A 72,089-nucleotide genomic window follows, 5' to 3' on the forward strand; every position below is an offset into this window, starting at 1 on the left:
GCTGCTTCAGGCTTGCTGGTGGGTGGGGCAAACCTCCGATGCTAGAGGGAGGATTACAAAATGGTACTTCTCAGGTGACAGTATTGTTGAGGTATTGAGCTTCCCAAACTGCGGCCAGCATCTCCATATCGAGGGGGAGTCCCAAATGCCTTCTTCTTTCCAAGATCATGAAGCGGGTCTGACCCAGTTTTCTGTCAAACTACTGCCTCTGTGCTGGGACTTGGAACATGTGAGATTTTGTGCATGCCTTTTAAAAATGGAGTCTGTTTCTTATTGCCCTTCAGCTCTCCCAAACATAAGGCCTTGCTCATTTTCAAAGCCAGATATACTGGGACTCATCTTCCTGGTGTAGAACTCTAAGGCTGGGGAGCCTGATGTGGGGCTCAGACCCCTTGCTCCTTGGGGAGGACATCTACAGTTGTGATATTCCTCCTGTTTGTTGATTGCTGACCCAGAGGTATGGGTCCTGACCATACCATGTCTCTATCCTTCCTACCCATTTTGTTGTGGCTTCTTCTTTATATCTTTACCTGTGGAAAATCTTTTCTGCTAGTCTTTAGGTTGTTCTCAAAGATAGTTGCTCTGTAAATAGTGGCAATTTTGGTGTGCTTGTAGGAGGAGGTGAGCTCAGGGTCTTCCTACTCTGCCATCTTGGCCACACCCTTCAGAGGCACCTTACTATACTGTGTTTTCTTTGGGAATGTATTATTTTAACTTGAGGAAACATTAATCATATATCAAGCAAAATAACTAACTTTAACCTGAAAATTATGAGAACAGGGCCACCTATACACACACACACACACACACACACACACACACACACACACACAGATACAGAATTTAAATGAAGCTGGACAGTAGAAAGAAAATTATTACAGGGTTTGCCTGCTCCTTTACCATCTTGTTGGTTTCTCTAAAATTTGCCTTTTTAGATGAAATCTGAAGGTGTATTTGTTGACGAGATATCCATTTTTCATGGAAAAAGTGTTTGTATAATTAATCTAAGAAATTTTATATTTACTACTTAAATATTTATTGAGCTTCCTTCTTGTAATTTAAGGATATTTAAGTTATAAAACTAGAGTCTATATTCAAACATATCATTATGTGAAAAAAACTGGGAATTTTAGTCTTAGCTGTAATTCAAACAAGTTGTGATTTCTTTGGACAAGGCTATAATTCCATCTGGCATAATGTCTAAGAGGAAATGGAAACTGTGTATTTTCTAAGCAGTCCCTTAGTTTATGATTCATCCATATCTATGAGTCCCACTGATGACTTCTTAAGCTTTATCTCCAGCTCCTACCCCAGCCCTAACTTTTGAGAAATAAGTATACCTTCATAGCAATAATCTTATAAAATATGTGCAAAGCTATGATTCTCATGTAACTGAAAATATAATTAAAGTACCATCATAATATAAATATACCTTCATCACACAAAGTACAAAATTATGTATAAATCTATAGTTTTTATATAACTGAAATTAGCAACATATTAAAGATGACCTAGCTAAAGCAATCTTGAGAAAGAAAAACGGAGCTGGAGGAAATCTGGCTCCCTGATTTCAGACTATACTACAAAGCTATAGTAATCAAAACAGTATGGTACTGGCACAAAAACAGACATATAGATCAATGGAACAGGATAGAAAGCCCAGAACTAATCCCCCACACCTATGGCCAATTAATCTATTACAAAGCAGGCCAGAATATACAATGGAGAAAAGAGAGTTTCTTCAATAAGTGGTGCTAGGAAAACTGGACAGCTACATGTAAAATAATGAAATTAGAACATTCTCTAACACCATACACAAAAATAAACTCAAAATGGATTACCCACCTAAATGTAAGAGCAGATACTATAAACCTCTTAGAGAAAAACATAGGCAGAACATTCTGACATAAATTGCAGCAGTATATTGTTGGATCAATCTCCTAGAGTCATGGAAATAAAAATAAAAATAAATAAACGGGACCTAATTAAACTTAAAAGCTTTTGCACAGCAAAGGAAACCATGAACAAAATGAAAAGAAAACCTACAGAATGGGAGAAAATATTTGCAAATGATACAACTGACAAGGGATTAATCTCCAAAGTATATTGTATAAACAGCTCATGCAGCTCAATATCAAAAAAAGAACCCAATTAAAAAATGAGCAGAGGACTTCTCTGGCCCCCTTTCTCTCGGACCAGTGAACCTCGCCCGGGAGCGCTCCCTGATAAAGCTCACTTGAAGCTTTCCTCTGTTTCGCCGTGCCGTTTGTTAAGATCCTACCTTGCATTTGGTGCCGAAACCCGGGAGGGGTACCAAGCCCCGTGGGTTACCGCGCGGGCCGCTCCTCCCCTCCCGCAGGAGACAACCAGGGAACCTCTATTCATCCACCCGATCCAGCAGAAAACGGGGTAAGTCCCCCTCCCTTGTTCCCTCTGACCCTCAGAGTCCCTGCCTACCGGACTCCCTGTCCTTAATCGCGGCCGCGTCAGGGATTCCTCCATCCTCTCTCCGGGCCTCGGGCAACTCTGGAGACGTCCCAATTGCCTGACCGCTCTCCGACCTGCCGTGAATTGGAGACTGAGACCAGGGACGCCTCTCTCCCTCTCCATTCACTCAGGGACAGACTGTGGGTCATGGGAACCTCACAATCGAAACCAGATCCGAAGACGCCCCTGGGGTGTCTCCTAGCCAATTTTACAGCCCTCCGTTTCTCCCAGGATCTCCGTCGCCGACGGTTTATTTTCTATTCCACTGTGGCCTGGCCACAATATCCTCTAGACAATCAATCCTGAAGGGACTTTCGATTTTAACATCCTCCGTGATCTAGATAATTACCGCCGCAGGACGGGCAAATGGTCCGAGGTCCCCAATGTTCAGGCCTTCTGGTATTTGCGCTCCCGCCCCTCCCTTTGCGTCAATTGTTCTACCTCTCAAATCCTCCATCCAAAACCTCAATCCTCTTGGATTCCTCCCCACTAACCGACCCTCCCGAATCTCTCGCCTCTCCCCCCTCCAGAGCTCCTCTCCAACCTCCACCCTACCCTGAGGCGGTCCCTCCTCCTCCCGAGCCCACTCCGTCCCCTCCAACCGTTCCCCGCCTCCCTCGATGGTTTCTCCTCCCACGCCCCTTGCTTCGCCAATTACTGCACATACACGCTCTCACGACTCCCAAGATTCAAATCTCCTCTGCCCTCTGAGGGAGGTAGCAGGAGTGGAAGGATTAGTTAGAGTTCATGTTCCTTTTTCTCTCCAAGATCTCTCTCAAATAGAAAAGCGATTAGGCTCCTTTTCTGCCGACTCTTCCTGCTACATCAAAGAATTTCGCGCTCTCTCTCACGCTTACGATCTAACCTGGCACGATATCTGTGGTTCTGTCCTCTACCTTAACCCCTGACGAAAGGGAAAGAATTCAAACTGCTGCCCGAAACCATGCAGATCAGGTTCACCTTACCGACAACTCCATGCCTGTCGGAGCCACTGCCGTACCTGGCACCGATCCAGGCTGGACTTATCAGGATGGCCAAGATGGCCATCGTAAACGTGACCTCATGATCCAATGCCTCCTGGCTGGCACGCAGGCCGCCGCTCATAAGGTAGTCAATTTTGAAAAATTAAGAGATAACCCAAGAACCTAACGAAAATCCAGCTATCTTTCTCAATCACCTTACAGAGGCCTTAACTCTCTACACCCGGCTGGACCCCGACACCCTGGCAGGGGCAGCGGTCCTAGCCACCCATTTTATCACCCAATCAGCCCCGGACATCCGAAAGAAATTAAAATGGGCAGAAGACGGCCCTCAAACCCCTATTCGAGATCTGGTAAAAATGGCCTTTAAAGTCTATAATGGCCGTGAGGATTTGGCAGAATCCAGCCGACAGGCTCGGATGCACCAGAAGGTGGCCCTCCAAACCCAAGCTCTTGTAGCCGCCCTAAGGCCGGCCATCTCCCATGGATCACAGCATCCACGGGGTCCGCAAAAGGCAACCCCGCCGGGGGCCTGCTTCAAATGCGGAAAAGAAGGCCACTGGGCTCGCCAATGTCCCAATCCCCAACCTCCTTCTAAGCCCTGTCCCAGCTGTGGGCTAGAAAAAAAAAAAAAAATGAGTAGAAGATCTAAATAGATGTTTCTGCAAAGAAGACATACAGATGGCCAAAATGCACATGAAAAGATGCTCAACATCTCTAATTATTAGAGAAATGCAAATCAAAACTACAATGAGGTCTCACCTCACACTGGTCAGAATGGCCATTATCATAAAGTCTACAAATAATAAATGCTGGAGAGGGTGTGGAGAAAAAGGAACTCTGCTACACTGTTGGTGGGAATGTAAATTGGTACAGTCTCTATGGAGAACACTACAGTGATTCCTTAAGAAACTAAAAATAGAGATACCATCTGATCCTGTAATCCCACTCCTGGGCATATATCTGGTAAAACTATAATTCGAAAAGATACATGCACCCCAATGTTCATTGCAGCACTATTTACATTAGGCAAAACATGGAAGCAACTAAAATGTTCATCAACTGATACATGGATAAAGAAGATGTGGTATACTTATACCATGGAATATTACTCAGCCATCAAAAGGAATGAAATAATGCCATTTGCAGCAACAAGGATGGACCTAGAGATTATCATACAGAGTGAAGTAAGCCAGACAGAGAAAAACAAACATTATATGACATCACTTATATGTGGAATCTAAAAAAAAAGAAAAATGATGCAGATGAACTTGTATACAGAACAGAGATAGACCCACAGACATAGAGGACAAACTTATGGTTACCAGAAGGGAGAGGGAGGGTAGATTAGGAGTTTGGGATTGACATACCTACTGTATAGCACAGGGAACTATATTAAATGTTTTGTAATAGGCTATAAGGGAAAAGAATCTGAAAAAAATGTATATATATAAAATATATGACTGAATTACTTTGCTGTACACCTGAAACTAACTCAACATTATAAATCAACTATAGTTCAATTTAAAAAAACAAACAATTAAATTAAAAAAAGATGACCATAACTGTTATGGTTACATGTCTGAGTGTTCTCTTGAAGATTCAGAAATTTTACTAATGATAAAATAAAGACAAATATAAAAATTAAGTGCTATTTATTCCATGAAATTTTCTTGTCTTTATTTCAGCAAGTTCACTGAATGTTTTTATAATCAAAACTCATATAATTTAAATTCTAACAAAATTAATGCTAAAGAAGACAACCTTTCTTGAGTTTTTATTATAAAACTGTTATTAATTTTAAATTAGGTAAACCTTATGCTGCTGAGGCAGTAGCTGTTAAAATTGTCAAAAAATTCTTAAAGCATTACTTAAATTAAAAACTGGGGCTTCCCTGGTGGTGCAGTGGTTGAGAGTCTGCCTGCCGATGCAGGGGACATGGGTTCGTGCCCCGGTCCGGGAGGATCCCACATGCCGCTGAGCGGCTGGGCCCGTGAGCCATGGCCGCTGAGCCTGCGCGTCCAGAACCCGTGCTCCGCAACGGGAGAGGACACAACAGTGAGAGGCCCGCGTACCGCAAAAAAAAAAAAAAAAAACTGAACTGAGGCAGTGCCCAGTCCTGTATATAAGAAGCTTGGAAGTTGCCACTCCATTCTAATGACAAGTTAAAAGCTAAGCAACCTGAAAAATCAACAACTCTTAGATATGAGAAAGAAGTGAGGTCATAGGGCAAACCACTGCCTCCCAAATTGGAGGGACTGACAGGAAAATATAGAGAATTACAATTTCCTGGAACAGAAACTCATGAGCTGAAATGTCTTTGGAAATGGTGTTGGAGTAAAAAAAAAAAAAACAAAAAAAACCTGAACTGTAATTCTGTAATTGACAAATTGTTTGAGGCTCATTGTGGAAAAAACTGAGAGAGAGAAATTCCAAGGGAACTCAGTCATCAGGAGCCACTCACACTTTTGTGAGTTTTCCTCCATGAGCTCAAGCAGGTTCTCATAATAAATAACTGGAAAAAAAATCCCCCTTTGCTTCTGACAGGGGGAGGGAAAAAGAAACCATTTTAAAATACACTGGAGAATTCTGTGTTTCTTAACAAGGTCTGTCCCCAAGAGAAACTAATTAACCAGAGCCTAATCTGCTGGGGTTTTATCAGAGCCTAATTGACCTAGGGGAAGGGAAATATGCAACTCCAGCTGGCTCTAGCCTTCCATGCACAGGAAAGGAAATACTAAACTCTAGCCTACTATAGCCATCCTGTCCCACCTAAAAGCTCAGGAGAAACTGAAACAAATGTGAAGTTCACAGTCCAGAGGTACAGGTTCCTTAAAAGACTGAGACATAATTATAGGTCTACAGAATGCTCTCGTTCACCTTATCACCACATTACTAAAGGCCTACTTACAGCAGTTTCTTTTATCCAGCACATTATGCCTAGCTACCAAGATAAAATTACAAGACATACCAAAAGGTGAAAAACACAACTTAAAGACAAAGAGTAAGCATCATAATCATAGTTAAATATAGCAGGGATGTTGGAATTATCAGACCAGAAATTTAAAACAACTATGATTACTATGCTAAGAGTTCTAATGGATAAAGTAGATAGTATTCAAGGACAGATGAGGGCAATGTAAACAAAGAGAAGAAAATTCTAAGAAAAAAACAAAGGCTAGAGATAAAAAAAAAATACTGTAACAGAAATAAAGAATTCCTTTGATGGGCTTATTAGTAGACTGGACATGGCTGAGGGAAAGAATTTCTGAGTTTGAAGATATCTCAATAGAAACCTCCAAAACTGAAAAGCAAACAGAGCAAAGATTGAAAAAAAAAGAAAAAAAAAACACCCAAACAGAATATCCAAGGCCTACAGGACAACTTCAAAAAAGTGTAACATAAGTGTAATGGGAATACTAGAAGGAGAAGAAAGAGAGAAAGGTACAGAAGAAATATTTGAAAAAATAATAGCAGAATTTCCCTAAATTAATGTCAGACACTAAACCACTGATGCAGGAAGTTCAAAGAACATCGAGCAGGATAAATTCCACAGAAAAACAACAGCTAGGTATGTAATTCTCAAAATACAAGAAATCAAATAAAGAAAAAAATCCTGAAAGAAACTAGAGGGAAAAAAACCCACCTTCTCTATAGTGGAGCAAAGGTAAGAATTACATCAGACTTCTCTTCAGAAGCCACACAAACAAGAAGAGAGTGGAATGAAATATTGAAAGTGTTGAGAAAAAAAGTACACGAACCTAGAATTCTGTCCCTTGTGAAATTATCCTTCAAAAGTGAAGGGGAAATAAAGACTTGTAAGATAAACAATAATTATGGGAACTCTTTTGGATGAAATGTTAAAGAAGTTGTTTACCGAGAAGGTAAATGGCATGGTACTTCATGACTCTGTTAGTCAGTTATTTAATATGGGCTGCTTGTACAAGAGTTACTGAGCTTGGCCATCCCATATCCAAGGGCTAGCCTCATAATGGGACTCAGCTGAGGTCTGCTGGCTGATTACACTCCTTCCTTGGGAAAGCATAGTCCATTCCTGGAGCAGGTTGGTCTCAAGGATGTAACCAAGGTTAATCATTCTCCTCCACCAACCATTCTAGATTTGCCTCAACTCTGGTGAGCACCTGGGCTGGTCCAAGTGGTTTACCTACCCCTGGGGTGTCTGAGCTCAGTCACAATGTCTTTCTCATAGCTGTGTGGTTTGATCTGTCCCCTTATTATCCAAATTAGGCAAGAGGAGGTATGCCACTAGATCTCATGGAGATCAGCCACAAAATTTCCTGTCTCTACTATGCAAAAGCATGTTTATCTCATCAGATGGAGTTGTTCCTGCCAGTTTGGTGGCTTCTCTCTTTTCTTGTTGCTCTCTTGTCATGTCAAGTGACCAAATGGAGCTGAACTTGAAGTTTATTGGGACTTTTGCTGTGTCCTCTTGTGTGCACACTCTCCTGTAGGAATCACAGGCTCCAAACCCACAAAGCCCAGCGTTGTAGGGAACAAACACACACATTATCCAAGTGGATCACTGGGTGTGATGGAAAGAGAGACACTCCTATTTGTAGCCTGTAGTACTAGAATCCATAATTTTTAAATTCATGACATAGAATCATGTACTAGTCATGCTTTAGGGTATATGTGCAGTTGCAGTATGGTTCCTCATCCCTGCATGGTATCTTGGGGCGAGTACCTCTGATGCACTTGCAGCTCACCTGAAATTTACACCCTCATGTTTATCATTGAATGTGGTCTTTTCTGGGAGAGGCTGCATTTTTTGAGGCCTCTCTCTGCAGCTGAGGCTAACCCTTAAGTTGCTGAGAGCTTGAAGCTGTCCACTAAGTCCTCCCAATAGTAGGGGTAAAAAGTGCTTCTTTGAAGGAGGATCTGGGTAACATATATCTATGTCTACCACATGGGGTGTGTGAGATGCAGTCCTTAGAATATATTACCTGAGATAGGAAATCTGTGGGTCGAACTTCTCCTTACTAAGACTTGACCAGGGCCCCTGTTTTCTTTGTTTTGCACACTGTCCCTTGGAACATAATCCTGTTCTCTCCTGGGATGCTGTAAGTGAGAACTGACTCACAACTCATGAGCATCTTCCTCTGTAGGCACAAAGATTTTAGAATTCCCACTCTGCTAAGTCAATTAGCAATAAGGGCACTGTTTATCTCTTTCAATTGTTTGGAATATTTTGATATCTCCATCCCACTATTATTCTCCTCTCCAATATTCTTTGTTATCTTGTTCCTTTACAATTCTAACATTCTCTTGGAGCTCTTTTCAAAGATTATTTTGGGGGGCGGGGAAAGGAATAATGATAAATCATGGGTGAAGTAAGTTTGATTTAGAGAGAGATGAAACTTGTTTCTATAACGCAACTTCTCTGTGGATTCTTGCCCTGTATCAATCCAACCAACTCTTTCCCCATCTCCATGTCTACACTTCACAACACTGCAGGAGGCACTGCAAGGTCATGTGGCATTTCTGTCAGAGGACACTGCACTTTGGGTCAGAGGGTCCATTGTTTTTCTGTCTTTGTGACTCTGATGCTTTCCTACAAAGGTAGGATCAGCTTTGGTAAATTGGATTAAGATGGGAGGAAGGAAGCTACATTTTCTAGTGTATAGTCTTATATTTACATAAAATTTGCATTAACTATTTTATTTTGGAAATTATCCTTGGCCATTTTACTTTATCTTATTTCAGGGTTTTCTAAAAAGTCAATGACAGAGAGATGTGATTTTTTAATTTTGTTTTCATTATGTTTCTTCTGTTTTACCTAATATATTTTGCTGCTCTGTTTATATCTCTATATAAAACCATGCCTGTATCATGTTGCATGAACTGTAAAGTTTTCTCTTGATAATTAAAAAATTGAACTAAGAATTTTCCACATCACATTAAAACACTATTATGTTGTCAATTATGACAAATCACTATCACAGGTACTTTAAAACTACAGTAGTCTCTCCTTATCCACAGGGGATATGTTCCAAGACCCCCAGTGAATGCCTGAAACTGCTGATAGTACCAAACCCTGTATATACTATGTTTTTCCTTATACATACATACATACCTGTGATAAAGTTTAATTTATAAATTAGGCACAGTAAGAGATTAACAACAATAACTAATAATAAAATAAAACAATTATGACAATATACTGTAATAAAAGTTATATGAATGTGGTCTCTCTCTGTCTCTCAAAATATCTAGCATTTTCACGGACTAGTAATGGTTTACACTTAATGCCCCAGGATCCCACATGGTTTGCCATTTGTCCTGGCTAAAATATCTCAGTTTGGACAATAAATTCTATGGTCATCTTACACACATGGCACTTGGAAATGCTTTTAGAGAGAGGGGAAGAGCAAGGATTTGGGGAGAAAACACATATTTGTTTAATGTGTAAATGAATGAGACCAATAAAATGGTGGGATGAGGGGAGAGGGAGGATGAAGAGAGGGTCTTAAGTTCTTGGGAGGGACTCAGGTTCCTTAACATGTAAGATAAAGAAGCATTAGCTAGCTGGCTTTAAGTGTTTCATTAATCTCTTTCTGGACAGACTCAGGTCTCTCTGGAAAGAATTCATCTAAAGACTAGATTTATCCTGTTTTTGAAGGAATTCTAATCCAAGAAGGTTGAATGGATTGCTTAGTTTCCCTGTGTGAAAACAGTGACACTTCCCTAGTTTGAGATCTTTACTTGCTAAAACTGATCTCTTTATTACTAAGTTTAAACATTTCCCCCGAGATTAAAATTAATTCCTCTTCAGTATATTATTTGCATTTTAGAGACCTATTTACCAGCTGGAGTATAGCTTCTTTTTCTCCACCTTTTTTCCTTCCTTCCTTCTTCCTTCCTCCCTCTCTCTCTCTCTTTCTTTCTTTTCTTTCTTCCTTCCTTCCTTCCTTCCTTAATTAGAGATTTCCATGAGCTATATTGCATGATTTCCTTTCACTAAATTTTAATAGATTAAAAGAAGGTACCAAAGACAAAGAGAGAGAGTAAGCGACAGAGAGGCGGGGAGGGCTTCAGTGATTTTATAATCTTGCTTCAGGAAGGCTTCTATAGGAATTACCCAGTCTTGACAGGAAAAAAAATAGAATGAAAGGCCACAAATGTAGGTAATGACCACTCAAGAGGCTGCCAACCACATACTCTTTCTATACTACTGGGGTTTAATAATTGCTGTCACATTACCTGGGAAATAGGCCACATGAATAAATATTTTTCCTACCACTTGATGCAAAAGATGGCCTGGGCAGGTCATGAAATCCTAGAGCTTGCCAGTGAAAATGTTTGGCCTGCTCTGGCAGAACCCAGAAGATGTGTCATCTCTCATGGACTGTCCTTCTGACCCGTGACCCATGTCATGTCATTCTTGAGACAGAATGAGTCTAATGTTAGGAGGAGTTTTGGAGGATTGCAGTGGACAGGTTCTATTTTTCATGTACAGTCTTTATATATGGTCACATGTTTCTTACCTCCTGAATTTTAGGAATGTAATGCTGAAGTCAGTGTTGGCCCAGCTTCACTTAAATGATATGAGGTAAGAGAAAGGCCTTAAGGCTTCAGTTACAGGAACCCAACCCAATGGAAAAAAATAGATTCCATTGCACTGAGGGGAATAATTCAAGTCATTTAAACAATTCAACTTCTAGGTTCTTCAGGCTAATCCCAGTCACAAGATAGAAGGAGCCTTCTAGGCAGACTAGAAGAATGATGCAAAGAAGGAAAAACAAAATAAAACTACTAATCAAAGTATCTGCCAATCTCTTTGAAACTGTAAACATGTATCTGAAGGCAGAATGTTTTTAGTCAATGATGACTGACAATCCCACATCAATGTTCCTTCAGACTGGCATCACATACACATTGAGAATCCACCAAATAAAAGATTTGAACACTGAGAGTTTAGAAGAAAAATGCTATAAGAATCTGGAGTACATGACTATTGGAAAACCATGAACAAACACTATAAATGGATTGGTGTGCCAGAAAACAACTATTGGGAGAATAATTGACATATGAATCTTTTAAAAACCTGGAGATTCTAGAAGATAATTATTTTGGTTGTATAGATAACTTCAGACATTCAGAAAAATTCCTTAATTTATTGCAGAAACACGGTAAAATGCTTTATAGGATCAAGGTAATTATAAGCGTGAAATAAAGTAATCTGATATATAAAATGATGGTTGAAAAGATTTTGAGGGGTGGGTTAGAGAAATGTGTGTGTGGTAGAGGTGGAGTGGGGGTGATCTCAGCCTATTCTAAACGAGGATTCAGACTACTTTGAATAGGTTTGATGAACTGTTGTCACCAAGAAGACATTTGGCTGGAGGAAAAGATTTCATGTGTGATTAGTAGATAGAGCAAGGTGGTGGTGGGGTGAAGACAGCTTAGTATCTGTCTGTATTGGATACCCCGGTTGGTCTTCGGGTCATCTGAGTTATGGAAAACAGAGCTCCAGGTGAAGGTTGTCAAATCAGTGTTTATGAGGAGATGGTGTGATGCTCAGATGACCAAGTCTAACCCAGAGCGGAGTAAGAGTTTTGCAGTAAATACTGTGTGAATGAGGCATGCTCAGGATATCTGAGAGCTTCTTGGATTCCTGAAGGGTCTGTTTATTTTGTGACAGTGGGACCAGTTCTTCTCAGGCAGTATAATCAATGATAACAGGCTAGAGAAGGGCACATCTGAATATATGCAAGGCATTCTCTGAGAATTCAAGGAAATCTTTCTGAGTTGGGGGCAGGTGTCTTACTGGGGGTGGACATGTTACATGAAATACATGTCTTATTCAAGAAGGGTTAGAGCCAATGAAATGTAAGTCATTATGTAAATTTGATCCCACTTATAAACACAAGCTGGTAAGATCTGGGACTAGTCAAGTTAAAGATCTATAATAAATAATGCAATGCCCCACCTTCTGTTCCCTCCCACAGTCTCCTGAGCAAAGGGAATAAGCTATGCTGTGTATTTCTTTGTATTGACACCACCTCTTGGAATTTTAGCCTCTGTGGTATGTTGTTTGTTTAAGCTACAAGATGTTATGAACAAAGTAATCAGAGAAAAAAAAGACCCACATGGGCTGTTAACCACATTGGCTTTTTGGCCCAACACACTTTAAATTTAGATAGGCTCTGAATCTTAGTTTATTTGTTGGCAAATGTTTAGAATTAACAAAACTATTTGTTGTAGTCATTCCAAGGAAGAAGATGATGAAATCCCTGTTTGCCATATAAAATGACGTCTTTCAGGCCGAGATATCCTGAGGATATACATTCTTTTATAAAGTCTGGTTAACATTTCTGGAAGAATCTGTCTGTTATTTGTTTCCTGTCAAACAAGTTAGTACAATTTTGCTGACAACAGCCCACCAGTGACAGACTGGAATCAGAACAATAAGCAGCTTCCCAAAGAGAGTTTTGGAAACATCTTATGACCCTTAAAGACTTGTGATAAATTTTATCTTACAAAAAGAAAACAAAAGATTGTTGGATTTTATTGCTAAAGTAAAGCAAGAAAGATCTAATTGTCTGAGGCACATAGATTAAATAGTTTTCTAAATGAGAACTTAGTCTATTCTCTCAGACAAAAGCATCTTCTTTTTACTTCTTTTATGAAGAGTCTAAGAATCCCTAGAAAACCAAGTATTTTGTTCCCTCCGCAAAGCTCATCAGTACAAAGCATTGATTTTAGTTACAGAAGATTACTTTTTAAATAAATACAAATATCTATTAATAGGGGAATTGTTTGTTTGCTTGTTTGTTTTTGCGTTATGCGGGCCTCTCACTGTCGTGGCCTCTCCCGTTGCGGAGCACAGGCTCAGCGGCCATGGTTCACGGGCCCAGCCGCTCCGCGGCATGCGGGATCTTCCCGGACCGGGGCACGAACCCGTGTCCCCTGCATCGACAGGCGGACTCTCAACCACTGCGCCACCACGGAAGCCCAGGGGAATAGTTTTATTACTTGTTTATATCTATGTAATGGAATACTATGTGGCCTTTAAAGAGAATGAAGAACATGCATGTGTACTGATGTGGAATTTATTCAAAGACACTCTTTGTTTAAACAAGGAACACATGAATGCCTATATCTTGCTACCATTTGCAGTTCAAAAAAGGGGAGGTGTCATAATGTGTGCATATCTCTAGTGGCCTCTGGAAAGGAATCCAGGGTATGGGGAAGGCAGAGTAGGAGGAATCATGTTTTTATTATGCCATCCATTGTACTGTTTAAATATTTAAGCACATGATGATATTTCTCATTTAAAGTAAACAAATAAATCATTGAAAATGTAACCACATGTGCAGCTTTGACCTTCCTCTGCTCCGAACACATGCCTTTCAGTCCTGTCCTGTCCTCATACTCGGACTATTCAAGGGACGTTGAGGATCATCTGGTCAAACTGCCCCGTTTCACGGCTGAGGTGCAGAACAGAGCGGAAGATACTTGCCCAGGGTTAAACTCTTTGTTAGTACCGAAGTCCAGACTAGAGCCCTAGGCTTCTTAATGCCAGGGAATTGCTCTTTCATCCTGTGTTCCTTTAGGAGGGAGAATAAACAGCTTTAGCCTTAAGGATGACCTTCCCCTCCATTCCTTCTCCCTGGTGCTTCTTGCAAAGGTTCAAGCCTCTGCCTCTTGTGTCCCAGGACACACTGCTTAGCTTTTAGGCATCAGTTAACTAGAATAACAAAACCATAAAACTCAGGCCTTCTTAATTGGAGGTCTGCCTGTATAGGTTTCAGAAAATCCTGTGTCTAAGTAAGAGCTAAGAACTCTGGGGAGAGAGCGCAGTTTTCTCTGTGAGCTTCATCGCCAAGTAAGATGAAGTACACTTTTAAACCTGAAAGAGACCTCAGCAGTCATCAAGTCGAATCCTACTCAGGTACATACATGTCCTCAGCAACAACCTGCTTTTCTGCTAGAATACATCCACGTACTGTGGAGTCATCGCCAACAGCAGTAAAATTCACTTGGGTAGTCAGCGCTATGCTAACTACCTGTGCCCCCTGCAGTGGAAGCACAGAGTCCTACCCACTGGACCCCCCAGGGAATCCCAGTTCGCTCTATTTTAAAGTGTTGGAGTGAATTTCATTCTTGCTCTTACGACAGCCCATTTCTATTATGTGTTGTCCTTTCTTCAACACCCAGACTGATAGAATAGCCACCATCAGGAACATGCTGTCATAAAAGGGACAAAAGAGAGCTCAGAGGATATCACAGCAAGAAATTAATGTTCAGCCAGAAAGTCTGTACTTTTAGGCCAGAATGGTTACATGCCCTCAGCCAACCAATGGGAGCCAGAAAGAGCTGTTATAACATGTGCCTGGAAGGCAGAATGATGGAAATATTCAATGAGCAGTAGTCATTGCTACCACCTTTCTCCCTGAATAAAGAGCCAGAAGTCCTGTCAGAGTTTTAGCAATTTCTTGCTAAAATTAACTCACTTAAAAAAAGAAATGAACGCACTTAGAAAATGGAGATGATTGAAAAACTCTCACGGCAGTAGGACATACGATTGTGGTTGGCAGTTACAGGGTGCCTATTCCCCCCTCTCCACTTCTCTGGGCACTGTGCTCCACACTCACCCCTTGCTGAAGACATGAGTCTCTCTGGTCATGTTGGTACATGTCATCACGTTTCCCCACGACAGACTGAACTAGGGATTGACACCTATCCCAGTGGATGCCAATCTGCTGGCTAGCCTGTAACCAAACATATTTTCTGAGTCACAGAGTCGATAATCAAATGGGTGTGGGGCCTATGAACTAAATGGTTCTATAGAATTGGGCCTAGGGCAGGCATTTTCAGCCATGATCATAATCCTAAATTCATCAAGCAGAGATTGGGCAGAGTAGCCAATGATAAGGGAAGATGAGTGGAATAAATGGGATACAGGATTATATGTGGTTCTGGAGAAAGAGAGAGAGAGAGAGAGGAGGAGCTAGAGTGCAAGAGAAACTTCCTGCAACTTCAGTAGTTCCTAGATCCCAGCTCCTAGTCCCATGAATAAGGTCTTATTCTGTGCCTCATTTCTGTGAGGTAGCTTTACAGCCTTTTAATAAATCCTTGTTTGAGCCATTTGACTATCTATATGAATGGAGAATCCTAGTTACTCTGTCTCTACCTAGATTGTCACCCCTGGTCTATGCCGGATCTATGTAGAAATTTTGGAACTCATGCTGGGGTGTACAGTTGGGGACTAATAGAAAAGAATCTCACTGTAAACCTTTATTAACTTAATTTTCTTATTTTCTGGATTCTTGACGCTCTGGCATCTGGGACCTCACTGACTTTGAAGAGATTACCGCTCCCAGGTCACCTAGTTCCTAGAGCTAGCAAACACCTTGCCTGGGAATACACCTTTTGTATGCAAACAACCAACCCAGAGGCCTCCCCCCACCCCACCCCAACCCAACCCCTCCTTGGTTAGACTCTTAGACTCCAGGCCAATGTTCCCCTGCCTTAATCACCCCGGGGTAAGGCACCAGACAACTTGGGACAGCCGCTATACCCCAGAGCCTGCTGAAATTATTCAAAGCAGGGCAATCTTAAACCTGTTTATCCTGGCTTCCCCCGCTTTGTCTATTCCTTCCCACAAAAACCACAACAAAGGTTCCTGCACCTGCTTTCCTCTCATGTCCTTGGATCCCAGATTGACCCTGGTGCTTCCCCATGTGGCCCCCCTGAATTGTGTGCCACATCTCCTGTTTCTAGGGATCTGTGAGTATAAAACTTCATCCTTCACAACAGTCATTTCTGTGTCTGCTTGTCTTACCATACATGATTAAAAGAAATCCCAGGTACATATTAAAACAAAACCTCTCTCTGTTTTCTTCTGGGCCTCCACCTTAGGTTACCTATTGATTAATCTGTCTGAAGAGGTAGGACCCTCTGTTCTGGTAGGCGGTCCTCTTAGATATTCAAATTGTAAGCTGTTTAGGTACACAGAAAAAATAGAGTAAAGGAAGTACTTTTCCTCCCTTAAATTTATATTATCATTACAATGAATGATAATATAATTCTCTCTAAGCATATTTTTATGTAGAAAATCAGTTCTAATTGTCACAGGCATGCTCTCTCTTGGACAGAACTTAGAAGCACATGGATACATTCTTCCTCTTTTATTCCAAACACTGTGAAAACTACCATTCTTTATTATGACAGCAAGACAATGACCTCAGTTCTGTCAGAATTAAATTACTGATACTAAAATCCTCTTGTTAGTCTGGGACACTCCTAGACAGTGTTTGGCTAGGGGACACGAAAATGCTTGAATAATGATTTTGATATATCTCTCTAGGGGAGACTCAAGGCACAATTTTCCTCTCTCTATAAACTCATAGCTTTGCTTCTGTTTGTAATAACCTGACATTCAATCACTATAGAGTTTATTGAGAATATTTACCTCCCTTTAGTCCCAGAACCTCAAGACAGGGGAGAGTTTAGGACAGCAGGATTTTATTTATCTCCCCACTTAGTGCTGGTGTAAAATAGAAAAGTGTAACCCAGCAGTCTTGGGTTCCCACACACTGAATTAGCTCTTTCTGGCTCGGGAAGAAAGGGCTATTGAAGCTTGATACGCCAGGTAAGGAAACCCCATGATTGCCCTCAGGTGTATTTGTCAGGGTTTAGTCATAAACACAAAACTACTTTAAATATTTCAAGGAGAAAAGAATTCAATAGTGGGACTTAAGAGATTACAGGGAAGTGCAGAAGTTAATACTGAAGCTACAGCCACCTCATAATCCTCACCCTGGAGGGTAAGAGACGCGTGTGCGGTCTGAGGTAGCTTCAGCAAGCCACGGCTACTAGTCTACCACAGCATTTCTGTAGCAAGAATACACCTATTGGGTGTCACCATTGCCTCTCATTTGTTAGCCGTACTAAACTCTGATGGGAAGGCACCATGCGAGATGTAGCTCCCAAGCTTCCAGCCCTGTGACACCAGAGGAGAGCATAAAAGGTGCAGAAGGGATCCTGAGTGCTAAAACAATCTGTCCCACCCTTTTATCGGGACATTATAATGCCTTATCACCCAGACACAAAAGCTGTTTCTAAAGGCCTAACAATTTCAAATGCAATCACAAGGGCCTGCCCTGTTTCAAGGGTAGGGCATATAGATTCCATCTCTGAATTTTAGGAATATGAAAGAACTCGTGAATATGCTTTCAAATGATCATGATACTATATCTATTTTTAAAACTTTAAACTAGGCTTTGTTGTAGACTTAGGTACAGGCAATTTTCACAAAAGGCTCCATGTCCATCTGAGTGAACAGCATGTTCCCTTTTACTGTGGCACAGTTTAACATGGATTTTTCTATATGTTCTGCTTTATTGTGTGATTTAGAACTGTGATAACTTTTCTCATTTTTCCCACCTTTCTCATTTTTCCCACTTGATTTTACTAGATTTAAGAGGGGTATGTTAGTTTATTTGTTTGTGCCTCCTTCTTTATTCATCTCCTCCTGTTTCTGCTCTCCGAAGTAGCTGCCGTGCTATTTTATGTAGAGATATTAATAACATTTTTCATTATGCATTTTGGTCCTTAGCATTATAAAGCATACTTTTCTTGGTCTCATTTTATATGTTGGGGGCTAAATTATGCCTTGTTTGAAATCAAGATTGGGATTCCTTTTATTTATTTATTTACATTTTTGTTTGCCATCATCTCATCTGCATCATCATGTTTCTGAATCTCCCTTTTTTGGATGTTTCCATAAACACAGATTAGTATTGCGCTTTGTTTTGGTAGACAATCTGAAGTTTTCCATAGGTGTGATATCCTATTTACATTTAATTAAACTACCAGTATCTTTGCCCCAGTTCAATCATGTTATTTTATGCTATATTTATTCTGTTCATATGTTTCTGTATATAGAAGTATACGTATGGACACACATACTTGCAGTAGGTAGAATTGTTGGGGTGGTGGGTTTTTTTGGCATTTCTTTTGGTATTTAGGAAGATTTTTAAAAGACTTTAAAAGAAATTTTTTTTACAGCAGTTGTAGGTTCATAAAAAAATTGGGAAGATAGAGATTTCTCATATACTCCTTGCTGCCATACATGCATAGACTCCCCCATTATGAACATCCCCCACCAGAATGGTACATTTGTTACTACTGATAGACCTACACTGGCACATTATTACTACCCAAAGTCCATAGATTACTTTATGGTTCACCCTTGGTGTTGTACATTCTATGGGTCTGGACAAATGTGTAACGATGTGTATCCACTATCACAGTATCATGCAGAATATTTTCACTGCTCTAAAAATCTTCTGTGCTCTACCTATTCATCATTCTCCTCCCCCCTCCTCCAACCACTGATCCTTTTACTGAATCCATAGTTCTGCCTTTTCAAGAATGTCATATAGTTGGACTCATATAGTATGTTGCTTTTCCAGATTGACTTCTTTCACTTGGTAAAAGGCATTTAAGTTTCCTCTATGTCTCTTCATGGCTTGATAGCTCTTTTTTTTTTTTTTTTTTTTTTTTTTAGTAGTCCATTGTCTGGATGTACAACAGTTTATTTATCCATGCACCTATTGAAAGATATCTTGGTTCCTTCCAAGTTTTGGCAGTTTTGAATAAAGCTGTTATAAACATCTGTGTGCAGGATTTTGTGTGGAAATACAGTAATTTTTTAACTCCTTTGGGTAAATATCATGGAGTGAGATTACTGTTTGGTATGGTAAGAATATGTTTAGTTTTGAAAGAAACCACCAAATTGTCTTTCAAAGTAGTTGTAGCATTTTATGTTCCCATCAGCAATGAAGAAGAGTTCCTGTTGCTCCACTTCCTGGCCAGCATTGGTGTTGTCCAAAGCCACTCTAATACAGAAATATAGACAAATGGAACAGGATAGAAAGCCCAGAGATAAACCCACACACCTATGGTCACCTAATCTATGACAAAGGAGGCCAGAATATACAATGGAGCAAAGATAGCTTCTTCAGTAAGTGATGCTGGGAAAACTGGACAGCTACATGGAAGAGAATGAAATTAGAACACTCCCTAACACCATACACAAAAATAAACTCATAATGGGTTAAAGACCTAAATGTAAGGCCAGACACTATAAAACTCTTAGAGAAAAACATAAGCAGAACACTCTTTGACATAAATTTCAGCAAGATCTTTTTTGACCCACCTCCTAGAGTAATGAGAATAAAAACAAAAATAAACAAATGGGACTTAATGAAACTTAGAAGCTCTTGCATAGCAAAGGGAAACACAAACAAGATGAAAAGACAACCCTCAGAATGGGAGAAAATATTTGCAAACAAAGCAATTGCAAACGATTAATCTCCAAAATATACAGACAGCTCATGCAGTCCAGTATCAAAAAAACAAAAAACCCAATCAAAGAATGGGCAGAAGATCTAAATAGACATTTCTCCAAAGAAGATATACAGATGGCCAAGAGGCACATGAAAAGCTGCTCAACATCACTAATTATTGGAGAAATGCAAATCAAAACTACAATGAGGTATCACCTCACACTGGTCAGAATGGCCATCATCAAAAAATCTACAAACAATAAATGTTGGAGAGGGTGTGGAGAAAAGGGAACCCTCTTACACCAACCCACTGTTGGTGAGAATGTAAATGGATACAGCCACTGTGGAGGACAATATGGAGATTCCTTAAAAACATAAAAATAGAACTACCATATGACCCAGCAATCCCACTACTTTCCATATACCCAGAGAAAACCATAATTCAAAAAGACACATGTAACCCACTGTTCATTGCAGCACTATTTACAATAGTCAGGACATGGAAGCAACCTAAATGTCCATCAACAGAGGAATGGATAAAGAAGATGTGGCACATATATACAGTGGAATATTACTCAGCCATAAAAAGGAATGAAATTAGGTCATTTGTAGAGACGTGGATGGACCTTGAGGCTTTCAAACAGAGTGAAGTAAGTCAGAAAGAGAAAAACAAATATTATATATTAATGTATATATGTGGAATCTGAAAAAATTGGTATAGACGATTTTATTTACAAAACAGAAATGAGAGACAGATGTATAGAACAAATATGGATACCAAGGGGGAAGGGGTGAGTGGATGAATTGGGAGACTGGGATTGACATATATATATATACTATTGATACTATGTATAAAATAGATAACTAATGAGAACTTACTGTATAGCACAGGGAACTCTACCCAGTGCTCTGTGGTGACCTAAATGAGAAGGTCATCCAAAAAAGAGGGGATATATGTATACATATAACTGATTCACTTTGCGGTACAGTATAAACTAACACAATATTGTAAAGCAACTATACTCCAATAAAAATTTTTTAAAAATTTTTAACGGGCAAAAGTAACATGTTATTAGAAATTAGGATAGTGATTACCTTTTGGTAGGAAAAAAAGGTAGTAATGGGGGAGAAGGAAGGCTTCTGGGGGTGTTGGTAGTATTTTATTTCTTGACCTGGGTGCTAGTTACATGGATATGTTCACTTTGTGATCACTCACCTAGTTATATATTTGTATTTTTCCTATATAAATATATATGTATATAAAAAGTACTGTACTTTGGTTTAAAAGTTTATTTTTAAAAAGTGAGGGAAAAAAAGAAATGCTGCACAAGAGCACAATACCTGACAATGCCAAGAAAATTTGACCTGTCAGTTACCCAGAGTATTTTCCAACAGTTACACAGAACATGTATTGCCAATTCAATGAATGCTGGTCTATGTTGTGGAAAAAAACAAACAACAAAAAAAAAGCCACTCTAATAGGTGTGTAGTGATATCTCATTGTTATTTTAATTTGCATTTCCCTTATGGTGTGGAACATCTTTTCATATGCTTATTTGTCATCTGTGTATCTCCTTTGGTGATGTGTCTCTTAAGCTCTTTGGGCCATTATTTAATCAGGTTGTTTGTTTTCTTACTGCTGAGCTTTAAGAGTTTTGTATATTTTGTATAATGGTTCTTTATCAGCTATGCCTTTTGCAACTATTTTCTCCCAATCTGTGATTGTCTTCTCATTCTCTGACATTGTCTTTAAAGAACAGAAGTTTGAAATTTTAATAAGTCCATCTTATCCATTGTTTCTTTCATAGATTGTGCTTGGTGTTATATTTAAAAAGTCAACACCAATACCCAAGGTCATCTATGTTTTCTTCTACATTATCTCCTAGGAGTTTTATAATTTTGCATTTCACATTTTGGTCTGTGATTCATTTTGAGTGAATTTTTGTGAAGGGTGTAATATCTGTGTCTAGATTCTTTTTTTTTTTTTTTGCATGTGGATGTCTAGTTGTTCAGCACCATTTGCTCCTTTATCAAAAATTAGTTGACTATATTTGTGTGGGTCTATTTCTAGGCTTATATTGATCTATTTGTCTATTCTTTCATTAATATCACACTGTTTTTTATTTTTGCAGCTTTATAGTAAGTCTTGCAGTTGGGTCATGTTAGTCCTCCAACCTTGTTCCTCTTCAATATTGTGTAGGCTATCCTGGATCTTTTGCCTCTTCTATAAACTTTAGAATCTGTTTATTGATACCTACAAACTTGCTGGGAGCTTGATTGGGATTGCATTGAATCTACAGATCAAATTGGAAGAAAAACATCTTGACAATATTGAGTCTTCCTATCCATAAACATGAAATATCTTTCCATTTATTTAGTTCTTTGATTTTGTTAATCAGTTTTGTAGTTTTCCTCATATAGATTTAGTACATATTTTGTTGGACCTATACCTAAGTATTTAATATTTTGGGTGCTAATGTAAATGATACCATACATTCAATGTTAAATTCCACTCATTCATTGCTAGTATATAGGGAAGCAATTGACTTATGTGTATTAACCTTGTATCCTGCAACCTTGCTAAAATTGCTTATTAGTTCCAAGATTTTTTTTTTTTTTTTGGTTAGTTCTTTTGGATTTTCTCCATAGACGAGCATGTCATCTGTGAACGAAGAGTTTTATTTCTTCCTTCCAAATCTGTATACGTATATTTTCCTTTTCTTATCTCATTGCTTTGGATAGAAGTTTCAGCAACATGTTGAAAAGCAGTGGTGAGAGGGCACATCCTTGTTTTGTACCTGATCTCAGTGGGAAAGCTTTCCATTTCTCACCTTTAAGTGGAATATTAGCTGTAGTTTTTTTTGTAGCCATGTTTTATCAAGTTGAGGAAATTCCTCTATATTCTAGTTTACTGAGAGTTTTTATCATGAATGGGTGCTCGATTTTGTCAGATGTTTTTCTGTATCGATATGATCATGCTATTTTTATTTTTTAGTCTGTTATTGTGATGGATTACATTATTTGATTTTTGAATGACGAACCAACTTTGCATACCTGGAATAAGTCTTACTTGATTGTGGTATATAATTTTTTTTATACTTGTTGAATTCATTTGCCTAAAATTTGTTGATGATTTTTGCAACTATGTTCATGAGAGCTATTAGTCTGTAGTTTTCTTTCCTTGTAATTTTTTGTCTGTTTTGTCATTTGGATAATGCTAGCTTGTAGCATGAGTTAGGAAGTATTCCTTATGCTTCTATCCTCTAAAAGAGATTTTAGAGAACTGTTATAATTTGTTCCTTAAATATTTGATAGAATTCACCAGTGAACCCATCTGGTACTGATGCTTTCTCTACTGGAAGATTATTAACAATACGTATTTTAATTTCTTTGAAATATATAGCCCTATTTTGATTGCTTATTTCTTTTTGTATGAGTTTTAGCAGATTAGGTCTTTCAAGGATTTGGTTTAATTCATCTAGATTATCAAATCTGTGGTCATAGAGTTGTTGGTACTATCCTTTTATTATCTTTTTAATGTTCATGGGGTCCAAAGTGATGGCCCTCTTTCATTTCTGATGCTAATAATTTGTGTTCTCTCTTTTTTCCTTAGTTAGCCTTCCTAGAGATGTATTGATGTTATTTATCTTAAAGAACCAGATTTTTGTTTTGTTGATTTTTCTACTGATTTCCTACTTCCAACTTAACTGATTTCTGCTCTAATTCTTATTACTTATTTTGTTCTGCATACTTTGGATTTAATTTACTCTTCTCTTTCTAGTTTTCTCGGGTGGAAACTTACATTATTGATTTTACATCTTTCTTCTTTTCTAATAAGGACATTCAATGCTATAAATTTCCCTGTATGTAATGATTTTGCTGCATCCCACAAATTTCATAAGTTGTGTTTTCATTTTAATTTAGTTCAAAATATTTTAAAATTTCTCTTGAGAATGGAGAAGCTATACAACAAGGTCCAGAACTAGGATTTGGAACTGTAATACACATCCTGTAGGATTTTAAGAATTCCGTGCTTTGGTTACAGTTACCATGCTTACAATGCCATACAAACCTTCTCCAGCAGCTAATCTTTTCCATTTTTACATGACTTTCAGATTGTGTCAGTTTCTAAACTTGTCCTCAAATTTTAAAGATACTCCTTAAGTCCTTTCTGTAGCATCTATACTACATATTGATTACCAACTTTCTGATGATTGGAATTAAAAACTACATATCATACTAAACTAAAAGTTCATCGAGGGGCTTCTGCTATAATATTAAAAACTGGAAAAAGCATCACTTCCAATATAACAATAAGAAAACCCCCCAAAATTCATAAAATTGCCAGCACTTTGACAAAGTTATACCTTTTCTTCAACCAACCAGAGAACTGAGTTTCATAGGGTAACCAACAACCTGAAAACTAAGAAAATATAGGTGGCTCTGTTAAAACATGGGAAAGTGAGTTTACCTGGGATAGAGCAAGGGAGGAAAATGGGACTACCAAACAAGTGGGTAAGAAGAAATTACCTAAATTTTTAATGAATTGCTAAAGGCTAACTGTGGGCTAGTGTAAGAGTATAGAACAGGGGTTGGAAACCTTATTTTAATAGGTCAAATAGTAAATATTTTAGGCTTTGTGGGCCATAGGGTAACTCTTGCAACTACTGAACTCTGTGTTTATAGTGCAAAAGCAACCATAGACATTAGGCAAATGATTGGGTGTGGCTGCATTCCATTGAAACCTTATTTAAAAAAACAGATGACTAGCCCACAAACCATAGTTTTCTGTGCCCTAATGTAGAATACCTGAAAATGACAGACACAAAGGCAGTTTGTATCCACTTCCAGACTCTTTTCCATGGACCTCTCTGGTTTCTCATGAGATAGACTGAGAGCAGGGCAGTAGACCAGAAAGAGGCCCCTGGCAATGCAGGACTGAGGTAGGGGAACAGCAGTGGGGGATCCCTGGATCCTTTTTTCTATCTTTTCTATGGTACAAAAACTTTAAGCCTCTGGGGAACTGGCAGCAAATACTGTCTTTCTCAGACATAACTGAAGACCCATTGGAAGGGAAGGGAAGGGAACAGAAAAAAAACCCTTCAACGCCTGAGGGAAGGAAAGGAATTTCCCTTGGCCCAGACCATTAGAGGTCAACTACAGCTGGCCAAGGCGCAGAATCACTGAAAAATCTCTTTCTGTGAGACACAAGAGAGAGGTCTTGCCTAAGACTGAAGATAAAGGAAGAAATAGAGAATACTCCCACCCTCCACCACCAGGCTTGCTAGCACTGAATAACAAGTAACAGCAGTCTACCACTGGGGGCAGGGCAAGAAGATAAAGAGAGACCTCCTTTGAGGTTACATTCACAGAAGAAGATTAAACTTGAGACTGAAAATGGAACATTGAAAAATATTCTTTGGAAACTCAACCCCCACCTTAAGTACAGGTAATTCTAGAGGAATCTGTAGTCAATAGTGTGCAGAAGGTAAAAACATTGAGCTAGCAAAACCCAAACCCTACTCAACTTTTGACTAGATTGACACAATTCTCCATATTAAATGTACAGTAGAAAAAGAGGCATGCCCAATCCAGGCATATATCTATATCTCTATCTATATATATATGTCTATACCTATATTTATATCTATACCTATACCTATATCCATCTCAGTCTTTACTGTCCTACATGTGATATCCAGCTTTTAACCATAAATGATGAGATTCACAAAAATTCAAGAGAAAACAACTTTCTACCAAGAGACAATGCAATCTGCAGAACCCAGATGTTGGAGCTAATAGGCATGGTATTAAAAAGATAAAACTATGAGTTATGTGTTAAAGGTTCTAGTGTAAAAGAAGAATAACATACAAGAACACATGGAAAATTTTAGCAGAGAAATGGAAACTGTAAGAAAGTATGAAATGGAAATGCCAGAAATAAAGATATAGTCATAAGATAAAGATCACTCAAAATAAATGATTCAAACGAAACACAAAGAAAGAGGGGAAAAAAGCCAATACATCCAAGAGCTGTGGGACAATGTCAAATAGTCTAATATATGAGCAATTGGAATGCCAAAATGAAAAAAGAGAATGGGGAGAAGATATATTTGAAAATATAATGGCAGAGCATTCCCCTCAAACAATGAAAGATTTTAAACCATAGATTTGGAAAGCTCATAGAAGACCCAGTAGGATAAATACTAAAAAGAAAGGAAGGAAGAAAGGAGGGAAGATGAGGGAGGGAGGGAAGTATGTAGGAGGGAGGAAGAAAACACCTAGACACATCAATACCAACGATCGAGATAAAATCTAGAAGGCAGCCCAGTGGAAAAAAAGATACATATGGAGGAACAAAGGTGAGAGTTACAACAGACTTCTTATTAGAAGCTATCTAAGTCTGAAGATGATAGAGGGGCATCTTTATAGCACTGAAAGAGAAAAAAATGGTCACCTCAGAAATCAGGGCCCAGTTAATCTATCACTGAAAAATGAAAGAGAAATAAAGAATTTATGGACAAGGAAAAAAAAGAATTCATTATCAGCAAACTTTCACTATAAGAAATGTTAAAAGAGTATTTTAGGTAGAAGGAATGTTATTAGACAGAAACTTGGATCTATACAAGAAAAAAAAAGTGTTGGAAATGGTAAAAATGACAGTAGATATACAATTCACTTTTCTTATTTTGATAATACTAAAAGATAATTGACTAAAGAAGAAGTAATGTGTTATGTGTATACAATGTATAAATGTTTATTGAAATCATTTTATTTATTTAAACAAAATTCACATTTTATTTAGGTTGAAATAAGCTATAAAAAATTGATTTTCTTCACCAAAAATAACAGCAATATTTTATGTATTATTCCTAGATAAACCACAAAACACTTATATTTGCAGGTTTTCTAGGTTTTGCTTGTAAATCAAGATGAGGCAGTAGATACAGTCATGGAAAAAGACAGAAGAAAACAGAGAAATCAGTTGTCAGTATCCATGGCCTCTGATCCTGTCTTGACCATAAGATAGAAGTGTTCAACATATACCTGTCAAAAAGCTTATGAAGATGTAGGCTCAGTAAAGGAATGTAAACAGCAACAACCACATGTGGAACAACAATGGCAGGCTCTTCCATTCAAACTTTGACTATAACTTGCTCCTTTAACCTCATTTGATAAAGACAAAATCTACATTGAAATCCTTGTTTGGCGAGCTCACATGTTTCTATTACAGTCTGATAATTTTCTTAACTGTTCCTTACAGATTTTTAACAGCATACTTCAAACTTCTACTATGCAAAGGTCAGTCATGAGCTTCACTGTAATGTTTTATAAAATGTATTCCTTCCTCCCATACCTCCTCAAAATTTATTTCTTCAAAGAACTGATAACTCAATACCTGACAATTAGATCCACCGTGATATAACTTATGTCTAAAGTGACTTAACTAATACAATTCCAAAGTGCCATTAGCAGAGATCACACAGAATGTAACATGGTACTTTCAATGCTATCTTCTGGAAGAACAGTTAGGTCTCCAAAGCATGGGACTTCAAACAGGCCATTTAAACAGGCAGATTATCAATGACTAACATACTCAATGGGAGGCCTATAGGTCAAGATATTCAGTGACTAAGTGGCCTACGTACACCTTGCAAGTTTTCTGTAAGATATTTTCAAATTTCTTACAGATTTTTTCAAATATCAAATGTAAGAGAAAGCCTATCTTAAAAGTCTCTTAGGTATTTTCAATGGTTTCTGAATTATCTGTAGGAAGCTCTGACTTGTATAGAGTTTGATGTATGTATCCACCACTAAATCCAAATCGTGTTTTATATCAAAATTTATGTTAAGCAAAGCCAAGTTACTTGAACTTTGGTCTGTCAAAGTGTTCCTCGGGTATGCTTTGCAACGTTTTCACCCATTTTCATAGCATTCATTCTCAACCTTCATCACAGGAAGAATGCATAGGACCTTCAGCAATGCATAAACATTAGGAAAAAACTTGATGTCTGGCAGATGAAGGGCTTCATAAATAGTGGATGGAAGTTCTATATCTTTCCCTTTGTGTTTCCACTTGATTCTCCAACAATGCAGCTCAGCAGACAGCGTGTCAGGATTATGTAAACCACTTCTGTACATGTCAGCATGATGCTCCTCTGATGTATTGAATTTGAGCTGTCCCATGACAGAGGGTACTAGAGATAAGCATTTAAGAGCTTTGAGGTGCTGTTCTGAGAATATTTCTTTCAGTTTCTGAATAATGTGTTCCACTGTTGGAACACTTAGAGTTTCTTTATAGTAACTCTCAGAGGTTAGCTGAGATTCCAGGTTACTGTGCTGAGCTCTGCGAAATTTCCCTGGGAGTTTCTTCTGAATATCAAGTTTAGTTGCCAAATTTGTGGCTTCCTCAAACCAAAACTCATGATAAACTTCGATATTTTCCATCACTTCATTTAGTGAATGCAGCACTACAGTCAAACTACTGGCTGCAAAGAAGACATCGGAGGTTTGCCCCTGAAGATTTTTCCCAAAGGCTCTTGTGAAAGATAGAACTTTTTTTTTTTTTTTTTTTAAGGGTACGCGGGCCTCTCACTGTCGTGGTCTCCTCCGTTGCGGAGCACAGGCTCCGTACGCGCAGGCCCAGCGGCCACGGCTCGCGGGCCCAGCCGCTCCGCGGAATGTGGGATCTTCCCGGACCGGGGCACGAACCCACGTCCCCTGCATCGGCAGGCGGACTCCCAACAACTGCGCCACCAGGGAAGCCCTAGAACATTTTTAAGAACAACAATGGTAACGATGAAATCAAAATCTGTTACCGCACTACAGAGGACAAATGCTCGGCCAGCTATACAGTTATTCCATTTAACATTTGTGTCACTCTTTATACCATCTAAACATAAAACCAGTGCTTGTACGAGGTCCACTAAGATTTCAAAAGCATCATGCTTGCCTGTCCACTGAGAATGGCAAATTTCCTTCAGTTCTCTGTCCCTTTCTGCGTTGTTCCGAAAGAGGACAGAAATTACATTGTCAAGTTCTAAAAGCAATTGTGGTGATGGATGGAAGAAAGAACAAACTTCCCCAATTGTTCCTAATGTGACAGATACTCCCATAACAGGCACTGATTTTACCAACCACATATTTAAGGTACAGGAAGAGCACAGTGTGTAGATAGCTTGGGGGTATTTCTCTAAAAGTCTAGAAGCAACAACTATCTTTGGAAGCAAATCCACTGGACACAATGTAAGCCTGGCCACGACAGTACTCCATGTTTAATCCCCACTTCTCAGTTATCGTAGTGTGATATTTCACAGCCAAATTTTCTGCATCAGCTGCATAAGGCAGGAAGCCCACAAATTCCTCTCTCAGGTTGTGAGCTTCGTCAACAAACCTCACCAACACAGGCAGGTGCTCTTCCCCTGCTATGTCCACCACATCGTCAGTGATGATGGAAAAGAAGTGAGAGCCTCTCACTTCCCTGAGGGTTTCTTCTTGAGTGCAGCCCTCCCTGATCTCTAGCATCCGTTTCTGCTGTGTTTTCGAACAGAACAGTGTGTTAGCTGCTGTTGTCTCAAAGCGCTTTATCAGAACCTCTTCACCAGAATGGATCCCGCACTCCAGCAGTGCTTGAAAGTTATCAGGAGTAAACAGACCTTCTGGGATTTCATCAGCTTCACGTCCATCCAGACATGAAGACATGTTTTCCCATAAGAATCAAAATTTCAAATAAAGATTTTAAGTATTCTTTGTTTTCCTTCTCTTCAAGGGTTAAAGGTAAAATGTCTTCATCCTTCTCTTCACCCCCTTCTTCTGCACTGGGGTTCTGAGCATTGCTGTTGTTTATTTCCTTATGTTTTGGTTCCTGTTCAGAAGTTTCATCAGGTTTTTTTTTTTTCTGTTTCAGTGTCCTGATTTCATCTTCACTCAATGCTTTTATTCGTTTTCTGTGTCTCCTGTGTGGATTATTCAAATGGCTGGTAAGATCAAATATTGTTGGTATTGCATTATCTAGAAGAACTGTCCTTTAAGGGCTAGTTCTACAGATCAAAGAAGTCTCAAAGTGTATGGCACACAATCGATAATGTTTATTTAGTTGATCAGGTATTTTATCTTCTAAGTCTGCTCTCCTGCACTTCTCCACTTCTGGCATCTGGCTGGATCACGCGGGAACCTGAAAAAGGCCAGGTCCGACTGCGTGCTCTTCCGCGTGCAGCTGGGGATCCGCGCAGAGGTTCGGCACCGCCGTCTGCCCGCCGGCCGGCACAGCCCTCCCCTCCCCACCTGCTTAGGTCAGCCAGCCAACCCCTTGGGCTGGGGAGGGGAGCTGGGCCCGCCCCCCCCCCCCCCCCCCGGCTCGTGAGGGCCGGCGCGCCGGGGGGAGGGGCGGGCCGAAATCATTTTAATATTTGATTATTGAGTAAGCCTGTCAAGGTTTGCTGTGACTCGAGACTGCTATTTATCATATCTCTTATTCAACTACCCACCAATCATCCAACAAAAAAACTCCAGAGGTTTTAACATTAAAAACAGATTATCTCTAAAATTCAGTTTAAATTCTATCTAAAATTTTGTCTAAAAGGGAACTTATTGTGTGAACATTTATGTATGATTTTCATTGTGGTTCAATTTCCAAGGAGGATTTACTGCTTTTCCCACTCTGATATCCTTTGTGCTTTAGAGAAGAAAGAGCTGAATTGCCCAGTTTGATACATTGCAGCTTCCCCCATTTGTTTATACCAGACATTTTTCCAACAGCATTCTCTAAATTTATGATATCATTTGTCTACTGTATTCCCATGGCATCTAAATTGCGGTTCTGCTTTTTGTAAAATCAGATTTTGTGTGTGTTGTGTGTGTGCGTGAGAGACAGGGAGGGAGAAAGAGAGAGAGTGAAAGAGGGAGGGAAATTGGAGGAGAGAGAGAAGACTAGAGAGAGGAGAGGAAAAGTCTTTTATTACAGCAGAAAAAACTATTTTATTATATAATTTTTCTTGTTTTGGGTAGAAACTGATTTGTAAAAAAAGTTCATATTTTTATATGCATGTTCATCCCTCTTTTTTCTGTGTGTATAAATGGACTATTATGCTTTGAGGTTAAAGCAAACATTTAACTCCGTTTTCATATGTTTCTGTGTTAGGCTGTGGGCAAAAGAAGTCTGCCGCAAAAATTTTGTGGTGCTTAGTAAATATAAATTTGATACAGCCAGGAGTGATGTAATGTGGTAGGTCAGAAACCCCATTCATCTTAAGACCCCAACTGCTTCAACAGAAGTCAGCACTTCTCACACTTTCTACTCATCCCACAAGCCTCCACAGACTTCTTGTAACCTACAATGATCTCCATCAAAATAGAAAAATAGAGAGAAGATGTTTTAAAAACTATTTCTTTTAGAGAAATAGAGTGCCCACTGTCACAACTGAACAGTGTCTGGAGGACTGTTGTTCATTGTGCTTTTTGGTATATAACCTTTAAAAATTGTGAATTATTGTACACCTATAATTTATATAATATTATACATCACATATACACATATGTATATATGTACACACACACACACTATAGAGGGAGCTGCATAAAATAAAAAAGATATAATGAGATTACTGAAACAGTGCTGGGGTTCTCATTAGGCGAACGACTTAGCTCACCTCATTCACACTCCAAAGATTTCTGTTGCCTCCACCAGGTAATGGATCTAAACTTTACATCTTTCCTTCTCACTACTAGAAAAAATCCTTTCCAGCACATTTTGAAGACCAGACTCCTAGTGTGAGAAGTAATAATGAAAACTTAAAAGGTTATCTAAAGTCATTTGTGACAAAGTTTACAGTTTCTCTATTCTCTACATTTCAGTTGTTATTAAATGGTGACTGTATTTGTACAATATAGCCATTATTTATTTTAATAAACATCAAATGTTCTTTCTAAAATATATTTCTAAAAGTAAGTAGAACAAATAATAATTTAGTAGATTGTCTCACAAAATTTAATCTGCCTTCCGTAACAAACAGATATTTTCATGAGTCTCAGGAAAGACCCAAGGACACCTAATAGGTATTTTACATTTTTGTTTCTAAATAAATCTTTTATTGAAAATATCAGAGAGAGAGAGAGAGAGAGAGAGAGAGAAGAATCACAAATTATAAGTGTAAACCCATGTAATCAATACTCAGATCAAGAAATAGAGCACTAATCAAGTGTCCCAGAAGTCCTACTTTTCTCCGTCTTAGTGATTATTGCCACCAAATTAACTATTATCCTTATTTCTATTACCACCAATTTATTTTTACAAATTTTTGACCTTTCTATAAATGGAATCATACAGTATATACCTTTCTGTGCCTGGCTTCTTTAGTCCATCACCTTGTTTATGAGATTGATTCATACTCTTCTGTGTAGAAACAGTTTATTTTTCATTGCAGCATAGTATTCCATTGTATGAATATTTCACCATTTATTCATCCATTCAACTATTGATGCTATCAATCAATCAATAATCTATTCTTACCATCCTGGATAGGATTTGAAGTGCAATGTCAAATACAAATGCTAATAGTGGGCAATCTTTGCTCATCCATTCCCAAAGTTAGGCGTAAGTTTTCAATATTTCACACTTAAGTATCATTTTTGTGATAGTTTTTTTAAAATAAATATTCTTTGTCAGTTTAAGGTAATTCCCTTTATTGGTTTGCATTTTTCAGTAAATTTTTTTTGTTACAGAAAATCCTTTTATTCCCAGTTTGCATAGAGGGTTATTTTTTTCCTGCTGTGGTCTTACATTTTATCAAAAAATTTTTACATCTTTTGAGACCTGTAGTGATGTTCCTTGTTTCATTCTTGATATATGTTATTTGTGACTTCTCTGCTTTTCCTTGTTTAGTCTTACTAGGAGACCAATATCAATTCATTGGTCTTTCCAAGTAATCAACTTTTCAACTTATTGATTTTTCTCTTGCATGTATGTTTCTTATTTATCTTTGTCCTTTTATTGTTTATTATCTTTATTACTACTAATTTTACTCTTATCTTTATTTTTTCTTCTTTACTCTTTCTTGAGTTTAATTTGGTATCTTTTCTTATTTCTTGAGAGGAATACCTAAACAATTGATATTCAGGCTTTTTGCTTTCCTAAGATATGAATTTAAGTTATAGATTTCCCTCTAAGCACAGTGATAGCTAAATTACATGTCTCAAAATATTATATTTCAGTTATTATTCAGTTCAAGTATTTTACTATACATTATAATCTCATCTTCAACTTGTTATGTAGAAGCATGTTGCTTAATTTCTAGATGTTTGAGGATTTTTTTATCTTTTAGTTATTGATTTCTACCTTTATTCCACTAAGATCAAACAATACATTTAAACTGTTGGAGTCCTTTTAAATTTGTTGAGTTTGGCTTTTTGGCCACAGATACGGTCTATTTTTGTAAATGTTCCATATATACTAGCCAAAACTGTGTATGCTGTCATTTTTTGGTGCATTTTAACAAAACAATGTTTCTACTTTGCTAATGGTGCTGTTCAGATTATCTATAGCCTTACTAATTTTCTGGATGTTTGTTTTATCAATTATCCAAAAGATGTGTGAAATTCTGCCTCTCTGATTGTGGATTTGTATATTCCTCATTTTAAACCTGTCAGTTTTACTTTACGTATTGTGAAGCTGTATTAGTAGGTCTATAAAAAAGAATTTTTATATCTTTCTAGTGGATGGACCCTTTTATTATTGTTAAAGATTTCTTTCATTTCTAGGAATGTTTCTTGCCTTAAAGTAGATCTTATGTGACGTTAGTATAGCAAAATCAGTTTTCTCTTGGTATGTGTTTGTATAGCATATCTTTCTGAGTCCTTTTATATATAAGATGTGTTTCTTTCTCATAAGAAGCATATAATTAGGTTTTCTTAAAAATATTTTAATCATATGACAATCTTTACCTTTTAACTAGAATATTCAGACCGTTTATATTTTAATTTAGTTGCTGATACATTTGGGTTTATATCCACTATATTATTAATAGTTGTTTTATTTGTCTCACTTGTTTTATGTTCCTTTGGTCCAATCTTTGCCAAGATGCCAGGCCTTTTTGCCCTGTGTCAGTCAGTCATTGCCTTTGACTTCCTCTTGGGGTCAGGAGCATAACCTCCAGGGGAAGCTGGTTCCCTTTTGGTTAAGGACAATTCTTCAGATAAGGGAAGCTGTGAGCCATTAGCAGCAAACACTCAGAACAGCTGGAGTGCAGGTACGCTGGCCAGCTAGAGGGGATCTGGGCAGGGCACCATCAGTATTGTTTACTAATTTTACTTAATATTCCACTTTTTTCCATTTTCACACCTGAGGGCTATATATTCTTCTACTTTTAGTACTTTTAGTGATTCCTGTAAAGATTGCAAGAGAGTTCCTTGACTCATTCAGGTCTAATATTGTTTTGTCCAACATAGTAGCCACTGCACGTGGCTACTGAGCACTTATAGTGTGGTTTGAGTTGAGATTTGCTGTAAGTATACAATACTGAATATTGAAGATTTAGTACAAAAAAGAATGTAAAATATCTCATTAATATTTTAAAAATTGATTATATGTTGAAATTTTCATAATTTTGGTGAGATAAAATACATTAAAATTGATGTTAACAATTTCATTTTACTTTTTCTAATGTGACTACTAGAAAATTTTAAATTATGTAAGTGGCTTGCATTATATTTCAATGGGACTACTCTGTTTGATATAAATTGGTGCTTTTCCTACTTCCCAAGCAATACTACAATGTTAAAATCCTTTTTACTCATTCTCACACTTGTTATTGTTGCATACATTTTTTTTTTTTTTTTTTTGCGGTACGTGGGCCTCTCACTGTTGTGGCCTCTCCCGTTGCGGAGCACAGGCTCCGGATGCGCAGGCTCAGCGGCCATGGCGCACGGGTCCAGCCGCTCCACGGCATGTGGGATCTTCCCGGACCGGGGCACGAACCCGTGTCCCCTGCATCGGCAAGCGGACTCTCAACCTCTGCGTCACCAGGGAAGCCCTTTTGTTTTTTTTAAAGTAGAATGCACAAAGCAAAACAAGGAATGTTTACTAAATTGCATTGTAAGGTAAAAATTCACTGGTTATGGAAACAGCAATAAGGATCATAAAATATCATTGCTATTTTTTTTAAAGATATGGAGGAACTTTATTTTTTAATTAATTAATTATTTATTTTTTTAGGCTGTGTCACGCAGCTTGTGGGATCTTAGTTCCCCAACCAGGGATGGAATCCTGGCCCTTGGCAGTGAAAGCGTGGAGTCCTAACCACTGGACTACAAGGGAATTCCCTCATTGCTATTTTTTATATGGTCAATATTTATTTATATTTGCCCTCATTTTTATTTATCTTTCCATTGGTCTCCATTCCTTCTGCATTTCCTTATTCCTTCTAGGATGATTTTTTCTTCTGCCTGAAGAATTCTCTTTAGTATTTACTTTATTTCAGTTTTGCTGTTGACAAACTCAGTTTTGGTTTGTTTGGAAATAGTTTTTCTCTCTCTCTCTTAAATCAGATATCGAAAAACTCGTATCTTTTATTTCTTTTTACCTCCATGCATTTGGGAGAAGAAGAAAGTGTCAATTAACCTCTTGTGGCCTAACAGACTCATGAACTTTTATACATTTTAGAATACGGTGATGTCAATTTAATACCATTCCCTGGACAACAAGTTATGAAATAAGCCAATCAGAATTACAAACACTTTAGAGGTTAAAGGTTACTTTTTATAATATATAACCATTGCTGAAGTTCATCTATTGTAAAAATTTTCTTTATTAGAATTAAATTTAACATGGACATTATGATGCAAAATAATAACTGCTTTTCTATAGCTGCAGTGAGAGAGGATACATCTTTCTTTTTAAACCTTTCTGGTATTTCTTCACAAACATTAGAAAGGTCTAAAGGTCTGCAGTTTCAAGGCTAAGTGCTCTCATTTTACTAATTAGCACTAAGATATCAAAGCTAACCTGAGGAAACAAAAACTGACAATAAGGAAAGGGAAAACAACTATCATAACCGGGAGAAGATGGAACATGTAATTAGATCAGAAATATGACGTAATCAGGGCCAGTGAAACATGAGGATAAGCCTTCTGTCAGTAATCTGGGAGAAGTTTCTCTTCAGAGTATTCTTATCTCCTCTTAAAATTGTCTTGTTTGCATATAGCATTTGTAACTACCCTGGATATCTTGCTAAGCTGACACTGATGATTTCCTTGTGGAAAGGTGCAAAATACCTGGGGTCCTTGATAACACTGTTGAAATACTTAATCAACCAAGCATGAAGGCTGTCCTACTTATTAAATAAACAAAAGGTGAAAAAAAAGATGTCCTTGTTCTTTAAAGCTGACTTAAGGGGCTTCTGTTACCAGCCCAAATATCCAATGAAATGACATCATAAGCGAAAAAGAAAAAGCAAATAAACAAAAAGGAGTAAACCCAGTGAAACTACTGGCAAAGGAAATGAGACAACACTTGAATAAATCAGGCCCTACTCTTCCCTCAGCAAGGGTTCAGTGTGCACTGAGGTAATTTACAGTTAGTGCTGAAAGCCATACTGTTTTTGTGATTGCACTGGATTAACATCATCTTGCCTTGTGAACTAATATGTAAGTTTGGATTCTCGTTGAGAATGTGTAATTTCTGGTTTGATTTGGACTAAGGTGATGCTTTAATTTGCTTAAAAAGAATAGCTAACTTTTACTACCTGCAGTGCTTGAATGGTACTTTGTTTTCTGGGCATTGAATCAGATTTCTTTTTCCAGTTTTTATTGCTTGTATAGGATTACAGATTTGTTTTCAAATTGATACTTTATGAATTCGTTTTCTTGTTAACGTTTGCCAAATCTCCTCCAGTAGCATATTGGCCCCAAAAATTTCAACCTTTGAAGACATAAGGTCAAAATTCCCAGAAAACACTAAATGAATTATAGTGTGGTATGAAATAAATAGTTAATGTAAACTAATTTTTGAGATTCTAAAAGTTGAGGATTTGGGGCTCCAGATCATGATGTATCAGCTACTGTCAGCGTTTCAGTTAGATGCATGTGTCAGAGACAGATAAATAAAGGGAACTCCTCTGAGCATATAAAACTACGTTCTAGGATTTTATAATTCACTTCTATGTGTCTCACGATGGTGTTTTCTGTTCTGGTCCTGAATCTCCAGAAAAATGTCACTGGAGAAAATTCAGAATGGGGTGCAAGGGTGCCCCTTCCTACGTCCTGTAGCCCCTGTGTCTAGTTCTCCCCACTGTCTCAGTTCCAGATATTTCCTGGCATAGCTGATACTTTCTCCTCATTTTTTTCCCCCTATAGCAACAACCCTCTGTCCCTTGGGGGTTTATGATCTATTGAGAGAATCTTATGAAAATCATGAGATGCATATACAAAAATCTTGCTGTGTAAATTCAGAGACACCCAGTTATAAGCCCCTATTACAAGACTATAGCCCAGTTTCTGATATGACGTACAAATTTATGTCAATTAGAACTTACTGTAAATTAAATAAATCATCTATGCATTTAGTAAATATTTAGTGAGGACCTACATATACTGCTCTTGGTGCTAGAAATATCGTGATGAGGAAGAAAAACTCCCTGCCCTCATAGGGTTTATATCCTAGTGAGAAGAGAGACAGATAACTATAAGCAGATAAAACAAAAGAATGTATAATATAAAATTAGGTAAGTGTAATGAAGAAATAACAAAGTATGGTAAGAGGGTAAAGAGTGACAGCATGCTATGAAGAAAACTACATCAAAATAAAACAAATGCAAAAATTTGCATTTCTTTAATGATTTTTAAACTATTTTTTCTAAACCTTTGTTATAATATCTTTATATCAATAATATTGGGAATATAAGATGTAGGAATCATAAAATCTTTCATTAAAGTTCTTTCTATGGTTACTTAAATAAATTGATTTAAAAAAAAGAAATGATGGGTAAAATTAGTATGCCTTCTTTGGAAAATCAGAAGTAACCAAAGAAGAATTTTTGCTAGATTTTACTCAGTAAAACTTCATGGAAAATTCAGTGAGCTCTTGCTAAAAGTCTTCTTAGCTTACTGTACTTCTGGCTTCTGTAAAGTTAGAGATCATCTAAAAGCTGGAAGACGCTCGGTTTCCACAAATGAAACCAAATGGAAATGGTGGTAGAAGCATATTATCCTCCCACAGACCTTCTGAGAAAGGCAATGAAGTTAGGTTTTATTTAATGCAGATGTACTATCACTAATTTTCTGTCTGAAGACGTACTTGACAGTGGTCTTACATCCACATATACACAGATGTATAACATTAACATATTTAACCCAGCTGACCACAGAACACTTGTGTAGCCTTTAGAAGTGGCAGAAATACTGAGGAAATTCATAGTCAATTCTTCCATAGTAAAAAAAATCTCCATTGCTCTTTTGGCCACAGAGGAAGGATTTGCAAGCACACTTGTCTGCAATTTCAGGCAGTGGAATATGCTCTCTTATTATTGCACAGTCTGAAATGCGACAAAATATTTCACCTTTTCATGCCATGCCAGTTGGAAAAAAGTTTTTTTAATGGGAAAACCACCGCCTAAGTCATTGCCAAAAGTGATGCAAATGAACTCTAAAGGATTCTGCAGGGTGACTGGAACTTCTGGTTACTAAAGTAAATGGAGATAGACCTGACCCTAGTTTTACTGTATCAATTAATCTAAGGGAAGGATTTTCTTTTTTATTCATGGCAAGGAGTATATGCTTTTAGAACCCATGGTGCATTTTTTAGGATGTCCTCAATGGTGGTCAACTTTTTCCCTTTGAAAGAACACACTTTTTTTTTTTTTTTTTTTAAAGAGACAATAAAAAATCATTGGCAGGGCTTCCCTGGTGGCACAGTGGTTGAGAGTCCGCCTGCCGATGCAGGGGACACGGGTTCGTGCCCCGGTCTGGGAAGATCCCACATGCCGTGGAGCGGCTGGGCCCGTGCACCATGGCCGCTGAGCCTGCGCGTCCGGAGCCTGTGCTCCGCAACGGGAGAGGCCACAACAGTGAGAGGCCCGCGAACCACACACACACAAAAAAAAAAATCATTGGCAGCTAGCTGATTTTGTGAAGGAGGATGGATGATCAGGTTGGGCCACTTTTTTTCTTTTATAAAAACCAGAAGAGACTATAAAATAAAGAGGCTAATTCTCTAGTGTAGCTGGGGCTGCTGTTACCAGGAAAGAGCTGCTGCAGTATTTCAAACAATGTGAGCATTATTAGAAGAGTCCCTGAGGGAAATCTTTGAAAGATGACATTTAGTAGAGTGCAAACATTTCAATATACATCATAATCACCCCTCAGGTAAAAAGGATAACGTGGAATAAAGTAAATTTAGCATGACACCATGGGGAGAAAGGTGAGAATAGAGGCAATATTCCTGACCAGGGTGTTAAGAAAAGCATGCCTTAGATGTTGCCCTTGAAGAATGTGTAAGATTTAGATGTACAGAAAAGGATGTGTATTCCATCCCATGGATGGAAAAAGAAGCAGAGAAATGCAAGGGACATTAGCTAGGGAGTAGGTCAATTTGACTGAAGTAATGTTTTCATGTAGAAAAGAAGCAGGCAAAAAGTGCCATTAGGTATATTGTGTTAGATTTGGACTTGGGTGCCAGGCTCTCAAGGAGTTCTGATTGATATTATGGTCAATGGAGAGTCACTAAAGGTTTTTGAGTAGAATCACAGTGTAGAGAAAGTAGGATATTAAGAAGATCCATCTGGTAGTGGAATGGATTGGAGGAGGAGACTGGAGAGGAGGCGGCCAGGCGTGGACTTTAATGGCAGAAGAGATGTGATGTGATAAAAATCTCCCTTGTGATGGCTATCATGTGCTGTTAAGTGGGAAAACATGATGAAAATACACATTTCTCACCCGCAAAATGTCAGAACATTCAACTGAAGCATGTATTTTAGAATAATGCATTAGGAAATATAAACTCAGTAAATTTCCTATAATTTATAGTGGGAATACCTTAATTCTGCTGTCAGGCAATCACAGCAGAGATTTAAAAAATCTTGGTATGCTCCAAATATTCTTTGTAAAAAAAAAAAATTAAAAATTTCACATTGCACTTTATTATTTTTTATCAAATACTAAAGATGGTTTCTTAACTAGTACTTATTAACAGTTGCAAGGCATCATGCTCAAAGTTGTGAAGGAGAAAAGGTGAAACATAAGTAGAAATTGCCTTTAGGGAACTGACTGTCTAGAAGCGGAGGTGACCGACACCAGCTAAGGAGAATGCATGGGCTAAGGTGCTGAGTTCCAGCTAGAAAGAAAATGCTAAACAGGCAGGAGAGATCATATGAAGCTATTTAGCGAAGATTTGTTTCGGAAATGGCCCTTGAGCTTGGCCTGGGAAAATGTGTGAGACTGGCCATGAAGGTCTGGAGAGGGGAAGAATATTGCTTTGCATTATTCTTTTTATTTACTGTTTGTTGAAAGATACAAAAATCCTGGGAATATTTTGGCAGGGGAAAAAAACCCTTTTTTGGCTGTACAAATATGTCATTCTATTTCATTACATCGGGAATATTGCTTTAAGATAAAAATTTTAGTATAGTTTGTACTGCTAAGAAAAGGAATTAAAGGTCTCCTAAAATATAAAAGATAAATGAAATAATATGTCTCCTAAAGTGGTAACAAAGCACAGAGGTTAAAATCATGAACCCTGGAGGCAAATGGCTGGGGTTCAAATCCTAGCTCTAACCCTTACCAGCTGTGTGACTTTGAGTAAATGATTGAACTTCTTATGTCTGTCTTAGTTTCCCTATCTATAAAAAGGGGGCTAGAGTAATGTCTACCTTGTAAAATATTTTGAGATTAAATTACACACACACACACACATGCACATATATATATATATATATAAGGGGCTGGGATTTGATTATATAAGGGGCTGGAATTTTATTTTACCCTACTTAAAAGCTAATAAATTACACTGTTATTTTTTTCATGGATGTTGGCAAAACATATCAAACTCCTGGGTCAGAGACAAAGGACTTCACTACTGATGGTCAGCAAGCAGCACGAGTATCAGGTCTGCATGTAGAGGATCCAGGTAGACGTTATGCACACAGGGGGTTTATGTTGTAGCCAGGGAACACTAAGCTTGGGAAATCCACCTGTTTCACAGCAGCTAGTAAGTGGGCCTGCTCTTGGTCCTAATGGGAGACATTATCTCATTCCTCAGTGTTACTTGCTGCAAATACAACCCTGAGAAATGGCTTGGGTAATGGGCTATTAAGGCCTTGCGTTACTGGCATACCTAGCAAGGCGTATAGGGGCATGAGATACTCATGAAAGACCATCCCCCTCAACTGTGTAAACACTTAAGAACAGTGCTGTGCACATATTAAAGACTCTTGATAAAGAACGAGGACCTACCGTAAAGCACAGGAATCTATATCTATATATATCTATATACCTATGTCTATATACATATATATGAATCATTTTTCTGTACACCTGAAACTAACACAACATTGTAAGTCAACTATTTCAATAAAAAAATAAATTAAAAAGGACTCAGTGATGAGGCTATGGGGAGGGGGAAGGGTAAACGGTGACAAAGCGATAAAGAGGCATGGACATATATACACTACCAAACGTAAGGTAGATAGCTAGTGGGAAGTAGCCGCATAGCACAGGGAGATCAGCTCGGTGCTTTGTGACCGCCTGGAGGGGTGGGATAGGGAGGGTGGGAGGGAGGGAGATGCAAGCGGGAAGAGATATGGGAATATATGTATATATATAACTGATTCATTTTGTTGTGAAGCTGAAACTAACATACCATTGTAAAGCAATTATACTCCAATAAAGATGTTAAAAAAAAAAAAAGGACTCAGTGAATATACACTATTATCTTTACTGCAGAATAGTCTATGTGGTCTAAAATGTAGTTCTTTGAAAGCACAACTATTGTGAAATAAACTTTAACTTAAGGTTTGAGTATTGCAATATTTAATATATATTCAGGTAAAAAGAATTACAGAGACTCTACTCAGTGACCTGTGGTGACCTCAATGCGAAGGAAATCTAAAAAACAGTGGATATACATATACGTATAACTGATTCACTTTGCTGAACAGCAGAAACTAACACAACATTGTAAAGCAACTATACTCCAATAAAAAAAAGAATTACAGAGAAATGTGTTTATATTGACAGATATTTCTCAGAGATATACTTGGAGAAATTTGAAATTTTGTTTTGGATCAGTAGCCCTTAACTGCTTTGGGTTCATTAGTCATTTTGACAGAAGTTTAAACACTCTGTCAATATTTTATTAATTAACCCAAAGTATAACAATTAGAATGTAAAAATGATCCTAATTAATGTTACGATAGCTTCCTGTGAGGGAGCCAGAGGCTGTTACCACCTTTTATGCACAACAAATTATGTCTGGGGCTTTTTCTTTTGATTATTATGATGCTTAGGGCTTTAGATTTTTGGACCATTTCACAAACGTTTGTACATATGTAGATATGGAAAATCATCAGGGAAAAATTAAAACAATTTTTTTTGACTACAATAGGACAAAGACATATTTCGAACAAATATTTGGAAAGAAAAAGAAAGTCAAGGATCATTTAGGAAAGATGAAAGACAGGAAAAGAATAGCAAGTATATATAATCTTGGTAAAGGAGTACTTTTGAAATGTTGAGTGTTTCAGCTATTAAATGTCAGAAAGGGATGATATAGGGAGATATTAAAAGAAAAGACAACTCAAAGTTAAAAACTGTAAGTAAAAAAGAATATTAAAATGCTTCTTAGGGGGACCCTGATTTTTTTAAAAGAAAATTTGAAGTGGAAAAGAAAGGGAAAGTCTATTTGTACAAACTTTGATGAAAAAATTGATAATATTAACAACAAGTAGAAACTCTGGATAGATTTCATCTCAGAAAAAGAAAAAAAGATTGAGGAATAGGTTGAAGGAATTAATTTGGCAGACCAGAAGAGACTATAAGTACTGCAGGCTACCTTCAACGGGGTCAACTACAGTTTGCCTCTAGTCTGCTCTCTGGTTTCAGTGCTTTCTTGCTGTTAAATTTCAGTGGCTTCTATGGGGTCTGTAGCACACTACATTTTCAACTGACTCATCATTAACACTATTTGGAAGGCTTGTACTGGAACTCAGAATCCTGAGAAACATGCCCAGATTGAGTTTGTCCTGCTGGCTGAGCTATAGGAGACAGTCCATGAGTGTAATGTCACAGAGGTTGTTTTTTTTAAGGAACTCTGAGTTGGGTTTCTAAGGTTCCATTATGTAACTAAGTAAAAAACTCTATTTACTGTTTCCATGTACACTTGGGAGGTATTATAAGCACCAAACTAGAGAACTGAACATGCAAATCATGGGGTTACATCCATGGTTCAGTGAGGTTTTACTCAGTACTTGTACTTTCTTCCAGTTTTCTTTTTAGTGCCATTCTGTTTGAATTAGCTGAGCCATGAGTGACAATGAGCTTGGTATAGTCGGTTTTTAAAAACAGTATCATGAATCAATAGACAAAACAAATGTTTTTATGAGAGTGGGCATGCCATTGAATGCCCATTTACTAGGTGCCTGGTAGTCTCTGGGTGAGATACTTCTTATTATGTTTGTTTACTTATTTTTGGATGCATTGGACAAGATGGGCCTATGTATTTTAAAAAAATTTTATTTGCACTCTCAATAGTCTGAAGGATAAACAAAACGCAAAATGATGAACAAAAAAGGTTTCTCATATAAGGAGGCCCAGACTAAATTAATTCAAAACAGAGAAATTATGGGGTCTGTGCGTGTGTGACTGTGTGTGTGTGGAGGGGCGCATGGTTTCTGTGCATGCCCTTATGCCTAACCACAATTGCCTAGGCATTTCTCATGCATTTGTATCCTCTCTCACATTAGCATCTTAGAAGGCATATATTCACAACTTTTAGGGTACCTTGTGTTGTATTCATCCCTCAGGCCACAGCTGTCTAGATCAGAACTGGACAATAGACCCCCAATTTATGCCAGTTTTTCTCTTCCTTTCAAGAATTGAACTGGGTCACTAAGAAGCTGATAGTGAGATAACGTTAAATGGACCCCATTTAACTAAATGGACATAAACTAAAGACCCCATAAACTAAATGGACATATTAGAGTGAGGGCTGGTGTAGATTCCATGACATGCAAGCCAGAGCAGTTGGAGAGTTTGAAACCATGAGTAGGATTTGAAACCATGAAGATTAAGACTAAGAACATCCAAGGCACAAGGTCCAGCTTTGGCAAAGGCCATGGAACTCCTAAACAGTCATTATCAGAAAATATGATCACTTGGAGAATTTCATTGCATGCTATTTTATTGTGGCCTGGCACAAAGAAACCCACAACTGATGGGAAATACCTTGGCATTCCACAGTCCCCCAAATTATACACAATAGTGACTGTATCTATATAGAGGCACAAACTAAAATATTTTGGTGAAGAGTTCTTCCTGGAACCCATGAAGAGAACAATAGCAATAACAGAAAATTTTACCTATGCAAATGAGTAATGATTCTTTTTTTGAGTGTGGATGAATTCTTTAGCACTTTAAAAAGATGTATTCACAAACGAATGAAACTAGACCACTGTCTTACACCATACACATAAAATTAACTCCTAATGGATTGAAGTGTTGAATGTAAGACCTAAAGCTATAAAACTCCTAGAAGAAACCATAGGTGGTAAGCCACTTGATATCAGTCTCAGTGATGAAGTTTTGGATCTGACTCCAAAAGCAATGGTAACAAAAGCAAAAATAAACAAGTGGGACTATATCAAACTAAAAAGCTTCTGTACAGCAAAGAGAACTATCAACAAAATGAAAAGACAATCTACTGAATGGGAGAAAATATTTGCAAATCATATATCTGTTAAGGGGTTAATATCCCAAATATATAAAGAACTCATACAACTCAACAACAACAAAACAAACACCTGATGGAAAAATGGGCAGAGGATCTAAAAAGACATTTTTGCAAAGAAGATGTACAGATGGCTGAGAGGCACATGTAAATATGTTCAACATTGTTAATTAATAGGGAAATGCATATTAAAACCACAGTGAGCTATTATCTCATACCTGTTAGAAGGGTTGTTATCAAAAGACAAGAAATAACAAGTGTTGGCAAGGATGTGGAGAAAAGGGGACACTTGCACACTGTTGGTGGGAATGTGAAGTGGTGCAGCCACTATGGAAAACAGTATGGAGGTTCCTCAAAAAATTAAAAATAGATCTACCATACGACCCAGCAATTCCACTTCTGGATATTTATCTGAAGAAAACTAAAACACTAATTTAAAAATATATATGCACTCCTATGTTCATTGCAGTATTATCTACAGTAACCAAGATAAGGAAAGAACCTAAGTGTCCATCAATGGATGAATGGGTAAATAAGATGTCACATATATCTACACATTATATATATATAATATGTATATATATATGAATGCTACTCAGCCATAAAAAAGAATGAAATCATGCCCTTTGCAACAACATGGATGGAACTTGGGGGAATTACACTAAATGGAATAAGTCAGAGAAAGACAAATACTGCATCATTTCACTTATATGTGGAATCTAAAAAACAAATCAAAACAAAATCAAAATCATAGGTACAGAGAACAAAATGGTAGTTGCCAGAGGGGAGGGGTGTTTGGGGGTGGACAAAACAGGTGAACGGGGTCAAGTGTTATAAAATAAATGTCATGGGGATGTAATGTACAGCATGGCCACTGCAGTCAGTAATATCATAGAGCATACCAAGCAAGTTGCCAAGGGCTTCCCTGGTGGTGCAGTGGTTGAGAGTCCGCCTGCTGAAGCAGGGGACACGGGTTCGTGCCCCGGTCCGGGAGGATCCCACATGCCGCGGAGCGGCTGGGCCCGTGAGCCATGGCCGCTGAGCCTGCGCGTCTGGAGCCTGTGCTCCGCAACGGGAGGGGCCACAACAATGAGAGGCCCGCGTACCGCAAAAAAAAAAAAAAAAAAAAAGAAAGTTGCCAAGAAAGGAAATCCTAAAAGTTAAATTTGTATGGTGACAGATGGGAACTAGACTTTTTGTGGTGATCATTTTACTGTATATCCAAATACTGAATCATTATGTTGTACACCTGAAACCAATATAATGTTATATGCCAATTATACCTCAATAAAATTTTTCTAAAAAGATTTATTCTTGACCTCTTCTTCCCACCCCCATCCTCCATATCTGCTCTGGGTTTGGAGTAAATTATATAGCAGCGCTGGAGTACTTAAGCTTAAACTCCTCCTGCAAGTATTATACATTTTTATGAGCGAATTCTCATCTGGAGAGCTGTCCTTTGGGACTATGTCTGTGAACATGTTTTAGCCTTTAAGTACAATAGTGCTTGCAAAAGCCTAGGCATCTCAGTCAAAAGGGAAAGCTCTCAGATGTTTGAACATGACTGATGACGCTCGAGCTGAAGGGTTCGCCTAATTATTTCACCCAAAAAATACAAGTTTGGGACGTTATTAACATCATACGTGCTAAGTGGGTGGATGATGGACTCAGCTGTATTCACCATCATAATTGCTCTGTAATTGATAAAAGGTCAGTTTAACAAAAATTATTGAGTAACTATTGTGTTCTAGGCATATTCTAGAGGTTAGAGATAGATAAATCAGACATAGGAAAGGCAATAGAAATCTGCTACTAATAAATACAATAAATGTTATCCATTCAAGAATGGAAGTGCAGACAAACTACGGAGGTGGTGAAATTGTTATTCTGATGGGGATGGGGTGGGGGAGGGGCAGCCAGGCTTCCCAGAGGGGTGAGTGGTGAGCACTTTGCAGCTGGGAGCCCATCAAACAGAAAAGGAAGGGAAGTACTCCAGACAGGGAAGCAGCAGGTATGAGGTGGTACAACGGCATGCGGTGTGCCAGAAAGTAGTTCAGAGTTGTTACAGCAAGAAGTGCCTGTGTGTCTGGGATGGGAGGCGGGTTGAGGGCTCGAAAGGAAGGAGATGAGGCTGAGACCCAGCAAGGAGCGTGCTGGGAGGACCTGGCGTGATGGGCCAAGGGGCTCAGGCTTTGTTCTGTAGTCTGAGTGGTGGGAAATTACTGCAAGATTTAAGCAGAAGAGTGGGTGGTCACACTAGAGGTTAGCAGTATCTCTGAGGCAGATTGGGTCCACTTGTCAAAATACTAGAGGCAAGAAGGTAGCTTGGTTGGTGAGGACACTGCCCTTAAAATTAGGGGTGGAAAACTATAGCGCTTGGGCCCAAACTGACTCACCACCTCTTTTTAATGGGCCCAGGAGGTAAAAAAGATTTTTACAAATAAACATTTTCAATCGACTTGATGATAAGTAACACTAACCTTGAACCCCAATTAAGCAAAATTTATCTCCCTGAATTCTATTTTTCTCATTAGTAGATCTACATTACATTTTTTTCTCAATAATTATATTTTTAATTTATTCAGTAAAAAGTTGGAGAAATTTGTTTTCTCTTTTGTTATATAAGCACATAGATAATATCCTCAGCTTTTCCTCTTGGCCCACAAAGCCTAGAATGTTTACTTTCTGGTTCTTTACAGAACGAGTTGACCAGCTCCTGGTCTAAATGAGAAATAATGAGGATAGTATGAAAGGACAGGAGGAAACGGACCTCATAGTGAGGCCCATTCGGGTGTGAGTCCCTGTAAGAGGATGTTAATTTTCTGACTATGCATTTATTTGGAAAACACAGGGGTGTAACAAATATGTTTTTGCCATGTAGACAAAACAATAAGTTGTCTAAATTGATCATTTTCATCAGCTGTAGTATCATTAAGACTTAAGATCATTAATGTGCATTTTAAAAAGGGCTTTATATCGTCTTTATCAAGTTAAATCAGGTAAATAGAACTCCTCTATACATACTGGCATTTTTTTTACATACCATCATGTAGATAAGTGCATAATTTCTTATTTTTTTTTAAATGCTATTAAAAAAAAATACAAGATAGTGCTCATGCTTTAAAAAAAAATCCCAACAGGAGAAAAAGATACACAGTAAAAAGTGAACTTCCATTTCACTTTAGTCTGCTAGTTCCTCAGTTTGGCAGTCCTCTCCAGAGGCAATTTACTTTGCCAGTTTCTTATACTTCATACCCATACATATGTAACGTGTATATGCATACAGTGCCATTTTCTTTTAGTCACACAGTAACGCACTCTACATACTGTACTGTATCTTCCTTTCGCCGGTTAATATAACCTGGAGTTGATTTCATATCATTTCATATCAATCTTTATAGCTCTCCCTTATTAAGAGCTCCACAGTATTCTGACGCATGGATGCTATAATAACTGTGTACAAACATCTCTATGCATGTAGTACAGGGTTTCTATAAGAAAAATTTCTAGAAGTAGAATTTCAGAGAAGGGGATATTTATAATTTAAACTGACAAATATTGTCAAATTGACTTTCAAAAGTTGAACTAATTTACACCATCTCAACTATATATCATAGTGTATATTTTCTTATCTCTTGGTCAAAATAGGGTAATAGCCAACTCTTAAATCTTTTCCAGACTGATAGATGAAAAAACAAATCATTCCCTTATAATCTTTAAGTACATTTCTCATATGATCATGAAGTTGAACATCTTTTCATGTGTTTAAAGGTCATTTCCTTTTCTTTGAATTGCCTGTTCATGTTCTTGGCTTATTCTTCTATTGGGATCATGTTCTGTTTTAAAAATAATACAATTCTTGAAAGTACTTTGTTAGGGAAAGAAATCCTATTCAAGCCAAATTTCATAGATGGAAAAAAAAACCCTTATTATTCAAAGATTTCAATTACTTTACCAGAAAACAAGAATTGCCCAACTTAGCTTACTTTTACACCACATCCTGTGAGAGAGCCACACAAATCCATGTGATCTATAATCAATATTTTTTGTGACCATATCTCCCTATTGAATAATCAGTTACTGGCCCAAAGTCTAAATGAACAAGTTCAGGGACGCAGATCCAGGGTAAAGAAAAAATAAAGTAAAATCCTTTTAATGTAACAGAGCCAATCCCAAGAGGACTGGAATAGTAATCAGAAGAGAAGAAACAACTAGCAATTTTAATTCATGCAGAATAGCTGAAAATTATGCAAAAAATACATTTGAAAGAAGAATGGAATTTGGAATTAAAATACACACACACTTTTATTTGAGTAAATTTTGAAGTCAACTCTCATATTGCCTAGGAAAAAGATGCTCACCAAACAACAAGCTGTTGCTTTGGCTCAAAAAAACCTGTTTCAAATGAGACAGAGGCTTAATGATCAGACTGCTTTTCTTGGGACTTGTATTCTCTGCCCATGTATAAAATTTCATGAGGTTTAACACATAGGCTAAAATCCAAAGTAAAGTTTCTCAGAGGTACGGGTTTGAGCTCAGCACTCTCGTGCTTCTTTCTGTCAATAAGTTGTTGAAAATTACAGATATCTATACGTGTACTCCCATAGACACAGAACCAGTAATGGACACCCAGGAACACGAGGGCGTTGAACTAAAAGACCTCAGGAGTCTGTGCTTACAATGAGGAGGCCCCTTAAGGAAAGCTCAGTCCAAGCTCTGCCATGTGTCCCCTCAGGGCAGTTAGCCACAGTCTTCAAAAACTTTCTTCCTACAGAAAAAGGAAGCTAAGTACACTCTCAGGTATCTTTCTTGAGGGATCGTGGATGTCAAACACATGTCATCACTCAAGGAGTATTGCTATAAATCAAGTTAAAGCCTTGGCAAGAATTTCCTATTTTTATCAGTGGTATTCAACTAGCAACCCTTAAGAATGAAAACAAAACTAGAGGCAGCCTAGGGGCATATTTATTGCGACTTTCTTTCTCTGAGACTTTCTCTGCTAAGGCAGGCTTTGTTGTGGACACCTTCTGATGTTTTCAGTTAAGAATAGGACTGGTAATATTCCATTGTAATGAGGTGGATAGACCTAGAGTCTGTCATACAGAGTGAAGTAAGTCAGAAAGACAAATACCGTATGCTAACACATATATATGGAATTTAAGAAAAAAAAATGTCATGAAGAACCTAGGGGTAAGACAGAAATAAAGACGCAGACGTACTAGAGAATGGACTTGAGGATATGGGGAAGGGGAAGGGTGAGCTGTGACAAAGCGAGAGAGGCATGGACATATATACACTACCAAATGTAAGGTAGATAGCTAGTGGGAAGCAGCCGCGTAGCACAGGAAGATGAGCTCGGTGCTTTGTGACCACCTAGAGGGTTGGGATAGGGAGGGTGGGAAGGAGGGAGACGCAAGAGGGAAGAGATATGGGAACATATGTATATGTATAACTGATTCACTTTGTTATAAAGCAGAAACTAACACACCATTGTAAAGCAATTATACCCCAATAAAGATGTTAAAAAAAAACTTAAATGATATTAACATACACGTTTATATTGTTTGAATTTTTGCTTTTGATATTTTCTGGAGTACTTTTTTATTGAATGAAAAATTCTTTAAATTCTATACTGCTTTACAATTTACAGAATTTTACACACATGGTTTCATTTAATCCCATAGTATGGATTTTTCTGGAGTGATTTAAACTATTCTTAAATGTTCAATTAAAGTGGTTAAAAGAGAAAATCTTGTATCAAAGCAAAAATCACCTGTCTTGCTATCCCCATTCCATTTTCCTCCCTGCAATTTTTTCTTATCTGTTAAAATCTGATTTGTCACTCTTCTGCTTTAAACTTTCCTTTCTGTGGTTCCCACTGCTTTTAGGGAAAAGCTCAAATGCCTTAACAGGGCTTCCAAGATTCCCCATGATCTGGCGTTTCTCTTTACCACTTCCTTATTCTCGTCACCAGCCCCAAAGAGAAGTGAAGGAGTCATGGTTAAGAGCATGGATCTGGAGATAGAACACTTGATTGTGGTACCTGGTTCTTTTCGTTCCATCTCTGTGACCTTGAGCAAGTTATTCAAATTCTCTGTGCCTCAACTTTCTCATTTGCACTTTGAGATAATAACTGAACCTACTTCATGAGGCTGTTGTGAGGATTAAATGAGGTAACATGTGAAAGGAACTTAAAACAAGGTCTGACATACAGTAAGTACTAAGTAAATATTTGCTATTGTAATTTTTATTTCAATTATTTTAAGATGCTATACCCTCTGCTTCCAGATCTCTGTACCGCTTTTCTTTCTTCCTAGAACTTTCTCTCTTTCATTCTTATCATTATTTCTATAATTTTCACTCCTTTTTATTAGTCTGAGTTCACAAGAGAAACAGAACCAGTATATATGTATTGATTGGCTCACCTGATTATGGAGGCTGGCAAGTCCCAAGATCTGCAGGATGAGTCAGCATACTGGAGGCCCAGAAGAGCTGATGTTTAGTTCTAGTCTGAGTTCAGAGGCCTAACCCCCAGGAGAGCTATTCACTCTGTATTTCTGGATTTTATCCTTCAGCACTGGGTATAGTCTATGGCTATGAAAATTGTGGTACAATTATTTTAAATTTTTTAATCAAAAAGATATCATGGAGCTTCTCTGGTGGCGCAGTGGTTGAGAGTCCGCCTGCCGATGCAGGGGACAAGGGTTCGTCCCCCGGTCCGGGAGGATCCCACGTGCCCCGGAGCGGCTGTGCCCGTGAGCCATGGCCGCTGAGCCTGCGCGTCCGGAGCCTGTGCTCCGCAACGGGAGAGGCCACAGCAGTGAGAGGCCCGCGTACCGCAAAAAAAAAAAAAAAAAAATTCTCTCTTCAAAAAACTTACTGCGGGGCTTCCCTGGTGGCACAGCCGTTGAGAGTCCGCCTGACGGTGCAGGGGACGCGGGCTCATGCCCCGGTCCGGGAAGATCCCACATGCCGCGGAGCGGCTGGGCCCGTGAGCCATGGCCGCTGCGCCTGCGCATCCGGAGCTTGTGCTCCGCAATGGGAGAGGCCACAACAGTGAGAGGCCCGCGTACCGCAGGAAAAAAAAAAAAAAAAAATCATGAATTGCTCCAAATTTGATTTTCAGAAACCTTATTTTCTATTTTAAAGATGAAAGAAACTAAGGGTTAGACAAGCTAGGTGACTTGTTCAAGGCCATAATACTTCTAGTAAAGATGACACCAGGACATAGCTAGATTCCCATGACATAGCCCATGCTCATTTCTCCACCTCACCTCGGTATGGAAAGATGACCAGCTTATACCAGGTCAGATTAATGGCCATGGCCTCAATAGCTTTCTGTTCTAGTGTTTCCAAAGTTCAAAATGGTCAGAATCAACTAGAGGGCTGTTTAAAACACAGATTTCTGGCCCCCCCTTCCTCACACACAGAGTTTTTGATTCTGTAGGTCTAGATTAGACCTGAGAATTTCTGTCAGTAAGTTCCCAGGTGATGCCGACGCTGCTGGTTGGAGGCCATTTTCACTTTGCTACTTGAACCAGTTTTACTGGCTAATCTTTCTCGGTGAGGCGGGTGAAAGACGACAGGCTGGGCTTGCTACTCTACTGTGTTTTTACTAAGTTCTGCCACCCGTCTAAGCATGCATGTGGAACTACTTTCTCTATGATTGTATCCTTGGTGCAGTTCAGCTTTCGGCTATTTATTTAATTTTTAAAAATCTTTTGGGGCTTCCCTGGTGGCGCAGTGGTTGAGGGTCCGCCTGCCGCTGAGGGGGACGCGGGTTCGTGCCCCGGTCCGGGAAGATCCCACATGCCGCGGAGTGGCTGGGCCCGTGAGCCATGGCCGCTGAGCCTACGCGTCCGGAGCCTGTGCTCCGCAACGGGAGAGGCCACAACAGTGAGAGGCCCGCATACCGCAAAAAAAAAAAAAAATCTTTTGAAAGTAAAAACAACTCAATGTTTCGGGAATAGAGCTTTCAATATGGGACTGCGCAGGAACTACTGCTATTAATCTCATGAGTCAAAGAAAAACAAACAGTCAAGATTTTGTTATGCAAATTTTGTAAGTTGTCCTACTATGAATGGCTAAGATTGCTGTTTATGACTGTGTAAGTAGATCCCACGTGTCCCATTTCTGAGAATCTCTCCCTAGAACTCTGACCAGCTCTAAGGTAACCCTGTACCTATGTTTGTTTCTACAACCTGCCTTTGCTCCCTGCTCATTCCTGGAAGGGGAATGGGTGGATGCCTGACCAAAAGGGCTGAGCAGATCCTTCTCCTGAGACTTTGAAACAGAGGTATTTGTTATAGATTCATTTAGTTCTAGAAACTGAAGGACATTTATATGCAGGAGCAGGGGGGTCAATTACTTACCTTCATGTGCAAAATGAAGCAGAGAAAGTAGCCTGGAGACACATACACACACCCACATAGAGGGGCAGAGAATAACTGGGTTCTTGCTGCTTTTCCAGTTGCAGGTTCCAGTTCCTAAGGAGACCTGACCAGAGGTTTGTAAGATGCTCCTGATTCTTTCTGAGACTCTGTGATTTTTTGAGTGGGTTTTTGGTTTTGCCCTCCAGAATAGCCTAAGAGAGTTTGCTACAGACACACTCTTCCTATAGAACCAGTGTTGTAATTGGCGAGGAATGGAGAATCAGCAGTGCCGCCTCTGTGAGGAACTAGTTACAGGACCTCAGGGAAATTACTTTCCTACCTCAGATCTGTCACCTGTAAATAGAAGAGTTCATTTAGATTATTTTTAAAGAGCCCTTCCAGCTCTAATATTTATGCTAAAGGAAAACAAGGAAAATGGAGGTTGCCTGTTCTTTTTTTTTTTAATTAATGAATTAATTTATTTATTTTTGGCTGTGTTGGGTCTTCGTTTCTGTGCGTGGCCTTTCTCCAGGTGCAGCGAGCGGGGGCCACTCTTCATCGCGGTGCACGGGCCTCTCACTATCGCGGCCTCTCTTGTTGGGGAGCACAGGCTCCAGACGCGCAGGCTCAGTAGTTGTGGTGCACAGGCCCAGTTGCTCCGCGTCATGTGGGATCTTCCCAGACCAGGGCTCAAACCCGTGTCTCCTGCGTTGGCAGGCAGATTCTCAACCACTGCGCCACCAGGGAAGCCCACGTTGCCCATTCTTGATCTGGAATTTTAAATGGGAGCCTTGGGGCTGAGTCTGGATGGGGACAGCAGCATTCACCTGAAGGACCTTAAAGAGAGAACCAAACTAAGAGGAAGAGTCAAGACGGCTTAAACAATTACCCCTAAAAATAGGGAGAAAATCTGGTCATTCCAAACTTCTTTATTAAGCCTTTGTGCAAGGTTTTCAACATGAGGGTGAGGGTTAGAATCACCTGGGAACCAAAAATTCAAAATCAAAGCCAAAAAACAACTAATGTTCTGGTCACACTCTTGGCCAATTAAATCATGAATTCTACAGTCTGAAGAGGGAGGCAGGCAGGCATTCCTGGATGTTAAAGCTCTCCAGGTGATTACAATCAAGGCCAAGTTTGGGAACTACTGAGCCTTTGTATTTGCATTTGTTTAAAAAGGATGTGATTAACTTTAAAAGGTCACAGCTGAATATAAGCAAGATAAGCAGTGAGGGCATGCAGGTATAAGCAGAGCTCCTGTAAACTGAAAAAAGAAAACTTAAAATGTTTTTATGAGCCATAAAAGTTCCCTGTTCCAAAGACTTTTATAATATGGTCTATATGTTTAAAGATTTCTTAAGACTATCAAGGTAATATAGATAGCAAACTATCTGACTTTGAAAATCTTGGAGTTATCAAGATAATGTTAAATTTCCTTCACGTATTTTTAAAAAAGGTAAGTAAATGTAATATATATTTTTAAGAAGGCTTCTAACAAAATAGTTTGAATAAAAGGAGAAACCTTCAGGATCTAAGGTAAGACTTCTCGGTGCTAAAAATCAATAACGAGATAGCCTTCATCTCAGTGTGTTAACGAAGTAGGCATTGTTTGCACGGAACTGAGTTTGCAGGGAACTGAGTTTGTATGGAACTGAGACAATTTAGGGTATGTTAAGGGCTCACAAAAAAGGATTCAATCTTAGCGTTTGAATTTTCAGGTTTCATTGGAAAAGACAGTGGCCCAAGAGAGCTTTTTGTAGTCCATGGTTTACACTCTGCTTCATTCTCATCGCTCAGTTTGTTTCTTCATCTATTTTCACCACTTACTCTCTCATTCTATATCCTCTCTAGTTGGCAGATTCTACATACTGTCTTTCATATGCTTAAAACTTCTGTCTGTTGACCTGAAGGATCTTCAGTCCTTTCTTCATTTACCTACTTTATGTTGGGCATTGGGCATACAGCAGTGAATAGGTAGGAAATTTCCCTGCCCTCACAGAATCAGCATTTTAGTGGAAGAAAGAGACAATTAACAGGAAAACAAGTAAACAAGGTAATTACTGAGTAGGATACATATTATACTAAGAGGCACACTAACTGGTGGATATGAGGAGATAGTAATTTTCTTTAGATTGCTGATTCACAAGTTGCCTGCAGTTAAAATCACCTGTAGAGGTTTGGTTTATTTTGTTTTAATTCTGATGCCATGGTCCTATTCAGATTAATTACTAGGAGTGGGATGCGGTCAGCTGAAGTTTTTATAAGCTTCCTAGGTGATTCTGATACATGGTGAGGATTGAGAATTACTGTTTTAGAGGAAGATCTCTTGAAGAAGATATTTGAACTGAGACCTGAAGGAAAAAGAAGAGGAAGCCAGCTTGCTGGAGGGGGGAGGAGATTGCCCCAGAGAGAGCAGAGGGCAGTTGCAAAGGCCCTGAGGTGCTAGAGACTTTGGTGTGCCCGAGGAAGACACTGGAGGGCAGCATAGCTGGAGCACAGTAGATTAGAGAGAATGGAGATTTAAAAAGGCAGGTAGAGAGCAGTTCATGACAGAGTTGGAATTCTTTGTGTTTTATATGTTTGAAGTTTAAATGAAATGAGAAGTCACTGGAGAATTGTAACCAGGTAAGTGACATGATCTTAAGTATTTTTTAAAAGAACACACTCTCTGCTTCATGGAAGATGGATTTTAACAGGTCAGTGGTCACAGTGGAGAGACCAGATAAGGAAACTATGGCCTCAGCCCGATAGAGAAGATGGTGTCTTGGATAGCGTGGTGGCAGTGGGGTAAAAGGAATGCATGGACATGGAGAACATTTTTGAAGACAAACTGGTAGGACTTGCTATGTAGCTATTACCTAACTCCCTAAGAAAGAAAATCTGAGTAGTGAGTCAGTAACCTAGTTAATAGACCCACTCCATTCCCGTTGCAGAACACCATGCCACCTTACAGGCTACTAGTTTTCCTTGTGTCAATCAATGGATGATTGTCTTAGTATCTGGAGCTCAAACGAATCATGGCCCATGATGCAGCTCATGTGGGACAAAGCAAGTTAACGCATACAGAAGGAAGAGCTTTATCTGGAGAGGGGTTACAGGTATAACAGTTACTCAGACTTTCTTAGATTCCCCTTTAATGATCATTTTTAAAATAAGATTTATCTTTAGTGAATGACATAATGATCAAATATATAAATTATGAAAGCTGCAAACTTCTCACACAAAGGTGTGTGTAAATGTGTTTTAATTAAACTCGGGTAAGACATGGATATTTTCAAGGCCAAGTTTTGTTTTGTTTTGTTTTTTAATTGGGTTTCCATTCTGCTGGCCTCAGGCTGTCCAGCTAAACTGATTTTGTCTTTAAAAAAAACACATAGTAGTTTGGTTATAAAGAAGGAAGAAAATGTTGTGATTTTTGTTAGACTGTCATAAATCAAGTTTGAGAAAAACAACTAAGGATATGAAATTTCTAATGTAGCTTGTCATATGCAAAAATTAACATAGTTCAAAAAAATCTTGTAAATGAGAATATCTCTCTAAAAGTGTTATAAACAGTCTTCATACTTCTAGTGAAAGTACACCTGGAAAAAGTACTTTAATGTTTTCAGTGAAAATTCACCAAATGTTTAAGTTCCCCAAACTTTAAGTATTAAGTCTTTGGGCATTTATTATTTATACATTTTGAATGTAAAGGTCTGTTACTTTTGCCTGTGACCAAATGGGCAAAACATACATTTTGAGCCTGCACGGATCCAATATCTTGATTTATTAACCTATAAAGTAAGAATGTCTTGATTTTGTTTCTATAAAAAGAGAAAGAGAAAACATGAGAGCCAGAACAAAAACAGTATTTTTTAATGTTGCCTTTTCCTCATGGATTTCTCCATTCTCTGTAATGGACACCTTCCATGAGTCCTTAAAAAGGATTTTTGTTAGCCAGAGAAACTTTCCATGAGCTTTCTTGCTTGCCAAAATTATTAAGACCTCCTGACATGATGTGTGCTAGTCCAATAATAACAAACTCTACCTCTAAAATTTTAGCTGCATGTAGAAAACAGCTTAAATTACATGTACCTTTTGCCACTTGTATTTTAACCTGAATTCTGCATTCCTTCTTTTTTTAAGAATTAAGATTTATTACTTGAATAACTATATTAGGTACTAGATTGGAGAAGGAATATTAAGTAGTTAACAAAAAACTATGTAGGAATTCCCTTCTAGGCTGAGCCACTGACTAACCTTCAGCTTGAAGATAATTCTTCTAGTGAATAGGAACATTGGTTGGATGTGAGAAGTTATGGAAGCTCAGATGTTTTGAATAAATGTTGACACAGCAGGGAAATCAACAGCATTGATCATAGGACTGTTTCCTTCCTTATCCTCCACTCCTTTAGACTTCTTTCCCTATCTCCAAATGAATGTCTTGTGGCTCTTTTGTTCCTAGCTCCATCTTCCATTTTCTTATCGTTTGCTCCTGTACCTAGTATGTAATTCTTATCAAGTTCTCAAAGCATTTTCTTTCTCTTTCAGAAACTTGCTGAAATCTCAGCACCCTAAGAGAAACCCTGGAAATGAATTGATAAACATTTTCTTTCTCATTTAATTCCTCTGGTGTAACCCACACACAGTGTAAGATGATTTCATAGCACAATCCTAGGCTGTTCTATTCACAAAAAATGTGTTATCTAGAAAAATGGTACAGATGGACCTATTTGCAGGGCAGGAATAAAGACGCAGACGTAGAGAACCGACATGTGGACATGGCGGGTATGAATTGGGAGATTGGGACTGACATATACACACTACCATGTGTAAAATTGATAGCTAGTGGGAACCTGCTGTATAAGCGCAGGGAGCTCAGCTCGGTGCTCTGTGATGACCTAGAGGGGTGGGATGGGGGGTGGGGGGGTGGGATGGAGGTCCAAGAGGGAGGAGATATATGTATACATATAGCTGATTGACTTCGTTATGCAGCAGAAACTAACACAACATTGTAAAGCAACTATGCCCCAATAATAAAGATGTCTGATTGTGTGATACCCACATACCACAGAAACAGTGATTTCAGCATCTTGGGAAATGCTTTTTCAGGTGGTGGTTAACCTTCAAGTTTTTCTCTTCCAAAATGACCCAGAGGGAAAGAGTATAAAAAGTAGAAAAGAAAGATCCCCCATCCCCAAAATAAGCCATTCCCAAATAACAGTTATCTGCACCCAACACTTTGCTGAGAATTCAACTGAAGGAGATACAGATGCAAACAGAAAAACAAAAGTTAGAGATACGGGTATATAAACTCTAAGGAAAAGACCTAAAATTCTCTGCAATTAGTGTTAAAGACCTGATATAAAGAAACAGAAATTCTGGAATAGATGCTTGTGGATTACAAAACCAGTGCAGAATATAACAGGATTAGGAAGTCACACCCAACCAACAAAAGGGAAGGAAAATTTGAATTGAACCGGGGAAGATAAGTTTCCTTCTATATTAGTTTCCTGTTGCTGGTATGAAAAATTATCACAAATCCTGTGGCTTAATACAGTACACATTTATCTTACAGTTCTGGAGGTCAGAAGTTGGAAATGGGTCTTACTTGGCTAAAATCAGGTGTTGGAAGGAATTCAGGGCTTCATTCCTTTGGGAGACTCTAGGGGAAAATCTGTTTCTTAACTTTTCCAGCTTTTAGAGGTTTTTAGTGACTCTCCTCCTTCATTTTATTCCATAGTTTCAGCATAGTGACTGCAGTGTCTGCTGAGAGGTGGCTATGTCAGTGCCTGTCATGGAATTATTGGAGAACAAGAAGAGTGAATAGAGGTGGTTGTAGAGCTTGTCAAAGGAGTTTAAGTACATGCAAATCATCCTCTGGGTTCTCACAGAAATGCATGCAAGTTACTCAGCAGAACATGGATATTATTGTGGAAAATGCAGGAAAGAGCCAGTGTAATCTGAGTTGATACTATTGCAATCTTTGGGTCTTGGTGAAACTTGGGGTTACATGTATATATATAGTCCATTCCTGAGTTTTGAGTTCAGACATTCTCAGTTAATCTTTTTTTATTCTCTAAATTCTATTATCCAATTATATATTGCTAGAGATAATTACTTGTACCAGCTATATCTCAATTGAATTTGCTAGTACATTTTGGTATTTAAGTTGAGCAGTCTCAGGAGACAGCACCCCTTACAGAAAGGGTCTAGCAATTACTCGTGTTTGAGTGAATTACGCATGACATGAGTGGCTCAAAAGTGTTATAAAATAAGAGCCACAATTGTTCCAGTTTGCCGACATAAAGAAAATATATTCCATACTTGATTTACTGTTTCTTCTGTAATTTCAGATTATATGCATATGTATTCAATTTAGGATGTTGTTTCTCTCCATAAAACTGTTTAATTTGCAGTTAAAAGCAGATTTACTGTGGTATAATTATTACATAAAGAACTGCATATATTTAATGTGTACAATTTGAGTTTGAACATATGCAAACACCTGTGATAACATCATGACAATCAAAGTAACAGGCATATCCAATACCTCCCAAAGCTTCCTTGTGTCCCCTGCTCTTTGTGTGTGTGTGTACGTGTGTGTGTGTGTGTGTGTGTGTGTAAAGATGGTCAGCATCATTAATTATCAGGGAAATGCAAATTAAAAATGACATATCGGGGCTTCCCTGGTGGCGCAGTGGTTGAGAGTCCGCCTGCCGATGCAGGGGACACGGGTTCGTGCCCCGGTCTGGGAGGATCCCACGTGCCGCAGAGCGTCTGGGCCCGTGAGCCATGGCCGCTCAGCCTGCGCGTCCAGAGCCTGTGCTCCGCAACGGGAGGGGCCACAGCGGTGGGAGGCCCAAGTACCACAAAAAAAAAAAAAAAAAAAAAAAAATGACATATCAACTCACACTGGTTAGGATGGCTATTATCAAAAAAACCCCAACAGATAACAAGTGTTGGCAAGGCTGTGGAGAAATTGAAACTCTTATACACTGTTGATGGGAATGTAAAATAATGCAGCAACTATGGAAAAAATATGGAGGTTCCTTAAAAAATTAAGAATAGAACTACCATATGATTCAGCAATCCTACTTCTGGGTATGTATCCAAAAGAAGTGAAATCAATCCTGAAGAGATATCTACACTCCCATGTTCATTGCAGTATTATTCAACAATAGCCGAGATAGGGAAACAATCCCAATGTCATCACAGATGAATAGATACAGAAAATGTATACATGTACAATAGAATATTATTCAGCCTTATAAAAGAAGGAAATCCTGCCATTTGCTACAACATAGGTGAACTTGGAGAACATTATGCTAAGTGAAATAAGTGTCATAGTAGAACAAATATGGCATGGTTTCTCTTTTGGGGTATCTAAATTAGGCAAACTCATAAAAGCACAGAGTATTTTTCATTGAAGTGCTCATGGACTCAAGGTTAAATTTTGTATACATGATCCTTAATGTGGGGGGAAAATAAGTTTATCATCCATCATCTATAATAATGTTAGATAATCCATTGTTAGAAATATATCCCTTTGTGTTGAGACATTTTCTCAAAAATGTCTTTTATAATGCATATACTCCTAAGAAAAGTGGCTCATTTTGTTTTCAATAATGCAAGGTCATGTCCTTTCAGAATTAGTTTCTCAAATAGTAACTACTTTGCAATGAAATTACTGTGGATATGTGAATTTTATGTAAGTATGAATGCACTGATTTAGAGCGTTGAAGGAGAAATTCTATTGGGATATAGAAGGGCAAAATACTTCTTAAAAAGTAGTTGATATTTGAATTGGAAAAAGATTATCTAGATGGAAAGGAGTATCAAAAATGCCAAGATGAATAGACTCCAAAGACAATCTTTATTTAATTTATAATTTTTGTCATGAGCATCCCTGTGGGAAAGAGCTTACCATAGTGTTTCTGAATATATCCTTAATATGTTTCTTAAAATATGCTTTAAAAGCCAATGATACAGTGTTCAAAGTTTGGCATATGAAAAAGCTAATGGTTATGGAAGTGGCGTGCATTTGGTTTGGTGTTCATTGGCCAATGATTAAGGGAATATCCACAGAAACCCTTATAAAATTGTTTAGGTAGTTCTCTTCAGTATGGCTTCTGGCTATTTGCGTTCTTTAGCACAGTGTATTATAATTTTTCAATGCTGAATAAAATATCTTCTAGACCTCGGACTTGGCTCTTAGAGAGCTAAACATTTTTCTTGATGTCATTAAGTTGATAGATAATTTTGGAGGCCACTATAAAGTCTATTTACAAGTGGAGGGAGTTGGGATTGTGGAGCACATACAAACAAAATCCATCTGGTGTTTATGTGAGTTTGTGTTTATAAAGGCAGTTTCCACCGTACAAACGGATTGTATTTTAAAAATTCATTTTAAAGTTCATTGTTTGGAACCTAGAATACATTTTTCCTTAGAACCAACTGTTCTGTATAGTGGCTAAGTTCCTACGCCAGCTATCAAAAGCCTCTTTAACTCACAGGATTCCTGAAATGTCCATGGATACTAATACCATTAAGGAAACAGCTATCATGAACAATGCTGCTCTCTGGAAAAATAAGCTTGAGTGTCAACTGGGGATTCCGGAGCGTTAGCTTCCCCTTACCTTCTGCAAGTCGTGCAATGAGAGAAACTCTGTAAAGAAAACAAATTAATTAGGTAGAAGAGTGCTAAATGCCAGAGCAAAGCAAAGAGAAATCAGTTAAATAAAAGAAGAAGAAATAATAGAGCAGTTGTAAGAGACGGAAAATAGAGAGGCTTCTAGAAGAGATACCAGAGAAAAAAATAATAGAACGTCAGAGAAGTAATATATTAAGAGAGAATTTCTGAGAATTCTTTATATGGATGAACAAAATGCCAAGAGTTGCTAAAACTTTGAAGAAAAATAAGGTGAAATTATAAATGACAAAAGTTATTTAAAAAATGGTAATCAATATAACATGGTATTCAAACAGGCTAGGTAAAGGCACCAGTCGTACAGAATAAAAAAACTAAGAAACAGATCCACCTATATATAAAAATTTGATATAATAATGAAATTGGTATTGCATATCAGTAGGGAAATGATGCAATAAATTGTACTGAGTAGCTATGCATATTGAAAAACATAGTTATAGCCCTTCCTAAAACCATATACAAACAATAACTCCAGGTATTATATACTGCTAGTAAGTGTATAAATTAACATGAGCTCACATTTGTAGAGCGATCTGGATATGTGTTAATTTTCTATTGGTGCTGTAATAAATTAAGTAGCTTAAAACAACACAAATCTATTATCTCACAGTTCTGGAGGTCAGAAGTCTGAACTGGGTCTCTCTGGATTAAAATTAAGGTGTCAGGATGGTTGTGTTCCTTTCTGGAAATTCTAGGAGAGAGTCTGCTTCCTTGTTTTTGTCTAGCTTCTAGAGGCAGTCTACATTCCCTCCATCTTCCAAGTCAGAAACACTGAGCTGAGTCCTTTTCATACTACCATCTCTCTGGTTCTTCCTCTCACTCTTTTCCTCCTTCTTGCACTTATAAGGACCCTTGTGATGACATTGGGCCCACCTGGACAATCCAGAATAATCTCATCCCATGGTCAGTCAGTCAGCAACCTTTATTTCCCTTTGCCATGTAAACAAACATATTCACAAGTTCTGGGGATTAGGACATGGACTTCTTTGAGGAACTATTATTCTGCCTACAATAGGAACTATCTATTCAACTTGAATGTTTTTTATGTCTGATGACTTTGCAATTTCATTTCTAGGTATAGTCCCTTCAGAAAATATAGCACATTTTTAAGGGAATTTATATAAGATAGTTGCAGCTTTCAAGGGAATTTATATAAGATAGTTGCAGCATTTTTGGTAGTATAACCTAAATGTCTATCATCAAGAGCAAGGGAAAATTGTGGTCTACTGGTACAACAGAATATTATACAATAGTCAAAAATAATGAACTAGAGGCCACAGGTGTCAACACAGACATTTCTCAATAACAAAATGTTGTAGGAAGCCATTTATTCTATGAAACCATTTATATAAAGTTTTAAAACCTGAAGACAACCATATTTTATTTATGGACACACTGCATGAGGTGTAAGTAATTCTCACCTAGGCTACAATGTTTTTAGACTCACCCTTTAGCCTTCAATTTTGTGCTTATGCCCACCCTTCTATGGCAGGCGTTGGTAAATTATGGTGCTGTGGGCAGCCCACCTTTTTTGTGAATAAAGTTTTATTGAAATACAGGCTGCCTACCTTTTTGTAAAGAAAGTTTTATTGGACTAGAGCCATGCTCATTTTTTTAAAGATCTTTATTAGAGTATAATTGCTTTACAATGTTGTGTTAGTTTCTGCTGTATAACAAAGTGAATCAGCTATACAGATACATATATCCCCTCCCTCTTGCATCTCCCTCTCACTCCTCTAGGTGGTCACAAAGCATGGAGCTGATCTCCCTGTGCTATGCCATGCTCATTTTTAGGAAAATGTTTTATCTGTGGCTGATTTAGTACTACAGTGGCAGAGCGGAGTGGTTGTGACAGAGACTGGATAGCCTTCAAGTCTAAAATATTTACTACTGGCCCTTTAAGAAAAAGCTTGTTAGTATGAGGTTAACACCACTTGTTCAGTCCTGGGTATTGAGCTGGTTTCTGGAGACACAAAGGTGCTTAGAGGGTCCTGCCCTCAAGGAGCTTAGACCAATAGAGAAAAAGATATAAAATAAGTTCAGCAAAATGGTTTATACCCTAGGAAGGAAGTTCTGTAAAACACAATGAAGTGGGAGATTTTTCCTCAGGTACTGAAAGGACAAATAAATGAGGATTAAAATATAAAGTGCCTGGCTCATAATAAGACTTCAGTGCTGTGGGTTTACTATGGATATTCATATGCTTGTGACTGTCATCATCCTATGAAACTGCATGAATAAGAGTAAAGAAAGGGAAGGAAGAAAAAAAGGCAGAAAAAGAACATTTAGAAGAGGAGAACATTGAAAGTGTGTTAAATAATGAAAGATAAGGAATGCCTATTTTTACTTTTTTACAAGTTAATATTTCAAAATAGAGTCAATAAAACTGTTATTTATCTTTTTTATATCAATGAAATGTAAATCAGTCATTTTTACCAGAAACATAGCCATTTGATTTCCCTAGTGCTAACTATAAATAAAGTGAATAGATTTCTCAAATTATCTTGCTTGGGTTTTCATACTAAGATTTACTGGAACATACATGCCTGTGAATTATAAATATGTTTTTTTAAAGCATACCAAATAATTTTTTTGGAACAAAGTCTTTCTTATGAGAGAACACATTTATTTTCTTTAATGGATTCTCAAGGTAATAAAAAAATGTAGATAAGTTGTCATCGTGATCATTACCCATTTTTATTTGTGGGGTTTCTAAGGCCTGTTCAGTTCCCTGGAGAGCATGTTTCACTCTGCTACTTGGTCAATCATGTTTCCCCAAATGGCCATTGAAGTTATTTTGGCTCATGTCATCTTTCAAGAGGGAAACCATTTTTATCTGTCTCCAGAATAATAATAGTTTTCATGTAATATATTTTTCTCTTCTTCACTTCTCTTTGATCGTTCAGTGGCTCCACGTATTTCTTCTCTTGGGATTTCTGCTAAGGAGGAGCTGGGCACTTGTCTTGAACAAATGATTTTCACTCAATTACAAAACTATTGTTACTTGGTTTTCCTTCCTGGATAGTTTTTCGAATTTTCAGCTGTTATTGAACATCTCATAGCTGTGAGATTTTTAGAATTAACTTGATGGTAAAGCTGCTTTTAAAAGGCACTTTGCTCTTTTCTCTGGTAGAACATTACCAGGCTAGCAATTTCCTTCTAGGGCTAAAATTTCTTGCTTAGTTCTATTATGTATAGCATCAAAATGGTATTTCATTAACAAATAGGAAGAGAACTTTTATCTTCCTCTAATAAAATGTTCATTTAAATTCAATTTAATTGTACTCCTGTAGTTTTTATTAGGCTTCACTTTTTCTTCACCGGGCAATGACCTTCTTAAGGAGAGGCAAGAATGAATCCAACTAGCAACATTGCAGGAAAGTGCTGTTACATTTGGGAGGGTAGAGGGATGGGAAACATAGCTGATGCTGCTAGTTGAATGGGAATGGAAGTACACTAATGACAGAGTTCAGAGGGCATGCCCCAAAAACCTTCCTACTCACCTATGAATAAAACACCCAACTTCCCCAAGGCCACATCTATAACATCCAGGAGATACAGTTTTGAAAAAGTATAATTCTTGAGAGACTACACATTTCATTCTGACCTTCACCTCAGAAACCTTACTTGTTTAACTTTCCTCTTAAGAATGTTGTTTTGTATTAAAGTAATGAAATATATTCAGAATTCTATAATCTAAAATAGTGAAATATGTTTAGGTTTCAAAATGGTTGCCTTACCATTGGTGCATTTTACAACCATCTATCCTTTTTTTTTTTTTTGTTCCCTGACCTTCTCTTTGCCTAGCTCGGCCTGTGCAGCCAGAATGAGGGCAAGCACTGAGCTGAGCTGAGCTGAGCAGACCAAGCAATACCCCCTTAGAGGTTGTGTGACCTCAGGCAGCTCCTCAGTCTCCAAGCTTCAATCTCCTCCTCTATAAAATAGGCGAAATGCTAAACAAATGCCTAATTGCACATTTTTTTAAAAGGAAGCCTCCTCCCAAATGCCTTGTTTTTTAAATTTTTATACAGCAGGTTCTTATTAGTTATCCATTTTATATATATTAGTGTATACACGTCAATCCCAATCTCCCAATTCATCCCACCACACCCCCACAACCCTGCTTTCCCCCGTTGGTGTCCATACGTTTGTTCTGTACATCTGTGTCTATTTCTGCCTTGCACACCGGTTCATCTGTACCATTTTTCTATATTCCTCATACATGTGTTAATATATGATACTTGTTTTTCTCTTTCTGACTTACTTCATTCTGTATGACAGTCTCTAGGTCCATCCATGTCTCTACAAATGACCCAGTTTTGTTCCTTTTTATGGCTGAGTAATATTCCATTGTATATATGTACCACATCTTCTTTATCCATTCGTCTCTTGACGGGCATTTGGGTTGCTGCCATGACCTGGCTATTGTAAATAGTGCTGCAATGAACATTGGGGTGCATATGTCTTTTTGAATTATGGTTTTCTCTGGGTATATGCCCAGCAGTGGGATTGCTGGGTCATACGGTAGCTCTATTTTTAGTTTTTGAGGGAACCTCCATACTGTTCTCGATAGTGGCTATATCAATTTACATTCCCACCAACAGTGCAAGAGTGTTCCCTTTTCTCCACACCCTCTCCAGCATTTGTTGGTTGTAGATTTTCTGATGATGCCCATTCTGACTGGTGTGAGGTGATACCTCATTGTAGTTTTGATTAGCATTTCTCTAATAATTAGTGATGGTGAGCAGCTTTTCATGTGCCTCTTGGCCATCTGTATGTCTTCTTTGGAGAAATGTCTATTTAGGTCTTCTGCCCATTTTTGGATTGGGTTGTTTGTTTTTTTAATATTGAGCTGCATGAGCTGTTTATATATTTTGGAGATCCTTTGTCCATTGATTTGATTGCAAACATTTTCTCCCATTCTGAGGGTTGTCTTTCCACCTTGTTTATAGTTTCCTTTGCTGTGCAAAAGCTTTTAAGTTTCATTAGCTATCCACTTTTGGATAAAAGCCACTTAATAACTCAGTGACTTGACAGTGCACAGAGAGAGCAGAATGTCTGGGTCAACATGGAGCAGTTCCTCATTTGGATCTCTCTTTCCCACCAAAATAAAAATAAGGGATAGAATATTTAAGTGTTAAAAGGTATAGGACCACACTCAAAAATAGAAAGGGAAAATCTTCATGTTACAGAAGCAGAGGGAGCCCAGAGCAATAGCAGAGATTACAGTATTATAACCCAGATCGAGTCATAACTATATATATGTACTAGAGATGGTACTTTAGGGACTGTAGGTATGGAAGTCAAATCGGCCACACACATAGCAGGGAACAGGAAATGGCTCCCCATGTGAGCCCAGGAAGTAGGACCATACTGTCTGCCTATTTAAAAGAGCTGAAATAGCTCTACCCACTTACACAGTTACAATTAGAGACATTCCATTTGAGTACAGAAAGACTGCATGATATCTGCACCCATACTGATGCACAACTGCCGTAGTTGCTGAAACAACATTTGATAAAATTTAATATCTATGCTGGGTTAAAGCCATTCATAAAATAACAACAGATGGATATTTTCTAGTTATTTCTAAATACAAAATCCATCAGCAAGCTTAATAGGAAACAACTAGAAGATGAAAACTGGCTTCTAGCTAACACACTTAGACAAAGAAGAAAGAAAGAAAGAAAGAAAAGAAAGAAATATATGTTGTAAAACTTGGAGGAAAAAGGCAAAATTAACATTACTTGCACATGATAGTATTGTAGTACTTGAAAAGCCACGAGATTCAAAATCAAAACTATTACAAGCTATACGAAGTTTTAGGTACAAATATAAACAGCCTTCAATAAAAAAAAACAACCATTAAAAAACATAATATTTATAATATGTTTAGACAAAGATAATATAGCTACATAATAATTAGCAAAAAGATAAAAATATTCTAGGAAGAAAACTTTAGAATGCTTCTGAGAGACAGAAAAACACTTGATCAAAAGAAAAACTTACCTCTCCTTACACAAGGTTTATAGCATAAAGCTACTAATTTTCCCAATATTAGTCTGCAGGTCTAAAGCATCCCAACAAAATAAGAACTTATTTTCTTTGGAAATAAACAAGCTGATTCAAAAGTTCATATGAAGAAATAAACAAGCAGTAATAGACACTAAATCATAATATTTATGTTATGGAATTAACTGTGTCCTCCCTAATTCATGTTCATAGGGTTGAAGCCCTAACCTGCAATACCTTAGAATGTGACTATATTTGGAGATAGAGCCTTTAAAGTGGTAATTACGTTAAAATGAGTCCTCTAGGGTGGGCCCTAATCCAATCTGACTAGTGTCCTTATAAGAACCGATTAGGATACACAGAGAGACACCAGGGATAGTCATGTATAGATGAAAGGACATATAAGGCCAATGCAAGAAGGTGACCATCTACAAGGCAAGGAAAGGAGCCTCAGGAGAAAGCAAACCTGTCCACACCTTGATCTTTGACTTCTGGCCTCCAAAATTGTTAGAAAATGAATTTGTTGTTTAAGCCAGCCACTCTGTGATCTTTTGTTATGGCAGTCCTAGCAGACTAACACAATTTAACCCACAAACCCCTCTGAGTTCAGTAACACCCCTTACACAAATATTCATTGAAAATCTAGTAAGAGGCATATACTGGGATTGTTTCAGTAAGGAAAGCTTATCGCTGCAAGATTTTTAGGACCTGACAAACAGTTCTTTAAGCAATTTAATAATCTTCCATAAGGAGAAGTCTGGAGCTAGGAAGCCCAGGATTGGTTCCTCAACTCAGTCATCAAAAAGCCAGCCTATTCATAACCTCTTGCTCAGCCATCTTCAGCTTTTGGGCTTTTTGGTGTTTATGCTATTGTAACCTCGATGAAACAACTCAGCTACCAGAGCTTCAGGCATGACTGTATCACATCAGCATCACAGACTACAAGAAAGAAGGAGAGCAAACCTCACAGGGCTATCTTTTTTTTTTTTTTTAATGGTCAATCAAAATTTTTTTCCCACATCTTTATTGGAGTATAACTGCTTTACAATGGTGTGTTAGTTTCTGCCTTACAACAAAATGAATCAGCCATACATATGGGAACATATGTTCCCATATCTCTTCCCTCTTGTGTCTCCCTCCCTCCCTCCCACCCTCCCTATCCCACCCCTCCAGGCAGTCACAAAGCACCGAGCTGATCTCCCTGTGCTATGCGGCTACTTCCCACTAGCTGTCTACCTTACGTTTGGTAGTGTATATATGTCCATGCCTCTCTCTCGCTTTGTCACAGCTATCTTTTTAATACATAAAGAAAAGCTTTCCCCCAACCCCCTAGCTGACTTTCTTTCATACCTGGTAATATTAATGTGATATACACATGCATCCATTCTTTCCACGCAAAATTACTGCACATAAGTATCAGGTAAATACTCTTTCTTATGAGTTATTAATAATCTGGCCCTGAATATTGGGCACAATCATTAATTATAGAGCTGAGGAGAGCTTCTTGCTTGAATTACTATAGGAATCACCCATGTGTCTTCTACCCACTGAAAACCCTGTTAAAATAACAGTAATTTGCTAAACTGGTTAGAGTAAATAATCCAACTCACAATATTTTTCCTTCTGGTCTTCTCAGTTACCATATATAAATAAATCAGAGTATTTACAACACATTCTCTAGATACAGATTTAGGTGACATGAGGGATATAAAAAGATTTTCCATGCACAAGATCCTTTCAGATTTATTAGGGAAATAAGACCTATGTTCAAAAGAAACTGTGAGCAAGAATGAAATATTCCTATATAAGTAATACTTCTATTTTAAATTGTCATTCTGTTTAGTTGGCAGTTTCCCAAACTTACACACCTGTTCCTTTAACCTACAATTCTCTTCCTTTCTCTCCCTCTTCCTCCATATGCTTTGAAACTCAGATCGAGCATTAGCTCCGGTATAAAACTTTGTCCAACCATCCACACCTTCTTTGTGTACCCTCTGCAAAATGTTTCAACAGCGCAAGCTATCAATTCTTGCATGTATTTGTTTGCATGTTCATCTCATGCAAGATTACACTCATTCAACTTTGCGTACCTGATAACTAGCACAACACTGGAAACAGTGGAGACCAACCAAATATGTGAATAAAACAATGAGAGTTTGACTATTTAAAAAGGAGACAAGAATACAATACTGTAAGGACCAAAAGAAGCACAGGAGTCATTTGAGATCCCTTCATGGTGAAGGAATGAACTAGAACTAGAAGTATGCTTACCCTAAAAGAAAAATATCTGGTCTTTGAATTAATTTTAAGTTATTTGCAGTGAGAAATAAGATCATACTTTACTGTTCCTGGGCTACAAACTTTGAAGACTAAATACATTTTCCTGCTTCTGTGCTAAACAAAACTGGGACTGGGCAAAAGCAACTTAGCAGCTTGCTATAGGAAATACTTGCTTTGGAAGATAAGTCTATGAACCAACCAAAATAGCTTACTTATAAAGACTAATAGCTCACTTCAAGACCTTCTCCTTATCATGTCCACCAAACCAAAGCTACTTTGTTATAAATTTTGCCAATCCCAGTTTCCTCCCTTGCAATATCAGCCTTAAAAATCACCTAGGGCCCTATATACTTGCTCCTGGAAATTCTCCCTTCACAGACCTGGCTAAAAATCTATCATACTGGTGTTCTTTCTTACTGTAAGTCTAACAAACTCAGATTTGCATGATCAACATGTGTTTCTGATGGTCTTTTGGTGGAGCTAAAGGCCAATAGTAGCCTTAAAATGAATTTGACATATACCCAGCTTTGAAGAAAGTATATCTGATGTAGGAAAGCAACTTTTGTGTTATTTACCTTAGATTGTATTCTTCTCCCCAAATATGAGGAGGTATGAGTAATTTACAAAAACACGAAGTATTTTTGTTCATTTTTAAAGTGACAGCTAAAGTTATCAATTTTTTCCCTTGCTTCCTCTGTTAAGAATTATTTCCTCATATTTTCATACTCAAATTTATTGACTGGTATTACCTTAAAAATAACCATTTATTTCATTTATCTTTAACAGCTTTATTAGGGCCCATTTATTATAGGAAATGTACATTTCCTCTGAAAGAATTCCCAAGACATAAAACCACTGTCTCCTTTTCAAAATGTTTTAACCTAATGAATATCCATGAGAAAGAAAATATACTGTCACCATTCTATTACAAGATGTTACTTACAGAAATTTTATATATTTCAGTTGCTTTACTATATCAAGTTACAACTGGTTGTCATCATCTCTGAAACCTGAAATCTATAATCTATGTTGGATGAATGAAACAAAAATGAAAAAAATAGTAAAATAAATGCTTGGTAAATAAATAAATGGATAAATGAATTGTTATACAGTGACATAATTCTAGGAAGCCACAGGTGCCTAAGTATTTCAATGAATATGTTGTCATTTTAAGAATTACTGACTGCCAATCCTTCTTTATCTCTTATCCTTCAAAAGGCTCATATCCATCTACCTTTGTGTGCTATTTTAATCATTATTTTTTATAGCCCATATGTTTTATTTTCCATTTTCCTTTATTGTTTCCTTTTAGCATTACTTACTTGTTTCCTTTTGTAGTTTATTTGATCCATAAGGATCTTATAAAGAAAGTATTTTTTAAATTAATTCAACATTGCTAGGTTCTCATTAACTTCATTTCATATGCTTAGCATAGCTTCGACTTCTTATTTACACCTTAGTGCAAATTTCTTCACTTTCTTGGAGTTTAAGTAAAAAATGTTATACAACATTGTAAATCAACTATACTCCAATAAAAATCAATTTTAAAAAGGTAGAATAATTAAAACACAGCATGGAACAATAAGGGAAAAACTACTGTTTTTAGATACTAGTTGTAATAAGTGATAAAGAAATTTTTAAAAGGAAATTCTATATTTACATAGATGAGATAGATATAAAAATTCTAAAGGAAAAACACTAAATAAGAAGAAAGTAATACATGCATTAAAGACATATGAAAAAGTACATTTAGGTGAATTAATTTTCATTGCTTTAAATCACAAGACAAAGTTTGGCATTCAGTCTTCTAAATAAAATGGTTTTTAGCTATGTCTTGATCAAATGTCACATTAGAGACTAGAACACCGTATGGCTCATAGTAGAGGCTCAATACATATGTTTCTTCAAATATATCTAACAAACTTACCAAAAATTGTGACGTTAAAATTTTCTGTCCTCAGCAAATGTTAACAGATTGCAGAAGGCCACAGGCTTCTGGATTAATGTATCATTAAGGGAACA

The 72,089-nt window shown here is 37.9% G+C and overlaps 1 pseudogene; it reads right to left on the reverse strand.

The window, feature by feature from the left end:
• Positions 1-27,524: 27,524 nt before the first annotated feature.
• Positions 27,525-52,037, reverse strand: LOC132424465 (52 kDa repressor of the inhibitor of the protein kinase pseudogene; annotated as a pseudogene).
• Positions 52,038-72,089: the final 20,052 nt, after the last annotated feature.

The sequence above is a fragment of the Delphinus delphis genome, chromosome 4 (genome assembly GCF_949987515.2).
Source record: "Delphinus delphis chromosome 4, mDelDel1.2, whole genome shotgun sequence".
Lineage (NCBI taxonomy): Eukaryota > Metazoa > Chordata > Mammalia > Artiodactyla > Delphinidae > Delphinus > Delphinus delphis.